Source organism: Archocentrus centrarchus, chromosome 2 (genome assembly GCF_007364275.1).
Source record: "Archocentrus centrarchus isolate MPI-CPG fArcCen1 chromosome 2, fArcCen1, whole genome shotgun sequence".
Lineage (NCBI taxonomy): Eukaryota > Metazoa > Chordata > Actinopteri > Cichliformes > Cichlidae > Archocentrus > Archocentrus centrarchus.
In genome coordinates, this window is record NC_044347.1 from 6,816,678 (window position 1) to 6,876,603 (window position 59,926).

The following is a 59,926-nucleotide window of genomic DNA, read 5'->3' on the forward strand; positions in this document are numbered from 1 at the left end:
TTGAGCTCCAACCCCTCCCATCTGAGAGAGCTGGACCTGAGCTACAACCATCCAGGAGAGGCAGGAGTGAAGCTGCTGGAGCAGCTGAGACTGGAAACTCTCAGGTATGGAGAGGCCTGTTGCAGCCACAGACAGTGTCTGATAGAGGAGGAAGCTGTACTTCACTCTGGCCCTGTCTGATGACTTCATGCTGGATACGAGTGTTATCTGAACAGTCACACATAGAGGAACCTTTTTACTTTGCTTCTATCAGAAAGTCTGCTTGAACAGAAACAGTAGATATCTGTATGGGGGTCTCAAAGGAGAACATCTCCATCATCAACAATGGAGCAACCAGTTCAAAGTGATCTCTGCAGAGGAACAGTCTCACATTTTTACCCTCTGACCATCAATGGCATTAAGTTTCATAAATCAATAAATGAGCCTTTCTATTGATTTGCAGTGGCTCATGTTCCTGTTAGGAGAATCTGAAATATTGAGCATCAAAGTCAGTGAGAAAAATCAAAGTGAAGCAGACGAGTATGAGAATCAGAGTGAGTGAAACAGAGCAGGAGAATCCAAAAACAGAAACTAATGAAAGTGAAGTGTCAGATGCTTCCTTTGTAGTTCACTGCAGCTGCCTTTGTTTGTGCACTGCAATAATGATCTGATCATTGATCCACTCTGATCATTAATATTCAGACCAAGTAGCAGCACATCAAGGACAGGAGAACAAAAAGTCAGCAGGTCCCTCTGTGATCATTTCCATGCAGAAAAATACAACAAACCTGTTGCATCTTTTTCCAGAGCTGTTAATTAACAGCTCACAGAGTCACTGATGTTCTCCATTTAGAACAAACACAAAGAGGACACAATCTGACAATCAGTGTCTAACAGTGTGTGTCTGAGAGTGATGTAATGTCCATGTGTACATGCTGAAAGAGACTGTGCTGCTCTGACCCCCCTCCTCCTTTCAGGGTGGAGCCTGCTGGAGTCCGATGGCTGATCCCAGGTCTGAGGAAGTGTAAGTGTGTTTTTAATGTGATTGATGAAAACAAAGCAGCACACATTCAACCATCTTCAAACTGTCACATCACTCATTCACATCTCTGATGTCAGGAGTCATCATCAAAGTGTCAATCAATGAACAGATGATGGATCAATAACTGCAGCTGGATTGTGTTTGTTCTCTCCATCAGATTCCTGTCAACTCACAATCGACACAAACACAGTGAACAGAAAACTCACACTATCTGACAACAACAGGAAGGTGACACGTATGTTGGAGGTTCAGTCATATCCTGATCATCCAGACAGATTTGATCATTGGCCTCAGCTGCTGTGTAGAGATGGTCTGACTGGTCGCTGTTACTGGGAGGTCGAGTGGAGAGGAGAGGTTCGAATATCAGTGAGTTACAGAAGAATCAGGAGGAAAGGAGACAGAGATGACTGTGTGTTTGGAAGGAATGATCAGTCCTGGAGTCTGAGCTGTTCTTATTTTTTTGGAGTTAATTACTCTGTCTGGCACAACAAAAGAAGAACATCCTCCTCCTCCTCCTCTGTCTCTAACAGAGTAGCAGTGTATGTGGACTGTCCTGCTGGCACTCTGTCCTTCTACAGAGTCTCCTCTGACACTCTGATCCACCTCCACACCTTCAACACCACATTCACTGAACCTCTTTATCCTGGATTTACAGTCTGGTCTCATGGTTCCTCAGTGAGTCTGTGCTGAGTTGAGTGTAAAGAGTGTCCTCCTGTCAGAGAAACTGACTGTTGAACAGATAGTTCAGTCTGTACATCTCTGTCTCTTTCACTCACAAACACGTTTTCAGATTCATGGATTCAATCAGTTGATGTTTGAAACTGTTCTCAATGATTCCTTGTAAACTTCTTCCTCTTCAGTCCTTTAAAGATGGAAGCTGCCATTATTCCAGGATCCACATGTTGTTTTTCTGTCTTTTTCCACTCAAAGCTTCACAGAGAATATCAGGATGTTGTGTTTCTCTGAAGCTCAGTTCACAACCGTCCATGTCTTGATCCAGTCTAACTGAATGTTTTTGCTTTTTTAAAAAAAGAAAAATATATCACACGATATTTTGTTCAACCCTCCAGATATTTTCACTTTTTAAGTCATTTTTTTTTAAGCTGTGATTGAAGTAAGACAGGAAGGTCTCAACAGGAGATTTTCACATTAAGAGCACATTTGGGCTTTTGCTTCTATTTGTTCCCAAATCATGAGAACAGACTGTGTGGATGCTCTATCACTGAATAAATGGACAGCCAATAGCACTGTGTATAAAATATTAAAGACATTCAGCATCTCTTGCTTGTGTCATTGTATAAAAACAGCTGCTGTCAAAAACTGATCCAATCAAAGAAAAATGAACTTATATATTGGTCAGATGTAAATGTAAGATTGATGTCACTAATGTCTCTTAACTCTTCATTGATGGGGATTTGTGTCCCTCTGCTGTGAGAAGATGAAGTGCATGATTAATTAATGTAATGATTAAAGTACAGAGATGAGGTGAATTGCTTTATAATTGTACTGATCCCTGCTGTTAACCAAACTGATATAGATGTCTTGAAGTCATATGATCCTGTTCACTTCTCCATTAGCAGATACTAAACATCTTTATAAAAAAAAAATCACATCAAATTGTTGTCAGGAAATGGCATCATGTTCTTGTTCTTCCTTGTCCCCAGGGCCTCTGTGGGAGTTTGTCTCTTTTTTTTTTTTTTACAGGGATGGAAACCAACTTGTGAGTCCCTTGTTTTCAGTGTTTCTGAACATCTGGATGTGGCATACATGTAAATATGTAAATTATTTTCTGAGCTGTGTGTTTCAATGTATGTATTTAATTACAGGAGAAGTTTAAGGTATTTCCTGGCTTTGGGAGAACCTGGTTTTTAGAATTTGCTTTAATAAATACTTGCTTAATTGTATTCCTACCTCTGCCCTTTGTCTTTGTTTAGTTACTTTACTACAAACACAGAAAACCACTGAAATGGAGTGGAAACACTGTATTAGCAGGCAGGTATATGACAAAGTTCAGGCTGACCCTGGCAGGTGCTGGATGATGGACTATTGAGAGATAGAAGGTGGAGATGCACTGGGATAAGCAGAGAGGTGATGCTGGCTGGTTCAGGGATGGCTCAGTTTATTTGATGAAATCCTGTCTGAAACTCAGACAGGAGCAAAATGACAACACTGTAAAATAAATAAACAAGGCTGCCCAATGTATCATCAAAAGGAGTCAGTTTTGGTGGTCCAGGTATCTGATTAGGATGCCTCTTGGATGAGGAGTTCCAGGCATATCCTAATGGGAGGAGGCCCTGGGGCAGACCCAGGACATGCTGGAGAGATTATATCTCTCGGCTGGCCTGGGAACACCTTGGGGTCCCTCCGGATGAGCTGGTGGAGGTGGCTGGGGAGAGGGAGGTCTGGGCTTGTCTGCTTAGGCTGCTGTCCCTGCAAGCTGGACCCAGATAAGAAAATGGATGGATGCTCAATGTAAAAATAAAACTGTAAAGTTGTACAAGTCAAAATATGAAGTTAACAAAACTTATTTTTCTTGGGTCCAGTTGTTCCAACTTTTCTCCAAGTGGAAATATTACACATCTCAGTGAAGCTGTTGGGTCAGCTTAATGTTCCTGTTTGGGTCCAGATGGCTCAGCTGTTCTAAAATATGAAGCTAGCTTTTTTCTTGGTCCCACTCACTGTTCTCTCACAGAGAGTTGGCCAAACATAATATTACAATAATGTCACTCCAAACATTAAATACACAAGTTTTTATTTTTAAAAGATTTGATTTCAAACAAATTTGTGAAAAAACAACACTTTAAAAACAGTAAACATTTCTGAATACCAACCATAAGACAGCAGCACAAACCATAAAGTACAACATCATAATCACAGATATGTGGAATGATGGAGGCAGCTACATCAACATATCCATAAACACTGATCTGTGTCTCCATTCCTTCACATATTCCATATTTCATACTGAGAGTTCACAGAAGACCAAACATCAGCCCCAAAAAGCTCTGCAGTCCAAATATGTGACGAGTCAGACTGACATGAATCATACAGAGAAGAGTGTGAGCTCTCAGCAGGTCAGCTTCATCATGTTGTTGTTCCAGGACCATCACTGAAACTGACCGATCACATTTCTGTGACTCTTTGTGACTCAGGAAAAAAGACTGCAGAAATATTAAAGGCTTAAGCTCAACCTAAGCTGTAAAATGACTGCTGTTTAATGCAGAGTGGATGTGTCTGTATTACATGAGTCAGGCAGTACTGAGTGTCCACAGATGGAGAAGATGTCCCTTAAATAGATTTGACATGGTTTTCATTGTCAAAGAGTATTTTAAGCCATAACTTTAGTAAACTGATCTGAATCTGAGTCGTTCTGTTGGCTAAACTGAACCAAACTGTGACTGAAAAATACTGAAAAATATACTAACACTGACTTCTGTGAGCATTTCTGTTTTAAAGGGTTTCTGCAGCAAACTTCACTTTGGTCTTTTTAAAGCTCTGAGATCACAACAAGTTTCAATGATGGGCTGGAACAACATTAATTATGCTGTTAATTAATGATGATGTTGAAACAACAGCAGGGGTAGATACCATGGAGGCTACTTGTGTCTGTGCTGCAGCTCAGCCGTCCACGCCTGAGCTAACTGCAGCTCTGTAACAGTTTGATCAGCTTCAGTCCAGCTCTCAGAGTCACTTTGGTTCTCAGCACCTACATTAATGCCAGCAGGTTTCTGCAAGTCTAAAAACTCTCTGATCTGCCTCATGTACCTCCAGTTCTCTGGATGTTTAGTGCTGAGAGTGCAGAGCAGATCAAACACAACACCAAACTCTGCAGCAGCCCCCCTCAGACATCTGCACCCTCCAAAATGACTTCAGCTGATCCAGGGACAGCCTGCTCCTCCACCAGGTCCTCCATCCTCCCTCTGATACAGGACTCCACGGGAGCGCTCCTTCATTAAGATAACAATAAAAAGTTTATAAACTGGTCAATAGTGTGATCATCACATCAGACAGCAGAGGGTTAAAACACTGGCCACATTCTGAGGTCATCATGATCATCAAAATCAAGAGAAAGAAATCAGCCTTTGACAGCTTCCAGCTGTTTGAGTGTGATTTCTAATTTTCTAAGGTGCACTTAAATGCAGCACACAGTCTTTGTGGTGTCTGTACTTGTGTAGATGTGGTGACCACAATGTTCAGTAACAGGACAGTGATGCTGGTCTGCAGAAAGATGTTTCTAAAGACACTTCAGGTCCAAAATGATCCATTTCTGATGTTATATATTCATTCAATATTTAATGGGTTTCTAAATGTTTTCCTCCACATATTTTTAAATCATTAGAACCATGAGACTGATCAGTTATTAGAGGTGTGATCAGCTGTTGAGTCTCCTTTGAGGAAGTTGTAAAGCGTTTCACAATAAAAGCCTCAATGATGAGGCTGTTCCTATTATTGTGTCCCTTTCATTTTCTTCTTCGTCCCCTCTGACTTCCTCCTCCTATAACTGGGACTCCTCTTCCTCACATTACTGGTCACATGATCTCTAAATGTAGAAAGAGGAGAAATCAGAGTGAACTTTGCTGTGAGACGCTCTGTTGGTCGATGAGTTTCATCACAGAAATCTGATAACAAGGAGAAGTAAGTTCCACACTGACAGGAGCAGGAAGTACTGTTTCAGTGTTGATCATGTGACCTTTAGACTCACACTGATACGAGTAGTTTAGCTGCAGCTCTGACACAACAGTGCTGCACAGCTTCATTGTTCAGGTGTGAGAGAGAAAATGATCAGTTTGTTCATCGCTGCTCCATCGAACAGCTTCAGACTCACATGAACACTGAAGCTGGACACAAACAGCCTGATACTGTGGATGATTTCATTGTGTCTGCAAACATGTGACTAATTCAGCTGATTGAGTTTGACTGTGAAACCACAAACTTCCATCAGACATTTCAAACTGATTCAGCACTTCTCCCAAACCTCCTCTCTGGGTGCCTCCTTCCTTATTACACTTTCACTTCATTTTCCTCAACTTGGTGTCAGATGATCGTCTCTGTGTGAAGCTCCATGTGCAGATTTTGGAAGCAGTTTAATTCCAGCAGAAATCTGATGCTCCGTAGTTCACAGTAACAGAGAAGACTCAACAAAGGAGACCGACCAACAGTTCAAGTCAAGATATCATCAGAGGTATTTTGAACTGTATTTGGAAACTCTTTAAAATGTGGATTTGCTTGTGTAGCTGTCGTGGTCCTGGGTCAGGGGGCCCAGTGTTATGTTCCTTTTGTGTAGTTCTGTTGTTGTTGTGGTGTCTGTGTTTCTGTCTCCCTGTGTTCTTGTGTGTTGGTGTCTGTTATCCCTCTGTGTGTCAGTCTCCCTAGGTGTCAAGTCTGTGTGTACAGTGTTAGGTTACTTCCTGTCTTATTTTGGTAGTGTCTTGTTTCTTGTGCAGTGTGTTCAGTTTTGCTTCCTTGTCTCGTCAGTGTAATTTGGTTCACCTGTGTTCCCTCCTGTTTCAGCTTCCCTCATTAGCCCTGCTGTGTATTTCAGTCCTGTGTTTTCTCTGCTTGTTGTTGTGTTGTTGGTGTCGTCATGTTGGAGTGTTTGTGTGATCTTATTTTGCTTTGTTTTGATTTATGCTCTACATCTGACTCCCACAAAGATTTTGGTTTTTGTTACACAATAAACATCTTTTAAGTTCTGTCTGTTTCTGGAGTCCTGCATCTGAGTCCATCTCTGCCTGTCACACCGTCCAACATGACAGTAACTTAAAGTGCTCAACATTTCTGCAGCATTTTCCTTCAGGACTGTCTTGAAGTACTTCTGCTGTATTTCAGTACTTCCCTTATTCTGCAGTTACTTCATCCAGTTACAGGCTCAAAGTTTGACGTCTATAATCATGTTTGAGTGATCTGTGATGTCCAGTTCTCTCAGACTTTTAACAAAGATGATCCTATTTTGAACAGTGATGAGCTGAACTGTTGGAAAATGTTCATCCTCACACTGCAGTCTGACTGACACTGAGATGAAGCAGGAAAGAAGCAGCTGATATTTGGAAATGATGAAAGGAGGATTTCAGTTGATGTGCACGTGAATGATGTGTGTTTCCTCTGCAGGTGAAGGTAGAAAGTGTGTGTGAGCTGATGTGAATTCAGCAGCATGGATCAGTGTGAGGACAGAGAGGAGGGAGTCCCTCCCTCTAAAACCACTCTGTGTGGGGAACATGAGAGCCAGACCAAAGCTCAGAGGTGAGATGACCATCTCTAACTGTCCATGACTCTTCTCCATGTCACAGCTCAGCACTCACATCACTGCTGCATCATTATTCACAGGAACCAACCTGAACCTGAACCTGAACCCAGCTGTGTGTCCTTAAAGAGTGATGGGTCTAAAGTTCCCCAAATTAATTTTAAAGGACAAAAACCTTCTGATGCAGAGAGGTGAGCTGTTAGTAACATTAATATTTTGAGAACTTTTGAGGGCAGGTCTGACTGTAAAACTCAATACATTTGTGAGTGATCAAACCTGAAACAAAGTATGACCAAGATGTACAAAACAGACCATTTACCCGTACACTTCTATAGGACTCAATTGTACACAGGCCTCATTTTTTTAAATGTATTTTTTTGACCCTTAAGCTATGACCATCTTTCATACTGACTGAAATATTCAACAGTCTCTTTTGCAGAAATGAAACTATACAGTTTGTTTATTTTGTGAAGAAATCAAACATCTGCTGTTCATATTTGCTTTGATTTTAATCATGACTTTCGCTTCATATACAAGCGTGATCTAAATGTCCTGAAGTAAGAGTCAAACTCTGAAAATACACAAAATAAAAATAAAACACTAATGATTCAAACTGTCATGGATCAACTGTGTGGCAGACAGGAAGGAGGACCCCAAGGCAGGATACGCCAGACAGAGGTAAGATATAAACTCAGCTTTATTCAGCGAAGCTAAACAAAAGGCAGGACCAGTGGCAAAAGATGCAGAACAAAATTAAGCTCCACTGGAGCTCCAGAAAACATTGACATTGGCACACAGCCTGGGAACCGAAGAACAGGACAAAGATTAGACGACAACACAACAACAGTCACCGGAAACACTGGACTTAAATACACAGGAGGACTAATGAGGGAGGTGGAAACAGGTGGTAACACAGGTGACACTAATAACACTGAAGAGACCAGGGGAAGCAAAATTGAACACAACAGACAGGGACTACAAGACTATCAAAATATAACAGGAAGAAAGACGAGGGAACAGAGACGCAGAACTGCCACAGAATACAGGGAGAACACCAGGGACTAGAAATAACAATTAAACCCCACAACAAAAAGAAAAGAACAGAACAGACAAAATGAAGCAAAACAAAACCACACGGGGTCCAAAGGACCCCAGACAATGACACAAACAAATCTTCTGCTCTCTGAGTTGCTTCCATGTAAATGTTTGTAGACTGTAGTCAGTCCCTCTGTGCACACAGGCTGTGTTGTTTTACTTGCTGTGTATGTGCTGTATGTGGGGCATGTCCATGTAAATCCTTTTGTAACTCCACTGAGCTGAGCCAATACACAACTGAACTACAATCAGTCCTGCACCTGAATGCATCCTGTGTATACCCAGGAGACTGAAGCTGCTCGAACGACAGAGCTTCCCAGACGGTTCAGTGAGTCGTCTCAGACGGTCCACTGGCAGCAAAATACTGCAGCAAAAACAATATCAGCAACCTCCACAGCAACACAGCAGGTCTCAGAGAATGATCACAGCTGCAGGTTATAACCCAATGATAAGTATGGTTGTAATGCCAGAAGGCACCGAACCCTGAGTCCATACTTTAAATATCTGAATACAAACCAGATATTTTTGGACACCATGTATCGTTTTCCTTCCACTTCACAATGATGAACTACTTTGTGTTGTTCTGTCACACAAAAACCTATAAAATACATTTAAGTTTGTGGTTATAATGTGACACAATGTGAAAAAGTTCAGTTATGACTACTTTTTCAAAGCACTGTATATGTCTGTGACATAACAGCAACTCCACAACTGAAGCAACCTATCCACTGTTATCATGTTCTTGGAGACTAGAAACACTAAAGTCCAGTGTTTTATCTATTAGATTTACAGTAAATGTCTTTGTGACTTTTTAACTGCCATGCAGAATGTTTTCTATCAAGAGAAAGCTGAAAAAACAAAATCTTTATGTTCATGAATGGTGACGAGACAGTAACACATATTTTTAATTTAAAGAAATGACTCAGCACTGAAACAAATGGTAAATGGACTAGTTCTTATATAGCGCGTTTCTACTCAGTCAGAGCACTCAAAGCGCTTATACAACACATTTTTTACATTTACCCATGCACACCCATTCATACAAGCACTTCCATGTTAACTAAGCTAAGTGCTTTTTTAATTATATAACATCCACACACATTCACACTCCGACGGAACGGTCGGAGAGCAACTTGGGGTTAAGTATCTTGCCCAAGGATACATTGGCATGTAGCCTGGAGTAGCCAGGAATCGAACCCCTGACCTTCCGATCAGTAGGTGACCTGCTCTACCTACTGAGCTACAGCCACCCCAAATCACAGCATCAAATTCAAAGTGCTGATTGTGTGTGGGATCAGCAGGACTGCTAAACTTAACTGACATGGAGCCGCCTGAGTCACTGTCAGAAGATCACCTATTGGATCTTTACCCTGTGATTGAACTGATTCTTGATGATTCCTTCACAGAGTGGATCAGGAGAGCTCAGAGGTTCCCAGTGGTCAGTCTGCCCAGCAGCATCAAACACAGATGGACTCCATATTTATGGTCTGTACAACACTTTATTGTGAGAATGTCCAACATGAATCTGATGTTTGGTTTCACAATTTCAGTCTGATGGAATCATTCATATAGTTTTCTGTTCCAGCTGCTGGAGGAAAATATCATCACTTTTGTGAAGAACGAACTGAAAAAAATCCAGAAGGTTCTGAATCCATGTTACCCAGAATTCAGAGATAGTCAGAAGAAGGATGAGGATGAAGAGCAGAGAAAGAGCAGCAGAGAAGCATTTGTGGAGATCACACTGCACTTCCTGAGGAAAATGAAGCAGGAGGAGCTGGCTGACCATCTGCAGAGCAGTAAGAGGATTTTTCTGAAGATTTAAAATGTTGAAAGAACAGCATGACATTTGTAAATTTATATTTACTTATGTATTTCTGAAGGTAGGACATGCTGAAGTTTATATTTTTAAGAGTATATCTTTTGTATTCTTTGAGTTTTCCCCATCACCTGCCACCATAAACTCAAATCCACTCTGAAGAAGAAGTTCCAGTGTGTGTATGAGGGCATCGCTAAAGCAGGAAACCCAACCCTTCTGAATCAGATCTACACAGAGCTCTACATCACAGAGGGAGGGGCTGCAGAGGTCAATGATGAACATGAGGTCAGACAGATTGAAACAGCATTCAGGAAACCAGACAGACCAGAAACAACAATCAGACAAGAAGACATCTTTAAAGGCTCACCTGGAAGAGATGAACCAATCAGAACAGTGCTGACAAAGGGAGCGGCTGGCATTGGGAAAACAGTCTTAACACAGAAGTTCACTCTGGACTGGGCTGAAGACAAAGCCAACCAGGACATCCAGTTCATGTTTCCATTCACTTTCAGAGAGCTGAATGTGCTGAAAGAGAAAAAGTTCAGCTTGGTGGAACTTGTTCATCACTTCTTTACTGAAACCAAAGAAGCAGGAATCTGCAGCTTTGAAGACTTCCAGGTTGTGTTCATCTTTGATGGTCTGGATGAGTGTCGACTTCCTCTGGACTTCCACAACACTGAGATCCTGGCTGATGTTACAGAGTCCACCTCAGTGGATGTGCTGCTGACAAACCTCATCAGGGGGAACCTGCTTCCGTCTGCTCACCTCTGGATAACCACACGACCTGCAGCAGCCAATCAGATCCCTCCTCAGTGTGTTGACATGGTGACAGAGGTCAGAGGGTTCACTGACCCACAGAAGGAGGAGTACTTCAGGAAGAGATTCAGAGATGAGGAGCAGGCCAGAAGGATCATCTCCCACATCAAGAAATCACGAAGCCTCCACATCATGTGCCACATCCCAGTCTTCTGCTGGATCACTGCTACAGTTCTGGAGGATGTGCTGAAAACCAGAGAGAGAGGAGAGCTGCCCAAGACCCTGACTGAGATGTACATCCACTTCCTGGTGGTTCAGGCCAAAGTGAAGATGGTCAAGTATGATGGAGGAGCTGAGACAGATCCACACTGGAGTCCAGAGAGCAGGAAGATGATTGAGTCTCTGGGAAAACTGGCTTTTGATCAGCTGCAGAAAGGAAACCTGATCTTCTATGAATCAGACCTGACAGAGTGTGGCATCGATATCAGAGCAGCCTCAGTGTACTCAGGAGTGTTCACACAGATCTTTAAAGAGGAGAGAGGGCTGTACCAGGACAAGGTGTTCTGCTTCATCCATCTGAGTGTTCAGGAGTTTCTGGCTGCTCTTCATGTCCATCTGACCTTCATCAACTCTGGAGTCAATCTGCTGGAAGAACAACAAAAAATACCAAGGAATTCTGCAACAGGTGTATCTGCACAGAGCCCGCTTTACCATAATGGCATGGACAAGGCCTTACAGAGTCCAAATGGACACCTGGACTTGTTCCTCCGCTTCCTCCTGGGTCTTTCACTGCAGACCAATCAGACTCTCCTACGAGGTCTGCTGACACAGACAGGAAGTAGCTCACAGACCAATCAGGAAACAGTCCAGTACATCAAGGAGAAGCTCAGTGAGAATCTGTCTGCAGAGAAAAGCATCAACCTGTTCCACTGTCTGAATGAACTGAATGATCGTTCTCTAGTGAAGGAGATCCAACAGTCCCTGAGATCAGGAAGTCTCTCCACAGATAAACTGTCTCCTGCTCAGTGGTCAGCTCTGGCCTTCATCTTACTGTCATCAGAAGAAGATCTGGATGTGTTTGACCTGAAGAAATACTCTGCTTCAGAGGAGGCTCTGCTGAGGCTGCTGCCAGTGGTCAAACAGTCAAAAAAAGCTCTGTAAGTTATCATAAAGCTTTATTCTTCAAAAACACTAGGATAAAAATTTTTAACTTAAAATTTCATTAATGTCTCATCAGACTGACTTGCTGTAACCTCTCAGAGAGAAGCTGTGAAGCTCTTTCCTCAGTTCTCACATCCCAGTCTTCTAGTCTGAGAGAGCTGGACCTGAGTGACAATGATCTGAAGGACTCAGGAGTGGAAATGTTGTGTTCAGGACTGGAAACTCAACACTGTAAACTGCAAACACTCAGGTTGGGAGTCTTAAAAAATTTCTAATTATGATTATTTAAATCCTAGTTTGTATTCAGTCAAAAGATTAGGATTGTGATCAAATTTGCTTCAGATAATCAGAGTTTCTTGATCTGAAATTAATGTCCTTTAATTATGTAAAGTAATTTACTTTCATAATCTGGTCAACATTTTAGTCCAAACAACTTTATTTTTGACCAAATACCTTTAAAACTATTGGATATTTCCACCAGCCTCAGCTCTGCTTTATGTAGGTTTTGTTAGCTGTAGACTTTAATGTTTAATTTTACTTTTTTTGCTGTTAAATGTTGATTCATCTTTAAATATTTTGGGAGATTCTTATGTCTAGTAAACTGCATAATTTTTCTCTAAGAGTATGTCCTGTGTCTGCAGGCTGTCAGGCTGTCTGATTACAGAAGAAGGTTGTAAGTCTCTGGCCTCAGCTCTGAGCTCCAACCCCTCCCATCTGAGAGAGCTGGACCTGCGCTACAACCATCCAGGAGAGGCAGGAGTGAAGCTGCTGGAGGAGTTGAGACTGGAAACTCTCAGGTATGGAGAGGCCTGTTATAGCCAAAGATGGTATCTGATAGAGGAGGAGCTCAATCTTGTCCTCTATCCTTCACTCTGATCCTGTGTGATTGTTCAGATCATACAAATGGGAACATTTAAATTTACTCATAAAGGAAAATCTGGTTTGGAAACTATGAAGAACATTTCCAGGATGTATAGTAAGAACCTTTACTATCTGATCTCTAAGGGACTAGTCTGTAATGTTTATCCTCCAACTTAATCAGATAAATTGAATCTCTGTACAGAGATGGGTTCACACAGAGCCGGCCCAAGCCTTGAAGGGGCCCTAAGCAAAATTTGATTTGGTGCTCAATCATACCACTTCATTGTCCCCTGAACCTAACTGTTTATTAATGCTGGAGGGTTGAAGTTGAATATTAATTTTTTGGGATGCATCGCTGTTTCGTTCTCATGTATTTCAGTATGATAAACATTGTAAAGCTACCTCATGTCCATGACACTGAGGAGGGTGGGACAAATATCAATGCATGCCATATCCAATCTAGAGGGTAGAGCTGGGCAATATATCGAGCTTTTAAGAAATATCGAAATATTTTCATACGCGATATAAGATGAGACAATATTGTTTATATCGATATAGTCAATGCCGCGTTAAAATCATACTTGTAGATCCACCAATTCTCCTTTCTCTTCTCCCAGTTTGTAGCTGCACAACTTAACACTGTCCCGCCTCTCTCCCTCACCGCTTCACCCGTAAATCATTGAACAAGCAACAGCATGGCAGTGTTGCCAATTTAGAGAGCAGCTTTTCAGACCCACCCCCCCAGCAACTTTTTTTTTTCAAAAAAAACACTAGTGACAAATTTAGCAACTTTTTTCCAGTGACGTCGGACACTTTTGGAGTTTTGGTAACCTGAAATCTTTCGCTGTCACCGTGTTTTGTGTACAGTGAACCCTCATTATAACGCGCTTCACCTCTCGTGGCCTCGCTGTTTCACGGATTATTTTAGTGCAGTTTTTATGCTTTTTTTTTTTTTTAAACAGTATATGAACGCGCATCGTGTTCTGCGTCCTGATTGGCTGTCAATCAATCTCCTCCGTCCCTCGTCTCTGTCCAGCACAGAATGTGTTCAGCTTGAAAACAGGTTTTGATCTTTGGTTTCGTTCTATAGTACTGTATATAATAATTGTAAAAAATAAAGCTGACTACTTCGCGGATTTCGCCTATCGCGGGTTATTTTTGGGACGTAACCCCCGCGATAAACGAGAGTTCACTGTACATCCAGCTGTATTTAAATATGCCAATAGTTTATTTTTGAGCAATTTCTTATGTACATCTATAGCTGAATGTTAGTAAAACTGCCTGTGTGACATTTGGGACATGTAGCTTTGACTTAGAAGTGCCTTTTTGTTCATATTATCATTCAGAACTGTGACAGAAATTAAAAACAATGGTCTAATCCCTTCCCACATGAACACAGCAGCAATAAAATTGTTACTTAAACCAGATAAAGATCCTACTCTTACATCTAGCTACCGGCCTTTATCCATCCATCCATTCGTTTCCGCTCATCCTGTTCAGGGTTGCGGGGGGGCTGGAGCCTATCCCAGCTGTCATAGGGTGAGAGGCAGGGTACACCCTAAACAGGTCGCCAGCCTGTCACAGGGCCAACACAGAGAGACAAACAACCTTTCACACTCACGCTCTCATTCACACCTATGGGCAATGTAGAGTAGCCAATTAGCCTAACCCCAGTAAGTGCATGTCTTTGGAATGTGGGAGGAAACCGGAGTACCCGGAGGAAACCCACGCAAGCACGAGGAGAACATACAAACTCCACACAGAGAGAGGGAGAGGCCTGGGCCAAGGTGGAATCGAACCCAGGCCTTCCAGATGGTATTCTGTGAGGCAGCAGTCCTAACCACTGCTGTATTGATTAGCGTTAATCAATACAGATATTAAAGTAATTGCTAAGGCACTTGCATCTAGGTCAGAGACAGTGCTTCCTTCGATAATCCATAATGATCAAACAGGATTCATCAAAGGAAGACTCTACCAACAATATTAGAAGGCTACTCAACCTTATTAGCCTGACACAGTGTAAAAAAACAAAAGCAATAGTAATGTCACTAGATGCAGAAAAAGCCTTCGACAAAATTAACTGGTCTTTCCTGTTCGCAGCTCTTCACAAATTTGGTTTTGGAAAATCATTCATTCACTGGATAAGAAGAAGAAACAGCCTTTATTGTGCGGAGCTGCTGAAACTGGCTGCCTGCTCGCGCGGCGCCGGAAGTTGAATCTGATAACAACTCTGTATATCTCACCAAAAGCTACAGTCACCACTAATGGGACCATATCTCAATATTTTACCCTGGAAAGAGGTACCAGACAAGGATGCCCACTCTCATCCTTATTTTTTGCAGTTTTTATTGAACCACTGGCTACTTCAATATGTCAGAATTATAGTATTAAAGGTATTCAAACCACTCTATCAGAACATAAAATTAATTTATATGCAGATGATGTATTGCTTTATCTGCAGGGGTTGGACAATGAAACTGAAACACCTGGTTTTAGACCACAACATCCCTTTCAGACAGCTTCCTCTTGCGTCCACAGTTAATCCTGTTGGATGTGGTTCGTCCTTCTTGGTGGTATGCTGACATTACCCTGGATACTGTGGCTCTTGATACATCACAAAAACTTGCTGTCTTGGTCACACCCATGACTGCGAGGCCACGTCAGAGTCCAACGTCATCATTAAGTTTGCTGACGACACTGCTGTTGTGGGACTAATCTCTCACAATGAGGAGACAGCCTACAGGAGAGAGGTCTCCCGCCTGGAGAACTGGTGCCAGGAGAACCACCTCCTGCTCAACGTCAGCAAAACAAAGGAACTGATCGTGGACTTCAGCAGGAAGCAGCAGAGGGACTACCATCCACTTGTCATCAGTGGTGCTGAGGTGGAAAGAGTGGACACTTTCAAATACCTGGGAGTGACCATCTCACAGGACCTGTCCTGGACTCATCACAAAAACATCACTGTGAAGAAGGCCAGACAGCGTCTCTACCTCCTCAGGCGGCTGAGAGACTTCAAGCTCCCACTCAAGGTGCTCAGGAACTTTTACACCTGCACCATCGAGAGCATCATGCGTGGGAGCATCACCACCTGGATGGGAAACTGCACCAAGCAGGACTTCATGGCCCTAAAAAGGGTGGTTCGTTCAGCTGAACGGACCATCAGAACCACCCTCCCCAACCTGCAGGACATTTACACCAAGCACTGCAGGCTGAGGGCCATGAAGATCCTAAAACAGCCCAGCCACCCCGGACACTCTCTCTTCTCCCTGCTCCCATCAGGCCGGCGTTACCGCTGCCTGAGGGCTAAGACTGAAAGGTTGAAGAAGAGTTTTTACCCACAAGCCATCCGTCTGCTCAACTCTGAGCCCTAACTGGACCATTATTGCACAATGTAAATATTATAATTTATAAAAGTGTGTATAGTGTATAGTATATAGAGTATAGTGTATAGTGTGAATTACTTTTTTTTATTTTTATTCTTCTTATTTATATGTGTGTGTATATATGGTTGCAGGTACAAAATACATTTCACTGTGCATTGTACTGTGTATAACTGTGCATGTGACAAATAAACACTATCTTAATCTTAATCTTAATCTAGAAGCGCCAGCAAGACGTGCACCAACAATCTGTCCTCTTTTGAACTCTGGTATGTCGCCCATAATGTTGTGTGCAGTGCAATATTTTGAGCAAAACTGTGGTCTTACCCTACTAATTGGACCTTCACACTCTGCGCTTACTGGTGCAATGTGCAATTGATGAATATTGGCCACCAGGCTGGTCCAATTTAGCCATGAAACCTCCCACACTAAAATGACAGGTGTTTCAGTTTCATTGTCCAACCCCTGTACAAGAACCTACAAACTCAGTGCAGGAAGTATTTATTGTTTGGGTGCTGGGGGCTTCTGCATTAGCCACAGCTCTGCTTCACGACCTGGTGGGACTCGCTCTGTACGTTTGACTGCGCCGTGACTCCAAATGTTTCTTCAAATCTGACGTAGTGTTTTTGAAGGTACTTAGCACTTTGTTGCCAGCACAGAGTGCACAACTAACCTTGATATTGTCATCTTCAGCTGACACAAACTCACAAAAGTGTCTGTATTTCAGCTAGAAGACTTGCATCTCTCTTCTCCCTCCATTGTTTACGTTTGTGTGATGTTATCGTACTCATGCTGAAAACGGGACTTAATTGTCACATCGCCCAGATATCACTCCCCGAGTGGTTGCTTCCTCAGAGCTCTATAAAAGATTCAAGACATCAGCAGGAAAATCCCACATCTGTCTTCTTTATTGCTGTGGCACCCAATCCAACAACTGCTTCAAAACCTGACAAATCCAGAATCAGTCCTATTTGATCCACAAATGAACTGAAGAGCATGTTCAAATGTTGGACTGTTCCTTTATCAGTGTCTAACAGTGTGTGTCTGAGAGCGATGTAATGTCCATGTGTGCATGCTGACAGAGACTGTGCTGCTCTGACCCCCCTCCTCCTTTCAGGGTGGAGCCTGCTGGAGTCCGATGGCTGATCCCAGGTCTGAGGAAGTGTAAGTGTGTTTTTAATGTGATTGATGAAAACAAAGCAGCACACATTCAACCATCTTCAAACTGTCACATCACTCATTCACATCTCTGATGTCAGGAGTCATCATCAAAGTGTCAATCAATGAACAGATGATGGATCAATAACTGCAGCTGGATTGTGTTTGTTCTCTCCATCAGATTCCTGTCAACTCACAATCGACACAAACACAGTGAACAGAAAGCTACAACTGTCTGACAACAACAGGAAGGTGACACATGTGAAGAAGGTTCAGTCATATCCTGATCATCCAGACAGATTTGATGACAGGTATCCTCAGCTGCTGTGTAGAGATGGTCTGACTGGTTGCTGTTACTGGGAGGTCGAGTGGAGACAAGAGGTTCGAATATCAGTGAGTTACAGAAGAATCAGCAGGAAAGGAAAAAGTCAGGACTGTGTGTTTGGATGGAATGATCAGTCCTGGTTTCTGTTCTGCTCTGATGCTAAAGGTTATGCTGTTTATCACAACAACAGAGGAACATCCATCTCCTCCTCCTCTGTCTCTCACAGAGTAGCAGTGTATGTGGACTGTCCTGCTGGCACTCTGTCCTTCTACAGAGTCTCCTCTGACACTCTGATCCACCTCCACACCTTCAACACCACATTCACTGAAACTCTTTATCCTGGATTTACAGTTTGGCATCATGGTTCCTCAGTGTCTCTGTGCTGAGTTGAGTGTAAAGAGTGTCCTCCTGTCAGAGAAACTCTGACTGTTGAACAGATAGTTCAGTCTGTACATGTCTGTCTCTTTCACTCACAAACACGTTTTCAGATTGATGGATTCAATCAGTTGATGTTTGAAACTGTTCTCAATGATTCCTTGTAAACTTCTTCCTCTTCAGTCCTTTAAAGATGGAAGCTGCCATTATTCCAGGATCCACATGTTGTTTTTCTGTCTTTTTCCACTCAAAGCTTCACAGTGAATATCAGGATGTTGTGTTTCTCTGAAGCTCAGTTCAGCTCAGATGATTCAGTTCATGTCAGCTGCAGTTCGTTTGCTGCAGATGAGACAAACTGTGATATCAGAGAGGAATCACTGAGCTGCACTGACCCAAAACATCAATTTACAAACTGCTCAGAGACGTTCACACATTATTGTCCAATGAACACAAGTTTGGTGAGCAGCCAGAGTTCATCCTGACATTTATTTTACTGCTGTTAGAATGATGAAATCACAACTAGACTTTAACTAGTCTGTGGTGGCATTTGGACAATTAAATGATCCTTTAGAAACTAGAGAGAAATTTCATTATTTGCCAACATTGATTTTTCTGTGGTTCAGACTCCAATGAAAAGACAAAAGTCTGTAAATCATTCATTTATTGATCCAAATGATTAAATATCTGCTTTGTTCTATAAAACCGAGAGAAGAGCTTCTGTTATTTTTACCACTCATGCTGTGATCCTGCTCACCACCATCAGGCACTGATCAAACACACACTGAGCCAAGCAGCAGTTCATCCTCCTGTGTGAGACTCTCCTCATTTAAGGCTCTTTTCACACCTGCGCTCTTTAGTCCGTTTCAGTCTGACTCTGGTTCGGTTCCCCCTTGGTGCGGTTCGCTTCTGCAGATGTGGGATTGGTTCACTTGGAGTTGGCTTGGAGTTTTTTCTGAGTGGAAAGAAACCAAACCACAGGAAAAAGCTACAAGTTTACAAACTCATCAGCTGATTCAGAGCAGAGTGAACGAACTGCAGGGGAGAAAACGCCCGAAACCACCTCATAGGTCGTTTGTACAGCACCTTCTTACCACCAACACCTACGTTTCAACATGAAGCGCCCTCTAGTGGTCGTGCAGGAAAGGTCGTGTGAATAACGTGTTCGGGTTTCTCCGGCAAATTCCGAAGAAAGACGGAAATCTGGATTTCCTCAGACCTGTTTTAGTAACTCAGGTAAAGTTTGATTGTGTTCATTTTAGAAAGAAATGAATGATCAACACTTTATTGTTGCTTTCTCCTGCTGTGTGTGCTGATAACTATCAGTGGATCACTGTGATGCTGCAGAAATCTCACAAACTTGTGTGGTATTTGTGCGCTGAGGCAGCGATGGTTACGCAGCAGAACTCAGCTGAGAATCATTTTCAGATTTCTGCATTATAAACGTGTCTGTGACAGTTAGCAGCACGTCCACTGATACACAGCACAGGAAACTGTTATTAGTTCATTCTGCACACACACACAAACACTCTGCACACACCTGCATGAAGAACCAAATTTAGACTTTTGGTTTAGTGAACGTCAGATTTTCACATGTTCTGTGAGAATGTGGAAACAGTGAAGGAAAGCTTTAAAGTCCTTCAGTCAGAGCTGTGACTGGATCACACACAGACACACCAGTGGGTTCATGATGTTCAGGACCGGCTCAGAGCGGACGCTCGTAAAGTCTGTGTTGAACACGCTCACCTGAACGCATCATTAACAGCATCCATTGGTTTGTAAAGGGTCAGAGGTCAGGGCTCCCTGCTGGATCTCCACATGAAGACGGAGCAGCTTCATCTGTGTGTCGAGCAGCTCAGAGCCTTCAGGAGAAAACAGCCACTTCTGCAGGACGTCAGGAATAAAGGCATCGAGGGTCAGTGTTGCTGCAGTGCTGTGTGGCTCCTGTTTCATTGTTGTCTCTCTGTGTGTTCACAGAAGTGCATCAAAGTGTGCAGATGAAGAGTTCCACTAATATTGTTTCAGTCATGGATCCAGTTTGTGAAACAGCCTCATTTTATTTAGGAAGGAAACATTTTCCTTCTGAGCTGAATCTGAGCTCTGTACATATTTGCTCACTGATTTTACACTCCATTGTTTCCAATAGAAACTGCTCTGAAACATGATGGTGGAAGAGCATGCTGGGAAATCTCTCACTGCTCTCTGTCACTGATGGATGATGCACTTGGACTTGTTGATATCAGCGATGCAATAATGAATGTTTGAGAGTGTGTGGAGGAGCTGATGAGCTCAGCAGCATTCTGAATGATATTTAGTGAGCCAGAGCAAATCTGTGCCTGCAGCTGTTTCCTCCTCTGATGAGTGCAATCAGAAAGAGTCAGTAAAGCAAACGAGTCCTGAACGGCTGGACTGGCTGAAAATAACTGGCTTTAGATGGAGTCAGCTTTAAGATTGTGTGTTCACTTTATTCCACTGCACTGAGCTGTAAAAGCAAATGTGGCCTAAAATCTGGAGTGTTTTAAATGCTGCTCCTGCTGCTCTTTGACCTCCTTTGTCTTTATTTGTGTGCTTCTCAGAGCTTTGACTGAGCTGTGTCAGATATGACGCTTCCTGTCATGATGTTCTTCTGACAGTGAGGCCTTCATGTGTGCGTCGCTTCACTAACTTTATCACTTTATCACTCTGTCACTTCACAGTTAGAAAGTGTGCTGGCTCGTGCAGCACGCTGGGAACAATATGTGATGGAGGCTCAGTGGTTTGTTCCACTGTGAACCATTAACTGTCCTACAGTCGAGTTTCCCTTCATGCTTCACACTCAGTCTCTTTCAAACCTCCACAAACGTCTTTGTGATCAACAAATATCTTTGTGTTTGCTTCTTTGTGTGTCAGCTGTTTGATTTAGCATCAACCATCACAGGGAGACTGCATGTGTGTCTCACACACACACACACACACACTCTTCAACACACACCGCTGCAAATCTGCTACCATGAGTTTGTAGTAAAGAAGTGGTTTTCAGCTCCATCACAGCAGCTTCAAGTGTCACAGGATGGAGCTCACAGCAGAGGTGGTGCTGAAATGTTGATGAGTAGGACCTGATCCATGTTCTCTGGAAACAGGACCAACATCACAGTTTCTTCCAGGAAGTAAAGCAGAGCTTCAGGAGAAGTGACAGTCACATGTAGAGAAGCCACAAACGGCTGAACCACAGACTGAGTTCTCTTTTCTCTGCTTTCACACTCTTTGACCCTCTTCATGTTGGAGTCGGCACAGACTGCACTAATCAGTCCTCTCCACTACAGTCTGCTGTGCCAGTGATGGAGGACGCGGCCACACTTCAGCCTGTTTTTACAGCTGTCCTTGAAGCGGAGCTCGGGTCCACCTACATGACGGGAACCGTGAGCCAGCTCTCAGCACGAGAGTCCTTTTGCTGCTCTGTGGTCCGTACGACAAACGTGCCCTCAGCAGCAAAGAGCATTTCTCTCTAGCTTTAGTTCTGTGTCTGTGATGCTGATGAAATGATCCCATTGGATATTCAGGATGAGGCGTAGGCGGCGCTGTTGTCTGTACAGAGCTGCCTGCCTTCATGCTGATATTCTCTGTAGCAGCCCTGGTCCCTGCACAAACATTGTTTCCTTTCAATATGAACTTGTATAAATGTGAAATGACAATAAAAGCTGAGCTCAGCTCATATAAAGTCCATGTTTGACTGCATCCATCAGCAGAGGCATCAAGCATTGGTCACACACAGCAGTTATGGTTGAAGCTGAGAGATCATGTGACTCAAACACTTCCACAAGTGACAAAATGCACAAGATGCTGTTTGAATCCAGGAGTTCCTCCTTCATAGAGCAGCCACATTAATCCTGAACTTCCAGAGACACAAAGTTCCTGGATGGAAGAAGCTTCCTATCAGCAGCATTAATGTGTGTGCAGTTCTCTGCAAACTCAGCAGGAATCATTAATGTGAAGCTCTGAACTCTGCTGATCCTCTTTGAATCCTGGATCAGCTCAAAGGCTTCAAGATGTTGTTCAGACGTGTTGAACTGACTGAACATTGATGGACTGAAGCTTCCAGTCACAGTGAGTCAGTGTGTGTGTGTGTGTGTGTGTGTGTGTGTGTGTGTGTGTGTGTGTGTGTGTGTGTGTGTGTGTGTGTGAGAGAGAGATCAAAGGTATTTTGCTCTCTATTTTGCAGCTTTATTTAAAGTCTGATCTGCTTCTTTATCTTAAAGTACTCAAAGCTTTTTTACAGCTGTCTTGAAGTACTTCTGCTTTCTTCAGTATTTCTCTTTGTTCAGCTGTAAAGAATGATAGATGGTGAGGCACAAGCATGATCTTATGGTGAAACTAAAAATGTATTGATTGTCTTTAACTACAGAAAACCACTGAATGAATTCAGACAGGGTAGTCATGGAGTCTTCCTTCATTAAACCTTTGTGTAAACATCCATCCATCCTTTCACTTCCGCTTATCCTGTTCAGGGGGGGCTGGAGCCCATCCCAGCTGACATAGTGCTAGATGCAGGGGACACCCTGGACAGGTCGCCAGCATGTCGCAGGGCCAACACAGAGAGACAAACAACATCCACATTCACATTCACATATGGGCAATTTAGAGCAGCCAATTAACCTAACCCCAGTAAGTGCATGTTTTTGGACTGTGGGAGGAAATCCACACAAACACGGGGAGAACATGCAAACTCCACACAGAGAGAGAGGGAGGGGCCTGGGATCGAACCCAGGCCTTCCAGATGTTATTCTAACTGTGAGGCAGCAGTGGTAACCCCCCTTCTGTGTAAACAGCGGTTAAAGAACTGAGCTCAGCTAAAGCTGCAAACTAACAGCAAAGAAAACAGATGAGGAAACTCCTCGTGTTCAAACAGGTGTTGGTGGAGACGCAGAGCAGAGCATGACTGACAGTCACTGGCAGTCACTGACAGTCACTGACAGGCTGACGTCACTCTGCAAACATAAAGCATCGAGTCCATCAGGGCAAATGTGCAGATTAGTCTGCACCAAAAACGAGCTGTGATCAATGATTTCCATAAGACTGACTCCACCCACACTGCAGCTCCATTTTCAGACACTGATGTTAAATCCTCCACAGTGACAAACATCATTGTCAGGTTATTTCCTGAAAAGAAAAAAACTTCTTTCAGCAGCCTGATGATGATATTCTGGTTCATTGATAATCTTTTGCCATGTTTCTCACACATCCACCGCTTCCTCCTTTAAATCATGTCTGACAATTTTAAATCAAAGTTCCTGTCAGGAATGACGTCCAGCAGCCAAACTGAGCCGATGAAAGACGAAGCACATTTTCTTATTTTATACAAACTGATGACACATGTTAGCTCATACTTAGAGCCACCTCCCTGTTTCAAACTCTGTCACCACTTAGCACCAGTATAGCCTACAGGAGGCAAAGGTCCTCATTCAAGTGGGTCTGTGGTGTGTTTAGTAAGGCGTCTACTTAGGAACTATATTACTGAAGTACTACTGTGATGTGTGTAGATTATATTGACATGACATTGTGTTTCATGCTGAAATAAATAAACACAGTAAACAGAAAACTCAAACTGACAACAGCAGGAAGGTGAGACACATGTGGAGGAGGTTCAGTCATATCCTGATCATCAAGACAGATTTGATCATTGTCCTCAGCTGCTGTGTAGAGATGGTCTGACTGGTCGCTGTTACTGGGAGGTCGAGTGGAGAGGAGAGGTTGAAATATCAGTGAGTTACAGAAGAATCAGCAGGAAAGGAAAAGATAAGATAAGATAAGATAGTGTTTATTCGTCACATGCACAGTTATACACAGTACAAAGCACAGTGAAATGTATTTTGTACCTGCAACCATATATACACACATATAAATAAGAAGAATAAAAATAAAAATAAGTAATTCACACTATACACTATATACTATACATTATACACACACTTTTACATGGAACTATAGAATATTATATTATTTACACTGTGCAATAATGGTCCAGTTAGGGCTCAGAGTTGAGCAGACGGATGGCTTGTGGGTAAAAACTCTTCTTCAACCTTTCAGTCTTAGTCCTCAGGCAGCGGTAACGCCGGCCTGATGGGAGCAGGGAGAAGAGAGAGTGTCCGGGGTGGCTGGGCTGTTTTAGGATCTTCATGGCCCTCAACCTGCACTGCTTGGTGTAAATGTCCTGCAGGTTGGGGAGGGTGGTTCTGATGGTCCGTTCAGCTGAACGAACCACCCTTTTTAGGGCCATGAAGTCCTGCTTGGTGCAGTTTCTCATCCAGGTGGTGATGCTCCCACGCATGATGCTCTCGATGGTGCAGGTGTAAAAGTTCCTGAGCACCTTGAGTGGGAGCTTGAAGTCTCTCAGCCGCCTGAGGAGGTAGAGACGCTGTCTGGCCTTCTTCACAGTGATGTTTATGTGATGAGTCCAGGACAGGTCCTGTGAGATGGTCACTCCCAGGTATTTGAAAGTGTCCACTCTTTCCACCTCAGCACCACTGATGACAAGTGGATGGTAGTCCCTCTGCTGCTTCCTGCTGAAGTCCACGATCAGTTCCTTTGTTTTGCTGACGTTGAGCAGGAGGTGGTTCTCCTGGCACCAGTTCTCCAGGCGGGAGACCTCTCTCCTGTAGGCTGTCTCCTCATTGTGGGAGATCAGTCCCACAACAGCAGTGTCGTCAGCAAACTTGATGATGACATTGGACTCTGACGTGGCCTCACAGTCATGGGTGTACAGTGAGTACAGCAGAGGGCTGAGCACACAGCCTTGGGGGGATCCGGTGTTGAGGGTGAGGGAGGATGAGGTGAGGTGACCCACTCGTACCACCTGTGGTCTGCTGGTCAGGAAGCTGTGAACCCACCTGCACAGGGATGGGCCCAGGCCCAGGTCCAGCAGCTTAGAGACCAGCCTGGAGGGAACTATGGTGTTGAATGCTGAGGTGTAATCTACAAACAGCACTCTCACATAGTTCCCCTTACCAGTGTCTATGTGTGAAAGGGTCTTGGGGAGGAGGAAGGATATGGCGTCGTCTGTGGATCTGTCTGGCCGGTATGCAAACTGTAGTGGGTCGAGGGTGGTGGGCAGTGAGGAGGTGATGAATGTCTTGATGAGTCTCTCAAAACACTTCATCACCACAGAGGTGAGCGCTATGGGCCTGAAGTCATTGGGGCTGCTGGGGTGTGGTTTCTTTGGGACTATGATGGACTTTTTAAAGCAGGTGGGAATCACACACAGTTCCAGTGAGAGGTTGAATATCAGTGTAAACACAGGTGCCAGCTGGTCAGCGCAGGTCTTAAGGACACGTCCACTAATACCGTCTGGTCCAGCCGCTTTCCTGGTGTTTACACGTCTAAACGCCCTCCTCACGTCGCGCTCCGTCACAGTGAGTGTCTCCGCCCCTCCGGCCGGGAGCGCAGCGGGCTGTCGGCTTCCCGACTCGAAGCGCGCAAAGAAGTTGTTGAGTTCATCAGCCAGAGAAGCGTCGGCACTCACCGGGTGTGTGTGTGGTGCTTTGTAGTCCGTGATGGTGCGTAGTCCCTGCCACAGTCCCCTGGAGTCAGACTGTTGTAGTTGCTGTTCCAGTCTGCAGCCGTAGCGATGTTTAGCCTCTTTCACCGCTCTGCGGACGTTGTATGATGCAACCTTGTAGTCCTCCATGTTCCCAGAGGCAAGGCCGGAGTTGTAGGCAACGGTGCGGGACCTCAGGGCGTCACGGACAGATTTATCCACCCACGGCTTCTGGTTGGGAAAAGTCCTGATGGTCCTCCTAAGCGAAGTGTCATCAACAACTTTCCCAATAAATCCCACAACAGTTTCCGTAAACTCCTCGATGTCTCCGCCCACGCTGCTGCGAAACATGTCCCAGTCGGTTGAATCCAACGCACCCTGCAGAGCGGCCTCTGTTTGATCAGACCACCGTGTCACTTCTCTCACAGCAGGGGGTTCCTGCCTGAGCCTTTGTTTGTATTTCGGCATGAGAAGGACAGCGGTGTGATCTGACTTCCCAAAGGGCGGAAGAGGCTTTGCTTTGTAGCCATCTTTGAATGGAGAGTAGCAGTGGTCTAGGGTCCTCTCTCCTCTGGTGGGGCAGTCGATGTGTTGAATCAATTCCGGTATCAGCTTTTTCAAGTTTGCACTGTTAAAGTCCCCGGCTACGATGAGAGCCGCATCACGCTGGTTAGCCTGATAGGTGGAAATAGCCTCATGTAGCTCGGATAGTGCAGTGTTTGTGTCTGCCTGAGGTGGAATATAGACGGCGCTGAAGATGACCAAAGTGAACTCGCGGGGCAGGTAGTGGGGACGGCATTTCAGGGTTAGGAGCTCCAGGTTAGGTGAACATGATTGTTTCAGAAGGACAACATTCCTACTGTCACACCAGTTGTTATTAATCATTAGGCACACACCTCCTCCTCTTGATTTTCCAGACTCACTCGTTCTGTCCGTGCGATGAACACTGAAGAACTCCGACGGCTGTACGGCGTGGTCCGGTATGAGGGGGGTCAGCCATGTCTCCGTGAGACAGATGATGTTGCAGTCCCTTATGTCCCTCTGAAACTGTATCCTGGTCCTGAGTTCGTCCAGCTTGTTATCCAGTGACTGGACATTAGCCAACAGGATGCTCGGCAGTGGCGTTTGATGCGCTCTACACCTCAGCCTCTCTCTTACGCCGGCTCTTTTCCCTCGGGCCCTTGTCCGTGACCTGGGTGCCCCGTGCCCTCCTTTGTTTGAGCTGGCCCACTGGAAACACAGGATCTCCTGGGGCCAAGCCGGGTCGGGAGAAAAAGGTGTCAGAATACAGCCAGAGTGCTGTATTCTGATATTAAAAAGAGTCTGTCTGTCATACGTGATAAGACACAGAGCAGGCGGAATTATTAGATGACTGTGTGTTTGGAAGAAATGATCAGTCCTGGAGTCTGAACTGCTCAGTTTTTAATGGTTAGTCTGTCTGTCACATTAACCATGAAAGATTCATCTCCTCCCCCTCCTCCTCCTCTGTCTCTCACAGAGTAGCAGTGTATGTGGACTGTCCTGCTGGCACTCTGTCCTTCTACAGAGTCTCCTCTGACACTCTGATCCACCTCCACACCTTCAACACCACATTCACTGAACCTCTTTATCCTGGATTTACAGTCTGGTTTCCTGCTTCCTCAGTGAGTCTGTGTGTAGTTTAGTGTAAAGAGTTAAAGATCACATAAAACTTCTAGTAACAGTTTTTTCATATAGTCTGGATTGGATTCACTGGTGATGTTTAAATCCCTCCACCTCCTTCACACAGACTCAGTGTGAATGAATCTCTCCCTGACTGCTGTCACTCACACTGATCCAGCAGTGATGTTGGAGACACAGAGTGACAGAAAACTCTGATCTGTTCTCATTCATGAGATCACGTCTGTATCATTAGAGGAGGGCTTGTGAAGTTCAGCTGTGCCTCCTTCTTGGTTTGAGGGAAATCAAAGTTCAGATCAAATGTAAAACAAACTGTAAAGAAAGGAGAGAAAAGTTCCTGGGAGAGGAGAATCTGAGGGAAAATCAGGTAAAAGGTAAAGTCTGATGTTCAGGAACTGCTGCTCCTGCTGAGCCCCTCCCACCTGTGCTGCTTCAGGTGAAGTCCCGCCTCCTTCCATGCAGCAGCTCACCTGTGTGTCAGTGTTTAGTGTCCAGGTGTGGAGTGGAGCTTCTTCTTCTTCTGCTGTGTTTGCAGAAACTGTAAGTTTGCTTTGTTTCCTTTAACAGTTTGTCTTCAGGAACTTTACTGTTTGTTTCTGCTCTGTGAGGTTTGGATGTTCAGCTCTGATTTCCACACAAACTTTGTTTAATGATTATAGATTAATATCAGTTGTGTGGAGCTTGGTTCCATCAGAAACTGCAGAAATCTACTGCTCCATATTTAGATAAGAACCATGACCTTATATGGGGTCAGGCTGAGGACCCTAGGTGCAGTAAGTGAGATTGAAATGATGCGCCCTCCTTCAGAGTGGCTGAGGAGACAATAGACAGGTTATAAGAACACAGTCATTCCTTATATTTATTTATAAAAACAATTTAAAGAAATGAATGTAGGAGATGCACAAATACATGACATAGAAAGCAGGCACACAGACAGGAGTCAGGACTAAACTGAAACTGGACTTTCTGCATATACAGTAAGTGCGGAGTTTGAGCAGGAACTTACATGTAGAGACGTGTTTGCAGAAGAACCAGTTATTGTACCTCCAGGAAAGGTGACTCAACATGTCTGACTTTGTGTCATCAGAACAGGAATGACTGGAATAAAAAAAACTGAAGCATTAGATCAGGGCTCGTATTTAAGGAGCTTCTTTGTAATAAGTGTTACTCCTGGAGTAATTTGAAAGATTATAACATTTTCTAAGAACTATTTTCAATGTTAGCACTAAATCCTGACAAAAATAAAACATTTTTCTGAATTATTTTCACCCTTGAAAGAGCTCCAAAGCTGAAAACTGTGAGGATGAGGGGGAGGGTTTGAATAGCCTGAATAGTTTATTAAATCGAGGAGGAATTAGTGGGAAAAACAATGGAGATCACTAGAAATCTTCTCCACACACTGAATAACAGTGAAATAATGAAACGCAGCAGGCTGAGCGGTGCAGAAAGTTTAGAGCTCATTAAACATGTTGAAACCTGTCACGTCCCCACCCAAAGGAATGACTCTAAAGAGATCATCACAACAGGAACAATGTAACAGTGCAGCAGTGATGAAGACTTGGATCTGCCCAACCTTCATCAGCAGAGTGATTAGACAGTTACAGATTTTATTGAATAATTAGGCCCCATCTTGTCTCAAAGACCTCATAGTACCATATCACCCCAACAGAGCACTTCACTCTCAGACTGCTGGCTTACTTGTGGTTCCTAGGATACTTAAGAGTAGAATGGGAGGCAGAGCCTTCAGCTTTCAGGCCCCTCTTCTGTGGAACCAGCTCCCAGCTTGGATTCGGGAGACAGACACCCTCTCTATTTTTAAGATTAGGCTTAAAACTTTCCTTTATGATTATCATAGTTGTTATGCTGCAGTGGGCCTGGGCGGTTTGGGGTTTCCATGATGAGTTTTTGTTCTTCATGGATCTCTTTTCACTGTTTATTCCTCACTCTGCATTTAATCATTAGTTATTATTAATCTCTGGCTCTCTTCCACAGCATCTCTTTTCTCTCCTCTCAGCCCTAATCAGTCTCAGCAGATGACCCCCCCTCCCTGAGCCTGGTTCTGCTGGAGGTTTCTTCCTGTTAAAAGGGAGTTTTTCCTTCCCACTGTCACCAAGAGCCTGATCATAGGAGGCTGTTTGACTATAACTGCAGGCTCCTTACGTTGAGGCGACTGTTGTGATTTGGTGGTAAATAAATAAAATTGTATTAAAATGCATAAAGGAGTTAAGACATCACTCATCTTGAACACATTCCAGGGAAAAAGTGGCTACTTTGAGGAATCTGAAACAGTTTGCTCTGTTTGTTGGTTTGTTCACTGCAGTGTTTTCCAACATGTTTCTGTTCTACAGAGAATGAAACATGAGGTGGAACAGACACATTCAAAAGCATGAAACAAAGTCAACATAGTAAAGGAGCGTTCAAAACTAAATGTTTTTGTAGTTAACACTTTGCAACAGTGTCAGAGAACAGTCTGCTGACAGTCTGCTGTAAAGGCAACTAAAGAAACTTAAATGATCTTCAGCTACATTAAGACTTTAAAATGGCTGTAACAGCTCTGCTTTGGGTTCTAAGTGCTGCTCAAACGTGGTCAGTGAATCAGAACTTTGATTTTCTGTGTAATAATTTTGGTGAACAATACAACCCCCACACTTGGTGCATGAGTCAAAGAAACACAAAGCATCCTCATTTTTCTTGAACCTCAAAACAAACTTTGATAATGTGTGCTTTCCATTCATGTCAGACTGTCGAACTCAAGCATCCTTCAAACCATTTTTATTTCCTGTTGACAACAGAAAGATCATTACTCTGTTCAAATCTGCACATACACTAGATTTCCAAAAGTATTCACTGTCTGCTTTCACACAAATATGAATTTGAGTGACATTTTTAATCCAGAGGGTTTATATCAGTTCACCCATTGCAGCTATAACAGCTTCAGCTCTTCTGGGAAGGCTTTCCACAAAGTTTAGGAGTGTTTATGGGAATTTTCAATCTTTCTTCCAGAAGTCCATTTGTGAAATTCACACTGGAATTCACTGAGAGCCAAGTGCCTGATTTTGTACACCTGTGGCCACGGAAGTGATTTGAACACCTGAATTCAGTGATTTGGATGGTGAGTGAATATATTTGGCAGTTTAGTGTATATCATAAACTCAGTTCAGTTTTATTTATATAGCAAGTTGCTCATAACTACCAGCTCTAATTATCAATATTAATTCAGCATTATTAACTCTTAGAACAAAAACTTCTTTGTTGGAACCTAATTTGTCTTCAAAGCAGTTGTGTGTGTTTCACACAGTCACTGAAATGGCAGCTCAGGTACTTTTATGATCTTGACTCTTTGACCTGGACTCAGTCTGACCAGTCGAACGGCATATTTTTAAAGTGAAAACATGAAGGTGTGCCCACACGCACACACACACACAGTAAAAAGCTGCTTTTAGATGAAGTGTAGAGAGTGGGACAGAGACGACCTTTGTTCATCACATTTATTGTTCATATTTCCTGTTTTGATGTTTGAGCAGGAAAAGAAACTGTGAAGTGTGTAAAAGTCAGATTAGTGAAGATGTGAGTCCAGACGACGTGTGTGCAGGATCAGCTGAGCTCTGCAGGAGACATGGAGGTTCAAAGGAGGAGAGCCAACAACCATCAGTCACAACACACACACCAAACACACATTTTTACATTCGGTGTCACTTTGACCTTCTTCATGATGTCATCATCAGCATGTTTTTATTATCAAATTTCACACTCAGCTGATTAAAAACAGAAAATACTCAAAGATTTACTTTAACATTCAGTGACTCGTCCTGACATTAAATCACAGGAGGATCAGCAGGTAACGTTTGAATCACTGCACCAACCCCCCCTCTACAGTCTGATTCAACCAGTTTAACCAGCCCTGCTGCTCCTGCTGAGCCCCTCCCACCTGTCCTGTTTCAGGTGGAGTCCCGCCTCCTTCCAGGAATCAGCTCACCTGTGTGTCAGTGTTTGGTGTCCAGGTGTGGAGTGGAGCTTCTTCTTCTTCTGCTCTGTTTGCAGAAACTGTAAGTTTGGTTTGTTTCCTTTAACAGTTTGTCTTCAGGAACTTTACTGTTTGTTTCTGCTCTGTGAGGTTTGGATGTTCAGTTCTGATTTCAGGACAAACTTTGGATCATTCTTTGAAACAAATCACATGATCAGGTTGATTAAAATCAGCTGCTCCATAGTTCACTTTAAACTCACAGCTGGAACTGTGTGTGTGTGTAGCAGCAGTGTGTGTGTGTGTGTGTGTGTGTGTGTGTGTGTGTGTGTGTGTAGTGAGATGGATATATTTGTATATATCAGAGGCCTGAAATCAGAGCAGCTCAGAGTTAGTAGATGATCAGAAGCTGATCTCAGATCTGTGGTTACTGTAAATCCACTGTAAGAGCCATTTTCTTTTCTTTCTTTGTATTATCTGTTTGGACACTAGGGGACGTTTAGTTTATGAGTCACTGTATTTATATGGGAAGGGGTTCGCTCATTTAGGGGTGTTAATGGTGGAGGCGCAACAGTTTTTGACAGTGAACCCTGGTTCTTCATACCATGGACTGCATGAACATCAAGGACAGCTTGAAGTCTTTGGTGGTAGTTGATGGTGGGTGAGGCTCTTTATCTGCTCAGATGTTAAAGCTGCTCATTCTTCTCTGTAAAACACCTCCAGGTCTTCTTAAATTCTCAGCCTGTCAGCTGGAACTGGGAAATCTGGATGAAGGAGGCTGTGTGTGTGTGTGTGTGTGTGTGTGTGTGTGTGTGTGTGTGTGTGTGTGTGTGTGTGTGTTCAGTTAGTTGATGATCAGGAGCTGAACCCAGCCTCATTATTACTGTGGATCCACTTACAGCAGAGCGGGAATTCAGAAACACTGATCTTGATGTGCTGGTATGCAAAAAATCCAACATGGCAGACATCAAAAAAGCACCCACAGGTGGCAAAGGTACACATACTTCACTCAAGAAGAAGTTCAAATACTTTATTAAAAAAAAGACTGTTGTAAACTGAAGCATTGATTCAGCTTCTTTATTCCAGTAAAAGTGAGAACGTAGAGACTTTGAAATGTTCTAAAGCAGCCGTTTGAAGGACGTTTCTACCAGATGTTTCTGTGCTGAACTCACTGCACCTCAGGTCACATCAGGTCACATCAGTGTGAGCGTTAAAGTGTGATGATGTCATACCAAAATCTCCAGATGTTGTAAACTGTGGATCAGGGTCATTTGGGTAGTTTCTGTTGTCATAATGATCTAAAAAGGTCAAACACAATTGATAATAAATGACTTCACTGAACCATAAACCTTTAATGAAAGAAAAGTTTGTGTTATTATTCATATTCTCTGAAAAACGGCTAAAAAAAAAAAAAAACACATTCTGTCAGAGTGTATTAGGGTTTAATATTTTTCCCGAAAATGACATGAATCAAATCCCGGGAAAAGACGAGCCATTTCCCGGGAATCCCGGGAAAAAGTTTATTTATTTTTTAATTTTAATTAGGCCTTCTGTAGCCTGTGTCGTGCTTAACCTATTCTGATATTGTAGAGGTAGCTTTCCAGCTATGTCCTGTTATGCCCAGTAGGGGGCAACGTTGGCTTGATTAATGCAATAAAACCTACATCTCAGCATTCGAGTGCTCGAGCTATGCGGTGTTGTATCGTTCCTCAACACTCCCTTAACAAATATAATTCGAATATTCCTGCATTGTACATGGAATTATACCAAGATATTTTACAACTGCTGGTGCAAAACAGTACGGTTCATCTCCACACAGCATTGATAATGACTCAGCTATTTGCGCTGTCGTGCACACCGTTCCACCAGTGGAACGCTGTAATAGTCACTGAAAAGTTAACTACCGTACTACACTATAATATGTCATAACACAGGGCCTTGAGTAATGCACTACGACTTGGTCATTGCCATTCTGGCAACAGCAAATTTATAACGCCGTGTCTGAGGGTTAAAGTAGGTTCGCTGTGAATCGTCTTTAGAAAAACTGGCCAATCCTTATAGCCTAAAAAATATACATTTTACTCAACTCCATTTAAAAAGCGAAATATGTTAAAGTATCTATTTCATGATACTTTCTTCACACATTAGGCCCGTATCCTAATTCATGATTGTTAGTAAGTGGCTGCAAACGAGGAAAAGAAACACTCGAAGTTAAACAGATATTTCTTTATTGTTCAGGGCAGCCATATTTTATAGGCTATATAATGCAATAGAACAATATATAATAATATAAAATTATATAATACAAAATACCTTAGGGTAAACACATTGCCTATGATTTTAAGAAATTAAAGAGGAAAAAGTACAACTGTGTAATACCTCTATTAAAACGCTTGCGATGAAGGCTGAAGCCTTAAACAGAGGCTGAACGTGCCTGAAATGAAGAGTAATGCTTTTCACATTAAACGAACCCTTCTCTCAATATTTCCTTAAATTTAACATTCTGAAGCTTTCTTTTCTTTCTGAAAGTCAAATCGACGCGCGCGACTTGTTTCCCGGTTTCCCGTCTAACGTTTCCCGGGAAACGGGAAATGGTTCTGATCGCATTTCCCGGGATTAAACCCTAGAGTGTATATAAAGCTTTGAACTCTGTTATTCTTTTCAGTCACTGAGTTTGACTTTTGTGTGTTTGTGTCATAAAATTGTCACACAAGCAACATAATAAAAAAATTTATTTTTATTTGAGACTTAAGAAATCGGGATATAATGCTTGATTTACAGTAACAAACAGTGTGCTGCAGAGTTACACAGTCACAGTCCTGTAATTAAAAAAAAATAACAGCAACAATTTAACATCATGTTCCTGTTAAATACATTTTATTTTATATTTTATTTCACAGTTTATTTGCAGTACACAAAGACAGCTGCAGAGGTTGTGTGTGTTGTTTTGTACATGAAACAGGAAGTGTTGAGCTTGTATGAATGCAGCTGTGTTACAGGTTAAACTGGTTGGACTGTCACAGTTCAGCACTGATGGACTCACATCCCTCCATCTGAGTGCAGATCATTGATCCTGTAGTTGTAGAGCTGAATGTGCTCAGATCAATAACAGGATGTGTGAAGAATAATAACAGCAACAAGAACATTTACCAAACAGTTTATTAACTTTGGGGAAATTATGAACAGGCATCAGTGCAGACACCTGTGTTGTTCTTTAGTGTTGTGTCTCAGACAGAAAGAAATGTCCTTTTAAAGATGAAATATTGATGATGTTTATTTGCTGCTTTGTCAGCAGCGGCTCCTGAAAAGCCCACAATCCATCAGTTTGAGCTGCTGCTGCTTTCTAACTTTGTGTAACCACTGAGATGAGTTTACAGACACAGGTCAGCTGGAACTGAGCATGTGCTCAAATGCTGAATGACTCTGTGAACACATCATAAACTCATCTGCCTCTCCTCAGCTTCATCTTCATCAGCTCCTCCTCCTCCACCTCTCTGTGCTCTCCTCCATCTGTCCTCTTCTCTCTCTGCCATTCTTTCCCTTTGCTGCAGCGCTGACACATTATTATTGATCAGCTGTTAGAGGCTGAATGTCACAGCCACAGATAATCTGATGCTTTCCTTTGACCATCCAGTTTGTCTTTATTGGCTCTGCCATTAAATCCACCTCAGTGATGACTGAGTTTCACATGGATTTTTACATCCAGCACAGATTTAACACCAACACAAATCCACAGTTAAAGTATCCAAGTACATTTACTGCAGTACTTTACTTCTTTGTCCTCTTAAAGTTCTGCTACTATATTTGAATATTTGCAGGTTGTTTCTCTTTTTTCTGCTCGACACTTTTTCACAGCTACAGTTACTTCAGCCTGCACAGATTCAAAGTACAGCTTACATGTTACTGAGTGTAACAGGATCTACTTTCAGTACTTTAAGTACACGTCACAGTGTCAAAGTGAATCAGTGTGTGTGTGCTGGGCTGATGTGTGTTTCCTCTGCAGGTGAAGGTAGAAAGTGTGTGTGAGCTGATGTGAATTCAGCAGCATGGATCAGTGTGAGGACAGAGAGGAGGGAGTCCCTCCCTCTAAAACCACTCTGTGTGGGGAACATGAGAGCCAGACCAAAGCTCAGAGGTGAGATGACCATCTCTAACTGTCCATGACTCTTCTCCATGTCACAGCTCAGCACTCACATCACTGCTGCATCATTATTCACAGGAACCAACCTGAACCTGAACCTGAACCTCAACCTCAACCTGGACCCAGCTGTGTGTCCTTAAAGAGTGACTGGTCAAAGGGTCCTCCTCTTAACTTTAAATCAGGTGTTCCTCCTCCTGCAGAGAGGTAATGTGTGTTTAAATGTTGTTCCTGACTCAGTGTTTCTGAATAAATTCTCCATCATGTTTAATGTCAGCTCAGCTCTTTTTCACACACATTTCTGTGTTCATATGTGAAGCGGTGTGTGTTGGAGTTTGTTGCACAAACACAGCAGTCAGAGTGTAAAGAATGGATGTTGTAGGAGGTGTTTGTGTAGTGAAGAGGCTGAGTGTCTGTAGGACTGCAGCTGCTCCAGCAGGGGGCTCCTTTGAGCTGTGCTCGATGTCCTGGGAAGATGTTTGTCTTCATGAAGTTTTATATTATTTTATCTTTGGTGAAACTGAGCAACAAATGTTCATTTAAGACTCAAATTTCCAGGTGAAAAAGTGATGAAAGTGATGTGCAGTACAGTGTAAAATAAGGAATTCTTAAATCAGTTTCAGTTGACTTTCACACATCATTGAAACAAGAGATTTGTTTTCATTTATTTCACAGAAGGGCAGCTTGGTGGTGAGCACTGCTGCCTCACACCAAGAAGGTCCTCGGTTTGCTTCCACCCAGAGTCTGTGGGTTTCTCTCCGGGTTTTCCAGTTTCCTCCTGCAGTCTGAAGACATGCAGTTACTGGGGTTAGCTTAACTGGTGATTCTAAATTGCTCAAAGTGCAACAGGCTGGCAGCCTGTACAGGGTGTACCATACCTCTGACCCCATAACAGCTGGGAGAGGCTCTGGATGGATGGATGGTTTGATCACCTTGTATTTCCTTCATTTCGCTCAGATTTAAAACTGAAATATTGTCAAATATGTTGGTATGAAATTCACTCAGGTGTTGCTGGAAGGAGGAAAAATAACGTTTTTACAGGAAAAATGTCTCAGTGTTGAAGAGGAGGCAAAGAGAGGGAAATGAGCCCAGAAGTGAAAGTGTTATTTTTCCAGTGTGTTTCACACCAGGAGGTGTTGAATAAGTTAATGCTAAAAATGAACCACGTTGTTGATGTGACTAAAATAATTGATCAGATCAAAAACACTGAATCACTGTTTGCTGCACTGTTGGAGGAGCAGGAGAACATGGAGACACAGGCTACAACTGTCAGGTGTCTCAGCCTGGGTGAAGAGCTGAGAGGAAAAGCTGAGAGCAGAATGAAGCACATCCTGAGTTTACTGTTGATGTGACTGCATTTACAGCTCAGAGCAGAAACACTGACAAACTGCAGATGAAGGAATCAAACTACACATTAAATATCAATAGAACTAAAATGTTGGCATTTCTGTGATGCCTGTTTTGCATTTTCAGTGTCTAATTAAAGTCTCAGTTTCTCATGAGATTTTATTTCCTCCACTGTGGAACTGTCACATCCTCACTGTCAGGCTGCAGGTTTGACAGTCCTGCGTTAAACTGGATTTGTGTTCATTGAGTTTTATTTTATTGTTTTTAGAAGTGTGAAGTTCTTTGGAGCTGCTGTTTGGAAAAGTGCTCCCTTTAAATAAAGTATACTTGCTCCAAAGATAACTTCATGAACCTTTAGCCTGTTTGTCTCATAATTAAATTAGCAGAAACATAATGTGATGCTAATTCTTGATGATTCCTTCACAGAGTGGATCAGGAGAGCTCAGAGGTTCCCAGTGGTCAGTCTGCCCAGCAGCATCAAACACAGCTGGACTCCATATTTATGGTTTGTACATGTACAACAACTATTTTTGCATATATTCTGTTTGCATTCATCTTTTCACTCCATTTTATGACGCATTTCTGTAGATCAGTGGATTATCAGTGTGTCCAACATGGATCTGATTGGCTCTATGATTCAGTCTGATTGGGTCGTTCATATAGTATTCTGTTCCAGCTGCTGGAGGACAACATCATCACTTTTGTGAAGAACGAGCTGAAGAAGATCCAGAAGGTTCTGAGTCCAGATTACCCAGAATGCTTAGTGAGTCAGGAGGATGATGAGGCTTTGAAGGGTGAGGATGAAGAGCAGAAGAGAAGCAGAGAGGCTTTTATGAAGATCACACTGCACTTCCTGAGGAGAATGAAGCAGGAGGAGCTGGCTGACCGTCTGCAGAGCAGTAAGAGGATTTCTCTGAAGGTTTAACATGATGGTTGTAGCACTGCAGAAACACACACACACACACACACACACACACACAGTTATTTCCAGTTCACTACTGAAATGGGAGAAGCAAATGGTCTGGCGAGTCATCCACACCTAAGGCCTGATATAGGCTTGTGCATCGCTCCTTTGTACATAACCAGAAATCCCCTCTGAACCCTACGATGTAACCTGACATAAACGTCTCTAAAATGTAACTACATGTCAGGTCAAGGATTGTGATAACCACATAGATGGTCTGCAGTTTTGCACATAGGCCTCACAAAGACTCACAGCAGCATACAAACACCGTGCCATGATCACACGGTAATTAACACACACAAGGAATCTGCATAGGCACAAATGCTGGCTACAACTTCGGCCACTCACGTAGGTGTTTATTAGGGTTTAATATTTTTCCCGAAAATGACATGAATCAAATCCCGGGAAAAGACGAGCCATTTCCCGGGAATCCTGGGAAAAAGTTTATTTATTTTTTTATTTTAATTAGGCCTTCTGTAGCCTGTGTCGGGCTTAACCTATTCTGATATTGTAGAGGTAGCTTTCCAGCTATGTCCTGTTATGCCCAGTAGGGGGCAACGTTGGCTTGATTAATGCAATAAAACCTACATCTCGTCATTCGAGTGCTCGAGAGATGCGTGTTGTATCGTTCCTCAACACTCCCTTAACAAATATAATTCGAATATTCCTGCATTGTACATGGAATTATACAAAGCTATTTTACAATTGCTGGTGCAAAACAATACGGTTCATCTCCACACATCTCCATTTTATAGGCTATATAATGCAATATAACAATATCTAATAATATAAAATTATATAATACAAAATACCTTAGGCTAAACACATTGCCTATGATTTCAACAAATTAAACAAGAAAAAAGTACAACTGTGTAATACCTCTATTAAAACGCTTGAGATGAAGGCTGAAGCCTTAAACGGAGGCTGAACGTGCCTGAAATGAAGAGTAATTTTCACATTAAACGAACCCTTCTCTCAATATTTCCTTAAATTTAACATTCTGAAGCTTTCTTTTCTTTCTGAAAGTCAAATCGACGTGCATGACTTTTTTCCCGGTTTCCCGTCTAACGTTTCCCGGGAAACGGGAAATGGTTCTGATTGCATTTCCCGGGAATCCCGGATCCCGGGATTAAACCCTAGTGTTTATGTGGGCCCAGCAAAGACCCAACGCAGAAATCTGATTCCAGCCTAAGTCAGGAAGCCCACCGCCCCCAGCCTATTGAACCCAATCTTTCCCAAGACTGAATGTCAGGTTTGGGCTGTGGTAAGCGAGGCAGAGGACCCCAATGCAGGACTCAGACGAGGAGGTTAACAATAACTTAAAGCTTTAATCCAAAAATACTAGAATGTAGCATAAACATGAACGTGGCATAAAGCACACAGCAGGGAAAAACCAACAACGACGCAACAGTGAACTAAACAACACAGACCTTAAATACACTGAGCGATAACGACGGAAAAGGGAAACAGGTGACAACACAGGTGAACGAAATACACTGCCGAGACAAGGGGAAGTAAACTAAACACAAAGCACAATAAAGTAAAACAGGAAGTGACCTAACCAAATACATGCAGACTTAACACAGGGAGACTGACACACAGAGGGAATCAGAACATGACCAACTAAACACAAGACATGAGACAAGGAAGAGACACTAAGAGAAACACAGGGAGAACTAAACCAGAGCTAAGGGAAAGGGAACCTAAACACAGAAGGGCGAAGACTTAAACACACACAGGAGCACAGAGAAGACCAGAACATGGGAAACTAAACAGAAAACAAAGACAAACTAAAATTCTAAAAATCCTGAACCAGAAAACAAAAAACAGAACTTCACAAAAACTCAAAACACTGGGTCACCGGCTCAGGATCATAACACTTAAAAGGTGTGTAAGATGGGGGGCTAATTGCAGCTTTAACTCTGTTTTGCCCCTTTAATTAATCTCAGTGAGCACCATGCAGTATTTGTGATAGGAACACATCTAATCTCAATCCCAGAGTTTGGTGGACTTGAGTCCGCGTACATCCCAAATCCACCACAGCTGTTGTGAACCACCAGAATGCTGTTGCTCCCTCCGGGACCAGGGGAAGGTGTTGGAATGCCAGCCACACAGATCACCTGTCCAAACTCCATTAACAGATACTCACTGTGTTTGTGTTTCCTGGTGGGCTGCACTGCCAGCATTCCTACCCTGGTGTTTGCTTCCTGCCAGTTGGAAGCAGCATTCGTATCTGTTGGAGCTGCAGGAGAAAGAGAGGATGGAAAAAATAGTGACTGCTCCACAGCTGGTGGTAGTACCATAGACATATATAGGTAGACGCCGCATTGAGCGCTCTGACTCGTACGTCAATGTCGCCGCCATATTGGAGGAGGCAAAAGTGGCCGACATAACCTGAGAGAGATGCTGCACTCTGGTGCTGTTTGGAGTTGTTCGAACCATTTTACAGTCAAAACAGGATCACATGGATCACCTTTCACAGGTAAGACTGAGGAACTGTTTTTGATCGTATTTGGCCATTTTAACATTTTGAAAACAAAATTATTTTTTGTGCCTAACAGTTTCCCCGTGTATATTAGTGCATATTTGAATGTATGAATGAACGCATTAACTTAAATAACTTTGTAGAAAGGCCCTTTATGACGTTCAGTCCATTCACTTGTATTAGCTCACAGCGCAGCTTTGCCTCCTCCAATATGGTGGACACACAGTTACGTCACCAACCGAGTCAACGAGGCGTCTACGTATATATGTCTGTGGTAGTACCCCAGGAAAAACAAGAACTGGCTGGCTTCCCACTTCCTGCTGGGGGTGTGGCAGATTCTGCAGATGGTCCTCCACCACTGCTGCTGCTTCCAGGCTCATCAGCTGTTGGCAGTGAACCTATTCCACCATGCTTGCCAAGAATCCATCAAAAAACTCTTGGAACACCATTTCCAGGATCCACGTCTCCCTTTCCAACATCTCCAGCTGTAACCACCTGGCTTCTGTGAGCCTCTGAGTGGAACCGAATGGCTGATCACCTTTCCCCATGCATGAGCCACAGAAGTGAAAAAGTGGTCCCCTGGGGAGAAGCTTAGGGGATCTAACTCTGTTTTTGCCCCTTTAATTGATTTTCAGTGAGCACCGTGCAGTACATGCACCGTGCAGTACATGCCCGAAGCTGCAATGTGACACCAGCAGTGAGCTCATCCCGACCAGCTTCTGGTACTGTAGCAGCTTCCATACTGCTAGCTCCACTATTCTTTTGACACGAACACACACACAACTGTGAGACATGCCAGCCAGCCTCCTCTGAGACTTTGCTTGAACGCACAGAGAATTTTACATCATCCCAAAATAAAATAAAATCTGCTTGAAAGAAATAGTTTCAGTACAATCAAAGTTGAGAATATTTATTTTGTTTTCTTTAAGAATTTCCTCTCACATGTGAGCGCAAACTCAAATCTGCTCTGAAGAAGAAGTTCCAGTGTGTGTTTGAGGGGATCGCTAAAGCAGGAAACCCAACCCTTCTGAATCAGATCTACACAGAGCTCTACATCACAGAGGGAGGGACTGCAGAGGTCAATGATGAACATGAGGTCAGACAGATTGAAACAGCATCCAGGAAACCAGACAGACCAGAAACAACAATCAGACAAGAAGACATCTTTAAAGGCTCACCTGGAAGAGATGAACCAATCAGAACAGTGCTGACAAAGGGAGTGGCTGGCATTGGGAAAACAGTCTTAACACAGAAGTTCACTCTGGACTGGGCTGAAGACAAAGCCAACCAGGACATCCAGTTCATGTTTCCATTCACTTTCAGAGAGCTGAATGTGCTGAAAGAGAAAAAGTTCAGCTTGGTGGAACTTGTTCATCACTTCTTTACTGAAACCAAAGAAGCAGGAATCTGCAGCTTTGAAGACTTCCAGGTTGTGTTCATCTTTGATGGTCTGGATGAGTGTCGACTTCCTCTGGACTTCCACAACACTGAGACCCTAACTAACCCTAGAAAGTCCACCTCAGTGGATGTGCTACTGACAAACCTCATCAGGGGGAACCTGCTTCCCTCTGCTCGCCTCTGGATAACCACACGACCTGCAGCAGCCAATCAGATCCCTGCTCACTGTGTTGACATGGTGACAGAGGTCAGAGGGTTCACTGACCCACAGAAGGAGGAGTACTTCAGGAAGAGACTACAGGACAAGAAGCTGGTTTTTAAAATAATCTCCCACATCAAGACATCACGAAGCCTCCACATCATGTGCCACATCCCAGTCTTCTGCTGGATCACTGCTACAGTTTTGAAGGATGTGCTGAAAACCAGAGAGAGAGGACAGCTGCCCAAGACCCTGACTGAGATGTACATCCACTTCCTGGTGGTTCAGGCCAAAGTGAAGAAGGTCAAGTATGATGGAGGAGCTGAGACAGATCCACACTGGAGTCCAGAGAGCAGGAAGATGATTGAGTCTCTGGGAAAACTGGCTTTTGATCAGCTGCAGAAAGGAAACCTGATCTTCTATGAATCAGACCTGACAGAGTGTGGCATCGATATCAGAGCAGCCTCAGTGTACTCGGGAGTGTTCACACAGATCTTTAAAGAGGAGAGAGGGCTGTACCAGGACAAGGTGTTCTGCTTCATCCATCTGAGTGTTCAGGAGTTTCTGGCTGGTCTTCATGTCCATCTGACCTTCATCAACTCTGGACTCAATCTGCTGGAAGAACAACAACCAACCTTCCAGACAGAGAAACACCTCTACCAGAGTGCTGTGAACAAGGCCTTACAGAGTCCAAATGGACACCTGGACTTGTTCCTCCGCTTCCTCCTGGGTCTTTCACTGCAGACCAATCAGACTCTCCTACAAGGTCTTCTGACACAGACAGGAAGTAGCTCACAGACCAATCAGGAAACAGTCCAGTATGTCAAGAAGAAGCTCAATGAGAATCTGTCTGCAGAGAAAAGCATCAACCTGTTCCACTGTCTGAATGAACTGAATGATTGTTCTCTAGTGAAGGAGATCCAACAGTCCCTGAGATCAGGAAGTCTCTCCACAGATAAACTGTCTCCTGCTCAGTGGTCAGCTCTGGTCTTCATCTTACTGTCATCAGAAGAAGATCTGGATGTGTTTGACCTGAAGAAATACTCTGCTTCAGAGGAGGCTCTGCTGAGGCTGCTGCCAGTGGTCAAAGCCTCCAACAAAGTTCTGTAAGTTATCACAGTTATCAAAGATTTAATGCTTTAAAGACACTTTAAAGGAAATCACTTATTTCTTTTTTTCTTCTAATGATCCATATAGTTTTTTTTTTTGGATATTTGTCACATTTAAATATTTTCAGATCATCAAATATTAATAATTTAACAGCTTTAAATATTACACATGTAATTTTTAGATAATTGAGTACATTCATTGAGCAAATTTTAATCTAAAAAACTTCTGTAAGTTATCATAAAGCTTTCATGACTTAAATACACTTTACAGGAAATCACTTATTATTCTTTTCTTATTATTATCCATACAATGGTGTAAAAACTTACTGATTTGTTAGTTTTTTGCATATTTGTCACACTTAAATATTTTCAGATCAGCAAACAAATTTTAATAATTTAACCACTGTAAATATTAGACTTGTAATTTTTAGATAATTGAGTTCATTCATTGAAGGAATTGAATTATTTCAATTATTATTGTCCCTTAATTGTTTAAGTCATCCTTTTTAATTTAAATCCCAGCTCACCCTGCGGGCAGTCTTTGTTCTCCAAGCTCAGGTCCTCTACCAGAGGCCTGAAAGCTTGAGGGTCCTGCACAGTATCTTAGCTTTTCCCAGGACTGCGCTCTTCCGGACAGAGATCACAGATGTCATTCCTGGAATCTGCTGGAGCCACTGGGGTCACTGCTCCAAGTGTTCCGATTACCATGAGGACCACTGTTACCTTCACCTTCCACATCCTTTCTAACTCTTCTCTTCTCGTGGTATTTTTTTGAGCTTCTCCTGTTCTTTCTTCATGAAGTTGCCATCATTTGGTATTGCAACTTCTATCACTACAGTTTTCTTCCTCTGTTTGTCCACCACTGCTATGTCCAGTTGGTTAGCCATTACAAGTTTGCCTGTTTGTATCTGGAAGTCCCACAGGATCTTAGCTCTGTTATTCTCGACCACCCTTGGGGGCGTATTCATGGTTCTTTGTTGTTTCATCTAAGACAGGGGTTCTGACACTCACTAGTCCCTGGCCTTCATCCTTCCGCTTAACGTACAGTCTCAGGGTGCTGGATTTAGGGCAAATCCCTCCATGCATGGTAAGGGGCTTTCTCGTCTCGACATCAGTGGCCATTTCATAGTCAGTATCCATAGCCAGTTTTGTCACTGATCTGGCTGAGGGGATTCAGGCTTATGCACAACATCAGTGGGGACAGAGAATCTCCTTGGTAAATTCTGCACTTGATTGTGACTTGTGCAGCTGGCTTGAAGTTGGACTCCAGTGTTGTTCTCCACCTTTCCATTGAGTTCCTGATGAAAGCTCTTAGGGTCCTGTTGATTTTGTAGACTTCTAGGCATTCCAGGATCCATTTGTGTGGCACTGAGTCATAGGCTTTCTAGCAATCATTCCAGGTAGTGCACAGGTTGATCAGCCTGGTCTTTCAGTATTGAGTGACTGCTCTGTTTACCAGTAGGTGGTATTTTGCTCCTCTGGTATCTCTGACAATTCCTTTCTGGGCCCTGCTTATGTATTGAGCCATGTGCCTGCTCATCTTAGCTGCTATGATACAGGAGTTTCCATGTTGTACTGAGGCAGGTTATTGGCATGGAGTTGGATGGGAACGGTCCCTTCTGGGGGTCCTTGGGGATCAGGACCATACGGCCTTCAGTCAGCCATTCTGGGTGTGTCTTAGCCTCTAGCAGTAGGTTCATTTGTGTTGCCAGGCACAAACTCTTTGAAGGAGTCAAAGGTCAAATCCAGCTGCATCCTGATGTTCTCCACCACCCGAAGCTGCTTCTGTTTTGGAGCTAACTTGGTTAGATGCTCGCTGATTAGACTTGCAGGGTCTTTGCAGCTTCTGTACACAACCTACAGAAGTGTCCGACCTCATGTCCACATTTATGCTTGTGTAGCTGTGTGTGTTGTGTGTGTTAATTACCTTGTGGTCGTGTGCTGCGGTGCCAGCTGGGACTTTTTTTGGTCCTTGCTCTTTGTGCTCAGTTTTTTGGCTGCAAACATATTTGTCCCTGTTTTTCCACTTCCTTCATTTCCTCACATCCATTCCGACAGTAGTCTCCCTCCAGGAATTTGCTGACATTTGTGAGTCCTTATACTGATGCTTTGATTATTATTCCTGATTGTTATTCTCCCACTGATAAAGTAGACGGAAACGCACAAGAACTGAACAGGTTAATCACAGTGTCGCAGCAGCGTGGATCCGCTCTGAACCCGGTCGGTTCAGAGCGACTCTGCCGCTTTCTCGTGCACACCCATGCACACCATGGTCTGCCTGACGGTGCTCCTAGCTTAAACTCGGAGAGCGGAAAAATGATTAATCCACAATAATTTCAGTTCGTTTTTTAAACTCACAATAGAATCAGAATCTTTATTGTCATTGTACACAGAAGTTGCACAACGAAATTTAAAATGCATTCCTTTCTAGGTGCCTCAGACAATAAATAATAAAATAATAAAAATATGAGTGATAAAAATGATTACTAAAATACAGTGCACAATAGTAAATTAACAGACGAATCTAGCCCCAATACACACCAACGCACGCACACAGTCAGCACTACCACCCCACATCACTGTCCAAACCACACAGAGTTCAGTTCAATGATAGCCCTGGCATAAAAGCTGTTCCTCAGTCTGTTTGTTCTGGCCTTCATTGTCCTGAAACGTCTGCCTGATGGCAGTAGCTGAAACAAGGAGTGTCCAGGGTGTGAGGGGTCCTGGAGGATGTTCTGTGCCCTCCTCTGGCAGCGGGCATTGAACAGTTCCTGGAGGGAGGGCAGGGGACAGCCTATGATCTTTTGAGCCGTGTTGATGATTCGCTGGAGTGAAGTCCACAAGTCCACAAAGAGCAGCCGAGCGTAGTTCCCCCCCTGCTCCAGGTGAGAGAAGGCAGAGTGGAGGGCCGTGGCAATGGCGTCCTCTGTGGACCGGTTGGCTCTGTAGGCAAACTGGTGGGGGTCTAGTCTGGGGGAGAGACTGGAGATGACGTGAGCCCGGACAAGCTTTTCAAAGCACTTCATAACAATTGGTGTTAGTGCTACTGGCCTGTAGTCATTCAAACCTCTGATAGTGTTCTTCTTGGGGATGGGGACGATAATGGAGGACTTCAGGCAGGAAGGGACAGCAGCCTGGCTCAGGGACTGGTTAAAAATGCTGGTAAAAATACCAGCCAGCTGAGCCGCACAGACCTTCAGTATCCGTCCAGAGACACCATCGGGCCCCACAGCTTTCCTGGGGTTCACAGTTTCCAGCATACGCCTCACCTCTTGCTCTTGCAGCCTGAGGATGCTGCAGCTGCCTGCTGAGGGATGTTGGATGGCTGTCTCTGGTTGCTGTACCTCAAAGCGTGCAAAGAAGCTGTTCAGCTCCTCTGCCAGATTGATGTTACGCTGATCAACTAACAGGCTGGGTTTGTAGTTCAAAATATGCCGAACCCCTTGCCACACCTGCCTGAAGTCGTGGCTCTGGAAACAGTCCTCAATCCTCCTCTTATACACAGCCTTGGCCTCCCTGATGCCCCTCTTCAGGTTGGCTCTGGCAGCGCTGTAAAGCGCCCCATCACCAGCTCTGAAGGCGATGTTCCTCTCTCTGAGTAAGCTCTGCACCTTTCCATTCATCCATGGCTTTCTATTTGGAAAAACTCGGATATTCTTGTCCACAGTTACAGTGTCGGTGCAGAACTTGATGTAGTCCAGAACAGCCGAGGTGTACTGCTCCAGGTCCTGGTGCTTGAATACGTCCCAGTCAGTTGTTTCAAAGCAGTCCTGCAGCTGTTGAGAGGCACCTTCAGGCCAGGTCTGAACAGTCTTAGATGTAGAAAGAGCAGTTTTGCTGAGGGGGGTGTATGCTGGAATCATAAGCAGGGACAGATGGTCTGACTGGCCCAGATGTGGCAGTGGCACAGCCCTGAAACCCAGCTTGATGTTAGAGTAGACTTTATCCAGTGTGTTGTTCCCTCTTGTAGGGCATTTAACATGCTGATGGAACTTGGGTAGAACAGTCTTTAAATCGACATGGTTAAAGTCTCCTGCAATGATGTGTACAGCCTCAGGATATCTGCTCTGTTGACTGCAAACCGTGTCATGTAAGAGACTAACAGCCGAGTTAGCATTAGCATCAGGGGGAAGATAAACAACAGTGATCAAAACAGCTGTAAACTCACGGGGCAGATAGATGGGCCTGCATTTAACAGTCATGTACTCCAGGTCCGGAGAGCAGTGGCTGTTCACAGTCATACTGTCTGTACACCAGCTGTTGTTTACATACAAGCACACACCCCCTCCTCTGCTCTTACCGGAGGTCCGCATTCTGTCATGCCGGTGCGTGGTCCTGCCGGCTAGCTCGATGGCTGCATCAGGAATGGATGAATGAAGCCAGGTCTCAGTGAAGAGCAAAACGCAGCAGTCCTTCACGGTCCTGTTTGTAGCCACCAGCAGTCTCAACTCATCCATTTTATTCGGGAGTGATCTTACATTGGCGAGGAAAACACTGGGTAACGGAGGTCTATGAGGCCGTTTACGTAGCCTCTCCAAAACGCCAGCTCTGCCGCCTCTTTTCTGCCTCCTTTCTCTGCGCCGTCTCCGTCTGCGACCCCCCCTCACAGGGATGATGAACCACAAAGAGCCAGGTGGTCTGGCGATGTCCACCGGGATGTTGTGAGAGTGGAGGAAGTCAGCCATAACCGCCTGCTCACTTTGTGCTCCTATATGTAGGAGTTCGTGCCGTCTGTATGTTATAATGTCCGCCCGACATAATGGTGATGTGTTGAGCCACAGTTGAAGCACACATAACAACATACACAATTTCACAGAGCACCGAAAAGGAGAGCACTGAGCCGCTGCGACTATGCGCGCCGCCATCTTGTGTGTGCAAAAAAAAAAATACAGTTTTAGTTAGTTATCGTTTTGTCTTTTTAATTGTAGTTTTTATTTATTTCAGTTTTTTCAATTTCAGTTTCAACTATAATAACCGTGGTTGATACCCTCATCCATCAGTACAATCCTACGCTATATGTTATTTCTCTTCAGGGTGAGCAGCTGTAACCTGTCAGAGAGAAGCTGGGAAGCTCTGTCCTCCTCTCTTCAACTAGAAGACTGTGAGCTGACAGTGCTAGACCTGAGTAACAACAACCTGCAGGATTCAGGATTGAAGCTGCTACTTGCTGGATTGGCGAGTCCCCGCTGTAAACTGGAGACACTCAGGTCAGATCATGTGGTTTGTGATTTGATGTGAGATCTGTTGATCAAATACTTGTTAAATTTAATGTATATCCTGACATGACCTTACTTGTAAATCTCTTTCAAAGTCAGTTATTTTAGGCTTTATGTTCATGTAATTGCATTAATATTACTGTCCTATTATGGGTCAAACTGTAATGTTATGAATTATTATTCAGGAAACAAAAACATTTGAGAGCAACCTCTGTATTCAGAGCTTTATCTGTGAAGCAGACCTCTAATGTGCTCCTCCTCCTCCTCCTCCTCCTCCTCCTCATCATCATCATCATCAGTCTGTCACTCATCTGTATTTCATCCACTCTGCTTCACTCCCAGCAGCTGAAAACAGTAAGACAGCTGCAGCACAAGGTTCAGTTAGCTTTGCTCAACAATAGAAAGAAATGTGCTCCAAAGAGATACTTTTACTTTCTTTCTTTGAGTACATTTCACACCGTGCACTTTTACTTTTATTTGAGTAACCCCCGTTGGATATGTAGTTGACTCGTGGAGTGTGTGGAGACCTGTGTGTCTGTCAGCTCTGTCCGTTGAGGACGTGGAAGACGTATACATATTCTGCTCTTTGGTGGTGGGATCTCTCCTGTCTGGGCTTGGAGGATATCTGCTTTACCAGGAAATTAAGAGAATCTGGGCAGCAGTTCGGCATTTGGTAAGACTGCACAACCAGTCAGATGGGCTATGCAGAGCCGTACAGACTCAGACTCAATACATGATGGAGCTGAGCTGCAGGCTGGATGCTCGCAGTCCACCTGTGAATGTGGTCACAGGTGGAAAGGATTAGATCTGGTACGGCTCTGCACAGCGAGGGTGGGCACCGAGCAAATGTGGACCATTGAATATACTGAGAGTGTCCCAGAGAAACTGAAGGCTGCTGAGAAAAACAACAAGGCAGTCTGTCCCAAAACATTTGTATTATCAGGAATTCGGCTCCCCAAGCCGGCCTTGAGGCTGGTAATCATATCTCTCTGGGTTGACGTGACAGCAGATGCAGGTGCTGCAGACACCCATCTCCCCTATGTTAGTCTTGTCAGTCCTACTCTTGGATGGTTGTTCTGAACGAAATCCGTTGTATGTATGATGTTTAATTTCGTTGTATGTATAATGACAGATACTTTTGTTTTTTTAAACACAAGTATCTGTCATATGTATGTATGTATGAATAGACACACGAAATACAACCCATGTCTCCATACACTTTTAACACTATTTCTGTCCAATATTATATGGCACTTAAGCCCCTTACAAAGCTACATTGGATCTGTGATACTGGAAAATTTGGTATTGATCTGATACCAAGTAAATACAGGGCCAGTATTACTGATGCTTTTAACTTTTAAAGGAACCTTCTGTACTTTTATCACATAGACGAGCTGAAGCTCGGTTTACTTGTGTTATGCACCAGGACAATAATCCAAAACACACCAGTAAGTCCATCTCTGATTGGCTAAAACAAAGTCCAACTGAGATTCTTTAGCTTGACCTTAAACAGGCCGCCCAATGTGCCTGAAATAAAAGATAAGTGGACAATAATTCCTCCACACTGAAGTGAAAGACTCATTGTCAGTTTTCACAAATGCTGGATTGCTGCCAAAGGTGGCACAACCAGTTACTGGGTTTGGGGTTAATTACTTTTTCACACAGGGACAAATGGGTTTGATAACCTTTTCCCTTAATAAATGAAATCATGATTTATAAACTGCATTTTGTATTTACTCAGGTTATCGTTTTCTAATTAATTGCCTATTAATTAATTGTCTATTAATATTATTTGATCTGAAACAAACTGTAGCTCAATTTTTTTTTGTCGAGTTTCTTTATCTTAAAGATTTCTTTAAATCAGCTCCTGAGCCTTGAATCTGGACTGAAATGCTTTCAGAGTTTTTCTAAACTGGCTGATGGATCTGATCTAAAAGCAAAAACATACTAAAAGTGTTGGATGTTGGTCACCATGGCGATATCCTGTTTTCTGCACAGGTTGTTCTTCTTCCTCTCTCTGTGTCTGATTCTTAATGAAGTCTTTCCTCATGTGCACCTTTAAATGATGTCAGCCTCACCAGCAGCACAGTTCAGTGGAGGATGATGTTTAGCTGCCACTTTGGTTCTGCAAAGATTTGATGGGTTGTGATCAAATTAGTTTCAGATGTTCATGTTGTCCTCACAATGAAATATAAGAACTTAAACAATCAGCAGACTTTTAATTTAGTGCCATCATCTGCTCAGACTTCTAGTTTGACCAAAACTTTCATTCAAACTAAAAAGCAGCAAAACTAATGACACTCCCATCAGCCTCAGTCCTACTTTATGTAGATTTGATCATCATTTTGACTTCACTGATTTTATCACTTGTAGACTTTAACATTTAGACTGACTTGGTTATTTTGAACTCCTGTTTCAGTCATTTCATTTTAAACTGATTTGTTGCTGCAGTTTGTTGTCTGCATGCAGCTGCTCTGCTGTTCTCTAAGAGTATCTGTCATGTCTGCAGGCTGTCAGGCTGCCTGATCACAGAAGAAGGTTGTAAGTCTCTGGTCTCAGCTTTGAGCTCCAACCCCTCCCATCTGAGAGAGCTGGACCTGAGCTACAACCATCCAGGAGAGGCAGGAGTGAAGCTGCTGGAGCAGCTGAGACTGGAAACTCTCAGGTATGGAGAGGCCTGTTGCAGCCACAGACAGTGTCTGATAGAGGAGGAAGCTGTACTTCACTCTAGCCCTGTCTGATGACTTCATGCTGGATACGAGTGTTATCTGAACAGTCACACATAGAGGAACCTTTTTACTTTGCTTCTATCAGAAAGTCTGCTTGAACAGAAACAGTAGATATCTGTATGGGGGTCTCAAAGGAGAAAATCTCCATCAACAACAATGGAGCAACCAGTTCAAAATGATCTCTGCAGAGGAACAGTCTCACATTTTTACCCTCTGACATCAGTGGGATTAAGTTTCATGTGTGTGCAGAGACAGGTCCAGGACATGTTTAGCCTAGCCTAGCACAAACACTGGAAGTAGGGGGAAGCTGGTAGCCTAGCTTAGAACAAACAAGTGGAAACATAAACAGATTACTGGCTCACTCATTAACCTAAAAAGTGAAGTGACAGATGCTTCCTTTGTAGTTCACTGCAGCTGCCTTTGATTGTGCACTGCAATAATGATCTGATCATTGATCCACTCTGATCATTAATATTCAGACCAAGTAGCAGCACATCAAGGACAGGAAAACAAAAAGTCAGCAGGTCCCTCTGTGATCATTTCCATGCAGAAAAATACAACAAACCTGTTGCATCTTTTCCCAGAGCTGTTAATTAACAGCTCACAGAGTCACTGATGTTCTCCATTTAGAACAAACACAAAGAGGACACAATCTGACAATCAGTGTCTAACAGTGTGTGTCTGAGAGCGATGTAATGTCCATGTGTGCATGCTGAAAGAGACTGTGCTGCTCTGACCCCCCTCCTCCTTTCAGGGTGGAGCCTGCTGGAGTCCGATGGCTGATCCCAGGTCTGAGGAAGTGTAAGTGTGTTTTTAATGTGATTGATGAAAACAAAGCAGCACACATTCAACCATCTTCAAACTGTCACATCACTCATTCACATCTCTGATGTCAGGAGTCATCATCAAAGTGTCAATCAATGAACAGATGATGGATCAATAACTGCAGCTGGATTGTGTTTGTTCTCTCCATCAGATTCCTGTCAACTCACAATCGACACAAACACAGTGAACACAAAACTACAACTGTCTGACAACAACAGGAAGGTGACACGTGTGGAGGAGGTTCAGTCATATCCTGATCATCCAGACAGATTTGATTATTGTCCTCAGCTGCTGTGTAGAGATGGTCTGACTGGTTGCTGTTACTGGGAGGTTGAGTGGAGAGGAGAAGTACATATATCAGTGAGTTACAGAAAAATCAGCAGGAAAGGAGACAGAGATGTCTGCGTGTTTGGAAGGAATGATCAGTCCTGGGGTTTGTTCTGCTCTGATTTTAAGGGTGTATCCGTCTGTCACAACAACAAAGAAACATTTCTCTCCTCCTCCTCCTCCTCCTCCTACTCCTCCTCTGTCTCTAACAGAGTAGCAGTGTATGTGGACTGTCCTGCTGGCACTCTGTCCTTCTACAGAGTCTCCTCGGACACTCTGATCCACCTCCACACCTTCAACACCACATTCACTGAACCTCTCTATCCTGGATTTACAGTCTGGTTGTCTGGTTCCTCAGTGAGTTTGATATCATAAAGGATCTTTATTTAATTGGCACACGCTCCAGTTTCTCTATTTCTAAAGATTTATTTTGTTACTATTACTGCGGGGCAAAAATGTACATATTATGGTTTTATATCAAATACAGGAAAAATGAAATCATCACATATTCAGTATTTTCACTGCAAGGTGCACGATCACTGTCAGTTGTCAGTAATGTAGCAGGAATACAGCAGCATTGTTCTGACCAAACAGCAGATTACAGTGAGACTCTCCTGTTTAAACAGCAAATTAGAAAATCTGTGATCAAAATATGATGAACGTTCACTGACGCCCCAATAAAATTGTTAGTACAAAGATGAACTACATCATGTAGTTCATGTACATGAACTACATGATGTTCATGACTTGCTCTTATTCAATATGTAGAACATCCTTTAATTTAATTCTGTGATGTAGAATTGTTTTATGGACCCTGATGGTAAATATTCACACACTATTAAGTCAATTCACTTTTATTTTGGTTAAATATCACATGCATACCTGTAAATGAAAAGGATGAATTCTTTATTTCACTGTGTTTATGTAACATTTGACCTGTATTTCAAGTCAATGAAATCATACTATAATCATTGCAGTGTATGTTTGTATGTTATTTCCTGGATGAGTGGACCAGTCTTGATTAAACTTTGCATAAACATTTCCTAGGGCACTGTGAGTGCCAACATCTATATGATGTACACAGATATTTTATAAAAATCCCACAATTATATATATATTTCTACATTTTACAGTTCACAGTATGATGTATCATAATGATCATAATGTATGCATCCTAGTTTGTCTAAAAAAAATATAAAAATATAAACCTGTTCACATTTTATATATATAAACTCTTTGGTTTATTTCCTATTTTGGTCATTTAAAAATTTCATTTCATATGAATGTTTATACAACAGCAAAATATTGTGTGTGAAAGAAATATATATATATATATATATATATATATATATATATATATATATATATATATATATATATAATATAAATACCAAGGGCTCAGAGAGGATATGGAAGGTTTAGAGAACAGTGGCCCCCGAGGTAATCGCAACACCCCAAAATCAGTGGCTCCAGCAGATTCCAGGAACCACATCTGAGATGTCTGTACAGTAGAGTGCAGTTCTGGGAACAGCTAAGATACTGTGCAGGAGCCTTGAGCTCCCAGGCCTCTAGTAGAGGACTCAAACCTGGAGGACAAAGACTAAGTTGGGATTTTTATATCCACTTTGAATGTTATTAGTTCATTAAATGGATGTTATCAGCAGGTTTAAGGCCCCATAGATATGGGCCAGGAGGGGGCGTCTGCACCCCCTAGCTGGTTGAGAAGGTTGTTATCGTTGTTCTAATGGAGAATCACTGACAGAGGCATGAAGGACTACAGAATCCATGCTCGCTGACTTCCGGCAGATACAGCAGCGTTGACAGGTAAGACGATTTCAATGGACAGTGTTTATATAGTGATATTAATAAGACAGTGAATTTCAGTAAGCACTTGAAATTATCTTAATGGGCTTTAAGAGAGCACTGATATCATACCTCTGAGGTGCATTTGTAGAGATTTTTGCTGGTTTTACCGTCTTTGTGGCGCTAGTTTGAAGTTCCTGTAAATGTAAGTGGATATCGTAAGAAAGCAGTCACTATTTAAACGATGTTATAACAAATACAGGCTTCTGTCAGGGATCATTATGTTACTATCCATCCATTCATACATTCTCTCCCGCTTATCCGAAGCCGGGTTAGGTAAAATTATTATTTTTAGCAACAGATTGCCAGTAAATATCCAGATTAGCTTTAATGCGTCCATATTAAATATCACTGAAGTTCGGTGCTTCATCTAAGCTACATCATACTGACCCAAGGATATGGACAATATAAAATAAAATTATACTGTCTGAGCAAAGTCTGGCTGTCTTTAATCCTCCGTGACAAACCTGAGGATGCAGCTTTATTGGACCTGCTGGCACCAGAGAGTGAGCTGAAACTTCCAGTAATATTCCCATCATGGAGAAGCTTCCAGACTCTGGGAATCCTGTCAGTGAGCAGGGACTGATACACTGTCCTCAGCTTTAAACAAACCAAGAGTCCATCTCTGTCTGTGTTTGTCTGAACCTTTAGAATCAGGTTTTGGCTCAGGCTACTTTGAAGTCACTAATCTAGAAGCATTAGGCCATTTACTTTCAACACTGTCTTTTTGTAATTTCATTAATGTTTTACATTGATATTATTTATCAATAAAGAGAACAGATTTCAGAGGACCAAAGAAGCACTTTTTTTGAGGAAGGAGAGGTTCATCCTTAATACTTCCAGCTACATCAGCTAGCAGTTTGGAAACCTGTTTAGTACTGCAGCAACAATCAAACACGTCAGTGGCGTGTGGTGAGGTTTGTGATGTGTGACGCCCTGACTCATCTGGAGTCGGTTGTTCACATACATGAACCCAAAATAGAAACTAATATTTCAATTTTAATTATGATAATGATTAATTATGCTTCAATCAACTCCGTAGTGTTGAACAATGATGGCAAGAAAAACAATATTTAATGCAAGGTCAAACTATTTTTTTTGGGGGGGGTCTCTCTTTTTAAATGAAAAAAAAACATATTTACCTTTATTTGAACATGAAGTCCATGTGCCTATCCTTCTCCACGAATATCTCCTTTACTCTGTTGCACAGCACTGCTGCAGCACTGCCCCCTATCGGTGCAGCACGGTACTTCCTGCCTCCCTCTGTGTATTTTCACCGTGCATATATTTATTTTTTAATTTTTTTAAACTTTATTTAACCAGGCAGTCAGATTAAGAACATGTTCTTATTTACAACTGTGGCCTGGGAAAGGCAAAGCCTTTCAGAGGAGAAAAGGAGAGTATCATTACATATGAGAAAACATGCACACACAAAAAAAAAAAAAATTATACATATTACAGTGTTAAATAGAAACATACACAAGGTTTCAAAGAAATATAAGACAAATGTGATCACAAAAATAATTTGACGCATTAAGTGAAACAACTACAGGTATCTCTGACAGCATTTTTTAAGTATCTCTTAAAGATGGGGACAGAGACTAGTGTGGTCATTTTCAGTGTTTTCTGTAACAGATTCCAATCATTTGGAGCTGTAAAGGCAAAAAGACATTCGGCCATAGCGAGATTTGGTTCTTTTAATCTGTAACAACAGGTACTGTGATGAACGAGTATTATATTTTGTGATTGCATTTGGGTGCAATAGCTGGCACAGGTATGAAGGTGAAAGCCCTAGAATGGTTTTGTAAACAAGAGTTAACCAATTAATGTTACGACAAGTGCACAGGGAAGACCAATTAACTAGCGAGTAGAGGTGACAATGATGAGTTGCAAAAGGGGCATTTGTAACGAAGCTTATTGCAGAGTGGTAAATCTTATCTAGTTTACTGAGGTTTTTTTTGTTGCGTGTCTGTATAGAGTATCACCTTAATCAAATAAAGGTAGTATGGTTTTCTCAATGATGGAACGTTTGGAAGCCATGGTGAAGGAAGTGAGGTTTGATAGAGAAAACCAAGTCTCGCTTTAACCATGGATTGTAAATTCTTAATATGGTGTGAGAAGGACAAAGTAGGGTCGAGCCAGATTCCAAGATATTTATAAACTGCAACTAGTTCTATGGAGTCTCCCACTGCAGTGATGAAGTAATTTTTAGGAAAACAAGCCCTATCCTCGTGTCCAAACCACATAAATTTTGTTTTCTTAATATTTAATGTCAGATTTAGCTCAGCTAAAGCCAAATGTAATTTGTGATATGCTTGGGTGAGAGAGTTGACGACCTTGTCAGGCGAGGGCCCAGAAGCATAAAGAACAATATTGTAGCGATTCTCTTAGTTAGAGAGCGTGTTGATGTTGTGGGATTTCGGACTGTTCGGGAGGTTCGTGAAGGCAGCATGGAGAGAGAGAAAAAGACCGAGAGCTTGCCTGTGTGTGTGTGTTGCTGTTCCGTTGTTGTAGTTGTGGTTGGCGTGGCTGTGGCCTACAGCAGCCGTTTTTCTGCTAATAAAGACGACCTTTGTTGTGAACATCGCCGACTGTGGAAGTGTGTTTACAACGTTACAATATCGTCTGCATAAAGGTGGACCGATGCCCCTTCGACTACAAGAGGAATTTCATTAATAAAGATTGAGAAGAGGGTTGGGCCTAGTACTGAGCCCTGGGGTACCCCAGTAAGAACCGGAAGCGACTGAGAGACATGACAGTCGATTTTTTCTTTTTGGGACCTGTTAAATAAATAATTGGAGAACCAGTCAAGCGATTGACCTGAAATTCCAATGCAGTTTAGTCTTTGTAATAAAAGTGTGTGGTCAACAGAATCAAAAGCTTTAGCTAAGTCAATAAAAATAGCAGCACAGTATGATCTAGAGCTGAAGTTATATCGTTAAGGACTTTTAGAACAGCAGTGATACAACCATGACCTGTACGGAAGCCAGACTGATCATTGGATAGGATTTTATGTTCTTCCAAATAATCAGTTAGTTGTTTGTTTATTAGTTTTTCAAAAATCTTGGAAGCACATGGAAGAATGGATATAGGTCTATAGCAATTTAAATCAGTTTGGTTGCCACCCTTAAATAGAGGGAGGACAATAGAAGATAAGAGAGAGAGAGATTAAAAATGCCTGTCAACGGGCCTGCAATAATTGGGGCACCATATTTAAAAAATAATGGGGCAAGACCGTCAGGGCCTGCTGATTTTCTGGGATTTAGGGATAATAATTCCTTCTTGACCTCAGCTACTCGCAGGGGCTGAAAAGAAAATTTTGATATTGAATTAGGAAGTTGAAAATTAGTATTTGAACAAGCGGATGAGGAAACAGAAGCAGAGCAAATTTTCGTAAAATGCTCATTAAATAAGCTGGCAAGCGCTCCTTACCTATTACTATGGTATTGTCCACTGAGAGAGACTTTGGTGATACTGCAGGTTTGTTCTCCAGTTGTTTAGCAATTTTCCAGAACAGCTGAGGATTAGAAGCACTTTGACTAAATTGGCTTTTGAAGTAGACTTAGATTGACGAACTATTTGCGTTGTCTTATTGCGAACTTGGCGGTAGGCGAGTCAATCACACTTAAGGCCGGATTGACGAGCTTTGCGCTCCGATCTAGTACACCGATGATTGCGAATGCAGGCAATGAAGCAGTGATCGCCAATATCACTACAAAAAACACCTGATTGATACTTATGAGGAAAATTTGTGTAAATTACATCAATTAAAGAGGCTTTAACAGCATTTGCTGAATTGTAATGGGTTGGGTGGGATATGATTTGAAACAGGTTTACAGAGTCAAATTGATCAGACACTGTGTCAGGTGGATTTAACATATCCCAATTTAAATCACCCAATAAGAGAAATTCCGATCTTAAAAAAGGGGGCTATGAGGCTACTTAGAAACTGAAGAGCACAGGCAGGGGCTGAGGGGGGACGGTAACAGCCTGCTACTGTTAGCGAGAAACTTTTTGATATTTGCACTCCTAAAATCAATAAGTTGAGCTGCTTTGCAGTAGATCTTTGTAGGGCTATAGAGCAATGAAAGCGCTCCTTAACAAAGATAGCAACACCACCACCCATTTATGAGCGATCACAAAGAATAAACGTGTCACACACATTCATTCATTATATTAGACAGACTGTAGAACATCAGTAGTAACACCAATGCGGCATCATAAAACAATAAAACCATAAATCATGATTTATGACTGACAGGTTGGTATGCAAAAAGCAACGTGTGTACATGAGCGTCCTCGTGCACATGCGTGTGTCCGTGCGTGATCTAACAATCGACCCCCACTCAAAAGCCTTATACACGACAAATTAGTGGCGGATTACTAACGTGATTTTTAATTAAAGTAGGTTTTTAAATGTACAGCGTACAATGAGGAGTGGTACAATGTTTTTTTCAATGTTAAAACATGGAGCGTTGGTCGTGTGATCGGCTGACACGGTGTTTTTTGTTGTTGTTCAGATGAATGTGCAAAGGAATCATGGGAGCTCTCATTTCAGTGTTTATGTGTTTAGTTACAGAGTTATCAGCTATGTTTTGCTGCTCTCTCATCGATATTATTAGTTTGAGATGTGAATTACGCACGTTGTCTGGTATGGAGGTTAGCTAGTAATGGAACACCGTGACTGAGATGGCTAATGGCCTAGGGCAGGGCTCTTCAACTCCAGGCCTCGAGAGCCCCTGTCCTGCAGGTTTTAGATGTGTCCCTGATCCAACACACCTGAATCAAATGGCTGAATTACCTCCTCAGTATGCAGTCAAGTTCTCCAGAGTCCTGCTAATAACTTCTATATTTGACTCAGGTGTGTTGAAGATGGCGCCGGTGAGGTCAGCAGCCGTCGTACCTGCTCCTACGCTTTGTTTGTTTATATTAGGTTTAGCTCTAATTTTGGACTTTATAATTCCGCCTGCTCTGTGTCATATCACGTATGACAGACAGACTCTTTTTAATATCAGAATATATGGAGTAAGATAACTGTCAAAAAGGTGTGTGCACAGTTCTAATATTCGTATTCGTAATTGAGAAACTGTGTGGATTAGGATTAGTCTTGTGAATACAACTCTGATTTCTTTGACTATGAACTTCTCCCTTCTGTGTGGACACGAATTCAAGTTTGTGGGTATGAGTAGAAAAGTGTGAGTCTGTGAAACTGTGCGGATTAGGATTGTTTTTCTGTGAGTACGAATCCAAAAGCTGCGAGTGCGTGCAAAGTCTTGTGAATACAACTCTAATTTCTGTGACTACGAACACCTCCCTTCTGTGTGGACACGAATTCAAGTTTGTGGGTACGAGTAGAAAAGTGTTGAAATGACGTCACAGGGCGGAGTAATCGATCCGCCATGGCGGAGTAGTCGATCCGCCATTATAACACAGCATGCGCCAAATTCAAAGATGGCTGAGGACAGTGGACCGCTTGGAGCTCCCAGCTCAGGTGACGTGTCACAGGTAAGCTAAATAACGTGTGTATCCAGTATTTATATAGATATATTAAGAGAAAATGTTCTAGTTAAAGTAATATACAGTTTTTGGACTTACAGACTTACTGCAGACTATAGTTTGTAAGCTAACAACATGCCGGTGAGCTAAGTTAGTGCTAGCATTACTAGCATTAGAAGTTGGCTCGTGCTAAATAGCACTGACCTGCAAATGATAAAATATTTATTTTGAGACAGTGTTGATTAAAATGCAACTTTTATGGTTTTATCATTTGCATTATTTAGTGTATAAATAAATCTGATCATGCTAATCCTCCTCTCGGTCGTGCACGTTTTTTGTTTGTTTGTTTTTTAATGAAGCTGATGAGAAATCAATTCTCGTACCGGTGGATAACATTATTTATAATATCTGGGTTATATGTAGGTTTTAATGTGTATATTTATGTAGTCTTTTCTGTCATAATCGACATTAGGGATTGCGGGGAGCATTTGTGTCGCGATGACGTGGGCTGGGA

The 59,926-nt window shown here is 42.8% G+C and overlaps 1 protein-coding gene, 1 long non-coding RNA gene and 1 pseudogene across 2 annotated transcripts in view; all 3 read left to right on the forward strand.

Moving 5' to 3' along the window:
• The window catches only part of LOC115796214 (NLR family CARD domain-containing protein 3-like), a 14,868-nt gene extending 13,041 nt beyond the window's left edge, over positions 1 to 1,827 (forward strand). Inside the window, exons 6-8 of the mRNA XM_030752511.1 lie at positions 1 to 104; positions 957 to 1,003; positions 1,179 to 1,827. The exon at positions 1 to 104 is cut by the window's left edge and continues 52 nt beyond it. Of these exons, the coding sequence (XP_030608371.1) occupies positions 1 to 104; positions 957 to 1,003; positions 1,179 to 1,711 (684 nt within the window). The 3' untranslated portion in view covers positions 1,712 to 1,827. The remainder of the gene's footprint in view (positions 105 to 956; positions 1,004 to 1,178) is intronic.
• Positions 1,828 to 9,790: 7,963 nt separating this feature from the next.
• LOC115798442 (protein NLRC3-like) lies at positions 9,791 to 12,748 on the forward strand (annotated as a pseudogene).
• Positions 12,749 to 27,835: 15,087 nt separating this feature from the next.
• Positions 27,836 to 35,373, forward strand: LOC115796858 (uncharacterized). The gene is made up of 5 exons (XR_004021349.1): positions 27,836 to 27,895; positions 30,359 to 30,467; positions 30,654 to 30,753; positions 30,880 to 31,401; positions 35,320 to 35,373. It is a non-coding gene; the product is annotated as an uncharacterized LOC115796858 (long non-coding RNA).
• Positions 35,374 to 59,926: the final 24,553 nt, after the last annotated feature.